At 46.4% G+C, this 72,089-nt stretch overlaps 1 protein-coding gene, 2 long non-coding RNA genes and 1 pseudogene across 4 annotated transcripts; all 4 read right to left on the bottom strand.

Moving 5' to 3' along the window:
• Positions 1-25,369: 25,369 nt before the first annotated feature.
• LOC124697603 lies at positions 25,370-28,227 on the bottom strand (annotated as a pseudogene).
• Positions 28,228-28,243: 16 nt separating this feature from the next.
• LOC124700739 lies at positions 28,244-31,122 on the bottom strand. Of its 2 annotated transcripts, none has more exons than XR_007001818.1 (4): positions 30,845-31,122; positions 30,019-30,183; positions 29,636-29,737; positions 28,244-29,090 (listed from the first exon to the last, which is right to left on the bottom strand). XR_007001818.1 is itself a non-coding variant. In XM_047232819.1 (4 exons), the coding sequence occupies exons 2-4, from the start codon at positions 30,088-30,090 to the stop codon at positions 28,245-28,247; spliced, it is 444 nt and encodes a 147-aa protein (XP_047088775.1). In that variant the 5' UTR covers positions 30,091-30,183; positions 30,845-31,122; the 3' UTR covers position 28,244. The 2 variants fall into 2 exon arrangements, 1 of the variants encoding a protein (XP_047088775.1); XM_047232819.1 differs by having other exon boundaries at positions 28,244-28,514.
• An 11,653-nt stretch (positions 31,123-42,775) lies between these two features.
• LOC124700738 lies at positions 42,776-55,597 on the bottom strand. The gene is made up of 3 exons (XR_007001817.1): positions 55,561-55,597; positions 43,951-44,105; positions 42,776-42,801 (listed from the first exon to the last, which is right to left on the bottom strand). It is a non-coding gene; the product is annotated as an uncharacterized LOC124700738 (long non-coding RNA).
• Positions 55,598-55,600: 3 nt separating this feature from the next.
• On the bottom strand, positions 55,601-58,627 carry LOC124700737. The gene is made up of 4 exons (XR_007001816.1): positions 58,430-58,627; positions 56,854-57,125; positions 56,676-56,783; positions 55,601-55,706 (listed from the first exon to the last, which is right to left on the bottom strand). It is a non-coding gene; the product is annotated as an uncharacterized LOC124700737 (long non-coding RNA).
• Positions 58,628-72,089: the final 13,462 nt, after the last annotated feature.

The following is a 72,089-nucleotide window of genomic DNA, read 5'->3' as shown; positions in this document are numbered from 1 at the left end:
ACGAGGAACAAAACTGTAGGGTTCATGGAACAACTCTGGCATCCACAGGGAACATAACCGTATGGTTCGTAGAATAACTCTGGCATCCACGAGAAACAAAACTGTAGGATCCATGAAACAACTCTAGCATTCATGGAGAACAAAACCGTAGTATAAAAGAATAAAATCGTGTAGGTGCAACACATAGAAGGAACAAAAAAAAAGCTTGTGAGAATACAGGAGGAACAATACAATAAGCTAAATGAAAAAAAAAACATTGAAAATTAGAAAACATAAGAAACTAAATTAAAAAAGAAAGAACATAAAACCATTAAAATTATGTATATGAGATGAAAATATAAATGCAAATTTTAGATTAAAAAGAAACAAAAGGTTTTTTTTAAAAAAAATCATGCAAAATGTAGAAACGTGACTTTAAACAGAAGAAACTAAACTTAGATAGCGCTAGCTAATGAATTATACGTACATTATTTTGGCGACAAAAATGGATGCTACATGTATACACGTACGTATTTGATAGTTGATACCCCGCTGCTGCTACACCGATCCGTATCGAACGAAAAGGAAAACGAACATAAAGAATCGGAACGAGAACCAGAAAGAAGGAATGGGCCAAGCCCATGAAGCAATCGCTTCAGCGAAACGGGGATTTGCTAGCGCACGCGCGCTAGCGAGCATTCTCCCGGTCGGCATATAGCTGTTCCCGTTTTCATGGCGGCACGAACGAGGGAGGTGGCAGCGTTTGAAAGCTATTGGGCCGAGTTCCAGGCCTGCTGGACCGTGGCAACACACGAGGGGTGAAACGGCCCAAGCATTTTCAAAGCGAAAAGTGGCCGGACGAGGGAGGGACTGAGGTGGCGATTGAGATTAATTACCAGCGGGACATCGTCGAAGATAAATCTAGTGATTGAGGCTAGGCAGGTATTAGGGAAGATCTGGTCCCAGGCAAGGTTAACAAAACCGCTGTCTACCTTTTCGAGAGTTGGACAGTTACGGAACGAGTCATTGTTTTTATCTCGAGAGTTGGACAGTTACTGGTTCAGGTGTACCTACAATCGAGCAGCTCGATCTCATTGAGGGAGAGGGGCATGGTTAGCCTCATTGAAAAGGTCGGCCTCATGGTGACGGAACTGCGTCATTGTTCAGCGAGGAACGTTTGTCTTTTAGTATGTGGTCAGTTGGAGCGTAGACATTCGTAGTAAGCAAGGGTTTCTTGGGTAGCGAGCCAAGTAACAGAAGAAGAGAGTGTGTAATGTGTATCAGTAGTTGACAGAAAAACATTGGAATCTTAATTTAAGCACGAGCAAATTAAGAAACAATTAGGACACTGGCAAAGGCATTCCATTGATTATTGAAGGTGATTACATGCCTATGCGACATACACGTAGACAGCAAACGAACTGATTGACATGGTGCACTGGACAGTAAAAGACAGGAGGACGTCGGCGTCAAGGTCCTCATCACGTCGCGGCCGCGTGCTGGACTCGCCCTCGCCGGCAGAGCCAGACGACGACGGCGACGAGCGCCATGACGGCCACCACAATCGCTGCGACGATCACCGACCACCAGCTGGTGGTCGGTGCCATGTCTTGCGATTTGTCGTCGGCGACGGCCGGCTCGTGCTCGAGATCGCCATCGTCGCGGCCGTCGGTCCTGGTGCCGCGAACCGCGCCGTCGTCGGTGCTGGTGGCCCGAACGTGGACGGTGCTGGTGCCGGGAAGGAGGCCGCCGTGGTCGTAGGTGCTGGTGCCGCGAACCGCGCCGTCGTCGGTGCTCGGTGGCCCGAACGTGGACGGTGCTGGTGCTGGTGCCGGGAAGGAGGCCGCCGTGGTCGTAGGTGCTGGTGCCGCGAACCGCGCCGTCGTCGGTGCTGGTGGCCCGAACGTGGACGGTGCTGGTGCCGGGAAGGAGGCCGCCGTGGTCGTAGGTGCTGGTGCCGCGAACCGCGCCGTCGTCGGTGCTCGGTGGCCCGAACGTGGACGGTGCTGGTGCCGGGAAGGAGGCCGCCGTGGTCGTAGGTGCTGGTGCCGCGAACCGCGCCGTCGTCGGTCGCTGGTGGCCCGAACGTGGACGGTGCTTGGTGGCCCGAACGTGGACGGTGCTTGGTGCCGGGAAGGAGGCCGCCGTGGTCGTAGGTGCTGGTGCCGCGAACCGCGCCGTCGTCGGTGCTGGTGGCCCGAACGTGGACGGTGCTGGTGCCGGGAAGGAGGCCGCCGTGGTCGTAGGTGCTGGTGCCGCGAACCGCGCCGTCGTCGGTGCTGGTGGCCCGAACGTGGACGGTGCTGGTGGCCCGAACGTGGACGGTGCTGGTGCCGGGAAGGAGGCCGCCGTGGTCGTAGGTGCTGGTGCCGCGAACCGCGCCGTCGTCGGTGCTCGGTGGCCCGAACGTGGACGGTGCTCGGTGCCGGGAAGGAGGCCGCCGTGGTCGTAGGTGCTGGTGCCGCGAACCGCGCCGTCGTCGGTGCTGGTGGCCCGAACGTGGACGGTGCTGGTGGCCCGAACGTGGACGGTGCTGGTGCCGGGAAGGAGGCCGCCGTGGTCGTAGGTGCTGGTGCCGCGAACCGCGCCGTCGTCGGTGCTGGTGGCCCGAACGTGGACGGTGCTGGTGCCGGGAAGGAGGCCGCCGTGGTCGTAGGTGCTGGTGCCGCGAACCGCGCCGTCGTCGGTGCTGGTGGCCCGAACGTGGACGGTGCTGGTGCTGGTGCCGGGAAGGAGGCCGCCGTGGTCGTAGGTGCTGGTGCCGCGAACCGCGCCGTCGTCGGTGCTGGTGGCCCGAACGTGGACGGTGCTGGTGCCGGGAAGGAGGCCGCCGTGGTCGTAGGTGCTGGTGCCGCGAACCGCGCCGTCGTCGGTGCTGGTGGCCCGAACGTGGTCGGTGCTTGGTGCCGGGAGCGAGGCCGCCGTGATGGCGTGATCGGCGGCGGCGCTGCTGAGGATGATGGCGAGGAGGAGCGCGAGGAGGAGGGCGAGGACGCCGCGGGATGCCATTTTGGCCGTGGGGGTTGATCGGGAGCTGGGGTCTTTTATAGGCCGGCAGCGGCGCGTCCGGTTGTCCGCGCGCGCGCGCGTTTTTTCTCTTTTTCATTGCTTTTTTTCTTCTCGTTTTCCAACGTTTTTCTTCCAGACTTTTTTTGTTATCATTTTGTGTCAACGGATGTATGGTTCTCTTGACGAGAAATTACACGCCACGGCCAAGGCCCTGAGGAGTTGGGGACAAAAGAAACAAAGACAACACGCATTGCTCTTTCAAGTTGCTAACGAGGTCATTCTTCGCCTAGATGAAGCCCAGGAACATCGGTCTTTGTCTGAAGACGAGAGGAGATAGCGTGCCTTCCTCAAAGGAAAATGCCTTGCTTTGGCCTCTTTGAAAAGCACCAGGCTGCGGCAACGAGCCTAGGTCCAAGATATTCAGGAGGGACATGCGAAAACAAAATATTTTCATATGAAGGCTAATGCTATGTGCCGTAAATACCTGATTCCTATCCTCAAGCACGATGACAGAGCCGCTACGTCTGTCAAGGATAAGTTGGAGCTTGCTGAAGATGGGGCAATTGCACATTAATTTGCCACACTTTTTGACACATTTTGCCCCTCAGCGGAATATTTGCACATTTGCCACATTTTTTAACAGTGTGCATATTTGCCCATCATGTGTCACTGACATGTGGTGGTCATAAGTCAAATATGCAACAAAAAAATTGAAGTGTGGCAAATATGCAAAATATTCTGCCGAAGACTACTTCACGAAAGTTCCGGACTGTCCCGTCTAGGTAGCGAACCCTAAACCTAGATGCCATTCCCATCCGATCTCTCATGGCATCTCGAGCTCGAGACCTAAAGGCCCCTTTATGGCGTGAGAAAGTCAAGGGGATTACTATGGACATGCCCTCTGACCGTGCCCCATGACCGGATGGTTTCTCTGGTCTTTTCTTCAAGCTCTGTTGGGATGTGATTGCTGGTGACAGCTCTAGCAGTTACACTTGGGCCGATTCCATAATTTGAGACGGCTCAATGGCTCTATTCTCACACTCCTGCCCAAAAAGGAAGACCTGCTAGACATCAAAGGATAAGCCTGATTTATGGGTTTTCGAAAATCTTTGCTAAACTCCTCGCATTGCGCCTGCCCCCTTTTGCTCCCATCGCTGATTTCCCAAGCTCGGAGTGCCTTCATTCAGTCACAAAGTATACATGAAAACTTTAACCTTGTATCAAATGCCGCCAAGTATGTTCACAGAAGAAAGAAACCAGATGACTTGATGAAAATAGACATCTCAAAGGCCTTTGATATTTTGCCTTGGGAGTTCCTAGTAGAGATTTTAAGGCGAAGAGGGTTTAATGAACGATGGTGTATTTGGATCTGTGGGATACTCGCTACAGCCCACACTAGGATTCTGATCAATGGTGAAAGAGGCCGAACCACAATCTGGCGCGTGGTGTTCGCCAAGGTGACCCGTTATCGACTGTTCATCCTGGCAATGGACTCGATTCATGCGATCTTGCAATTGGGCTTCTGAGCATACTCTTCTAGCAGATCTGAGCCTGCACCATAAAGTACATAAAATATAAATTTATGTTGATGATGCAGTTCTTTTTTCAGCCTTGAATTCAAAGATCTTGAGGTAGTAGATGTTGCCTTCAAACTTTTGCTGATGTTTTTGGTCTCCATATAAACCTGCATAAGAGCTCCATTACATGCATCCATTAAAATGAGGAGGTTGCTTTGGCAGTGGCAGATTTCTTTCATTGTATCTAAAATATTTTCCTATCACTTACCCTGGGTTACCATTGACTACTGGCCAACTTCGCAGAGTGGATATCTGGCCTCTCATCGACATGTACTATGGCAAACTAAAGGGATGGAAGCTGAGGTTTCTCTACACGGGTGTTAGGCTCACTCTCATGCGTTCGGTGCTCATGGCACTGGCTCTCCATCTACTCTTTGTCCTCCTGCTTCAACAATGGGCTCTAGACATTATTAACCGTCGTTGCTAAGGGTTTGTGTGGAATGGTGAGGACGATGTTAATGGAGACCACTATTTGATCCCCTGGGCCAGGTCTGCAGACCAACATAGGTGGGGGCCTAGGCATCCCAAATCTACGCCTCCTCGTAATAGCTGTTAGATGAAGGTGTCCATGGTTGCGGTGGGCGCCGGAGCAATGTCCATGGTCGTTGATCCCCTCTGTTGATGGTCAAGATGCTCTGGCCCTCTTTGAAGCTGCTGCTTTCATTAGACTGGGAGATGGAAGGAGAGCTAAATTCTGTACAGATAGTTGGTTACCTCGGGGATGTAAGGTGCATGAGTTAGTTCCAATCTTGTTTTCTTTCGCTCGAGACGCTGGTATCACATTGGCTTTTGCACTCTACAACAATTGATGGTTTTGCGATCTCCAAGGCGGTATCTCGTCCCAGGCGCTGGCTGAGTATCTGAAACTCTGGGATCTTACGGCCCAGGTCTTGCCCATAGTCGGACATTCTGATCAGGTTGTCCGGTGTTGCACTGCAGATGGAAACTTTTTTGTTAAGTCTGCTTACAAGTTGTTCTTCATGGCGAGCCACAGTTTCGCTTGTGCAAAGCCAATCTGGAAATCAAAAGCTCCGATGAAGTGTAATTTTTTTATGTGGCTTGTTGTTCATCGATGTTGCCTAACAACAGATAATCTGGAGAGAAGGGGCTGGCCATACAACACCTCCTGTCAACTATGATCATCAGCTAATGAGGGGGACTACACTCATCTCTTTGTACACTGCCGCTTCTCCCAGCAAGTGGGCTTCGTCTTCGCAACTAGGCGAATGCCGCTTTTCCGATACCAGCACAAACTTTTCACACTACTGAGGATTGGTGACGAATTTCTAGGAAACAAGTTCCCAAGGACCTGCGGTGTGACTTTGACACCATGGTAATCCTGGTCCATTGGAGGTTCTGGAAGGAACGGAAGCGCGTATCTTTCAGCAGGAGTTCAGTTTTGTCGATCGCGTGTTCCAGCTTATCGTCGAAGATGTTCACATCTGGACGGCAGCGGGAGCGCCTAGAGATCAGTCGCCTGAGACTTAATAAGTCTCAGTCGCTGACATCATTAGCTTATTAAGTCGTGTATTACTTTAGTTTTGACGTCCAGTTTTGCGTTTGCATTTTTCACTAGGAAAAATAATCTGTGCAACCATTTAAGACATAAGAAAAACCTTAGTAGCAATTTACGTGTAATTGGAAAAGACTCAGTTGCAACCCACATGTAAGTAGAAGTTCTTAGCTGCGACACATGCATAACTGGAAAAATCTCTGTTACAACCCATATGCATGTGCAAATTCTTAGTTGCAACATATGCGTAACTGGGAAAATCTCAGTTGCTTAATTGGAAAAAATATCAACTGCAACCCACATGTAACCGAAAAAAATCTCAGTTCCAACCCACATGCAACTGAAAATATGTCGTTTGCAACAAACGCGCAACTAGAATGCGAGGCGTAAGCGGTTTCATGGGAGACAGAAAGACACCTTGTGATAGAAACCGTCACCAGGAGCCCACTCCGCGAGGCCTGCAAAAGCAAGTCAGCCCGCTTACGCGTCGGGCCAACAACAACACAAACACACACATAAACAGCCCAAAAGTCAGAGCACCAATCTACAAGCACAAAATACGAATCTTCAAGCGTTCAACTTAAACTTATTAAGTATCAATTGCCTGATTTCCAGGAAATTCGTTAATATCTAGACCCTGGGCTTTGCTTTCTGTTTGTGCTAGTTTTAGCTTTTTTGGCTAAAACATGGTCACAAAACATGGTCTTCCTCTTTCTGCAGAGTTATAACCCAAATACAGGGGATCATTGGTAAATCCCCATGAATCAATATAAAACATGGTATTATCATCATATAGGTTGCAAATATGTGGGAATTCATGGTAATAAAGTAAAAAAGTTCATGTATGCATTTTTCATGCATCAACATCCCTAAGCTTAACCTATGCTCATCCTCGAGCATAAATGTGATAAAACTAGCATGAACTCTGAAGTTTATTATATTGCTTCTATGTAATCATGCAAAGTCTTAAAAGGTTCAGTCAATAAAGAATAACAATAAGCAATATTACGTATGGAGTGATATCTCTTACATTCTACAAACCATGCATAAAAATAAATAGCATTGTAAGAAACATGAATGACAAGTATTATGAACCATAAAGAATGCTTTGGAAAATTCCATAGAATTTATTGGAAGATTGTAACTCTTTCGAATCTTTTGCTTCTTGACTCTTGAACACAATAAAGTAAGTAGAGAATATATGTACCAGTTCTCCAATAAAACAAAAAGGTAAAGAGAGCATAAAGCAAGATTTTGAGATATGCAATTCATGTCAACAATACTCATAAGGATGGGGTACCATGCATCTCTTTGTTACAGAGATATCTATGATTTAAGTGTTTGACCTCTTATAAATAAATATTGCCTCACCCTCCTACTGCTCAAAGTTACACCTCCTGCTACTCAACTTTAGATTGTCATAAACCTTTCACATATTGTTTTAACCAAGCATCGCAATGGGGTACATCCATGCCGCCTGTACAAAGGACCCAAGAAGATAAAAAATCTCTACTTATGTAGGCCATTCATAACGGGATAACATGGACAACAGACGGTGAGCATCCTCTCTAAACTCTCTATCACTTCTTTCTTCAACTTTTTTTCCTCCACTCTCTTTCTTTTTTCCATCTTCCTATTAAGATGCTCTTTGTTGAACTTCCACCATGATTAGGCATGGCTTGATGTTAGCGGCCTATTGCTCTTCTCTAGCAAATATGCATACTCTAGTCCTTAGTTTGACAACCCCCTTTATTTTGCAAGAGATGAGCATCAGAAAAACCCAAAAGAAATGACAATAAACTCAGGGTGTAGTACCTCAATAGTGCAATGTTGAAAGACATCCCCATGATGGCATGGTTACAGTCTAGCTCATTACCCATAATTAGTCAAACCCACAACATGGATAGCGGTGTTTTCCTTCGATACCTTATTTTCTCATGAGCTTTAAATCACATAAAAAGGATATTTTGAAAAGGTTGGAGGCATAACACACATATTATACTTGGAATAGCAAGTTCTATGTAGGTAGGTATGATATATGTAGGTAGGTATGATATATGTAGGTAGGTATGATAGACGATATTTCGAGTTGAGTTGAATTTGGAAACAAGTCTATGCTTGTGTAAGAATTCATTTGTTTTGGCTAGCAAGAGATCTAGAAGCATGCAATAATATCCATAGTGCTATTCATTCATAATCAAAAAATTATACTTAACTTTAAACATCTATGTATACTAGTAATAAGCATAACTAAATAAGGCACATAGCAAATCATCACTCAATAAAGCATGTGGAACTAGAAATACCATGCACAAATAAATTTCAGCTTTTAGTTGGAATTCCTCCTTTTCTTTTCATAACATGCAACATATTTTTATTTAAACATTCAGAGATATGAATGTTTTTTACAGTACGTCATAATCGTGATAAGTGTTAAATATGATGGTCCTTTTTATTTTAGAACAAAACTAGACAAAAACAAAACAAAGATCGTTCCAAGTTTTTGCGAAAATTCAATGTTGCTCAAAAACAAAGTTTAGAAGTGTGCAAACCAAGAGTTTTAAAATGATTCCAGTGGGGTGCCTTGGGACTCCACAAGCTTGTGTTATTCAACATTCTTGGATTTCTCTTGGTGTGGTGTTTCTCCATTCCCTGTGAAAAATTTCAACAGAAAACTTTCTTCCCATTCTTTTCTATGGGGTGCCGTTAGTGGTACAAGAATAATATGATAGCTGCAATTTTATTCACATATAAAATAAATCCTTTATGTACCAGAGAGCACTTAAGTTCTATACATTACCATCAATTCAAAATATTCAAGAAAAATCATTTTGGAATCCAAAAGAATGGTGCAAACGAAAGAAGGCAGAATGTCTCAAGAAATTTTGCTGCAGCAAAACTGAATTTTTTTTATGCCACTTAGACATGTCAAGAATTTTATATAATTTGTGTGAATATATAGGATGAAAATTTGCAGATACTGTGAATTTATAAAGATTTAAGGATTTACCAAAAATATGATAAAAATCATGCACTAAAAAGTGCAGCGCAGAAATCAACAACTCTTATTTTGTTTTGCAACTTTATAACATGCACATGGGAAAAAACTTGGTACTTAACTTTAAAACCAGATAGTAAAAAAAGAAAACTTCTTGCAACAGCAAGAATGTAAAATAAAAACCAAATATAAAAACATCTCGGGTTGGCTCCTGTAAAGCACTTTCTTTATAGCCACATAGCTAGGCTTACTTACTTGGTTAGATCATGGGGTAGCTTGAATCTTTGTGCTACCTCCTTATTCCTTGGAAAGTGCTCCATACACTTCTTATATGGGAATTGGAATTTAACATTCCCCTCATTTGAATCAATAATAGCTCTTGTGGTTCTCAAAAATGGTGTTCCAAGAATTATAGGACTAGAGGTATTGCTACCCATGTACATAACAATAAAATCCACATGCACATATGTCATGTGTAATTCAACCATAATATTATTAAATATTTCTAATGTTTTTAGTTGAATCATCAGAAAGTAAAAGATCTATAGAGCATTTTGCCATCTTTTTAAGTTTAAGAAAATCATATTGCTCTTTAGATATAACTGAGACACTAGCTAGTTCCTAAATCTAGAATAGCATGGTGTTTCTCTTTGTTTATAGCAATTAAAATCTTGGGGATCCAAGCATCCTCAAGCTTAGGTGGTAGCTTCATTTTTTACCTTTCTATCTTCCCTTTAATAACATAATTAGCAATATAAGAGCCAAAACCAACTTGATGAATGATGCGTGCAGTTGACACACGTCCGTTGGGAACCCCAAGAGGAAGGTGTGATGCAGACAGTAGCAAGTTTTTCCTCAGAAAGAAACCAAGGTTTATCGAACCAGGAGGAGCCAAGAAGCACGTTGAAGGTTGATGGCGGCGAAATGTAATGCGGCGCAACACCAGGAATTCCGGCGCTGTTATCACCAGAATCTGACCGAGCCAGAGGTGGGCCGCGATCAAGATGGACTTGAAGATATACATATAGAAGAGATATGTGAATCGGCCTTATTTACCAAGTTTGGGCTAGCTAGCCCGTGTATCTTAGTTTAGAAATTAGAGTTTGTCTCGTGCACGGTTTAGTGCACGCCCAACATTAGAAAGTCCCCTGGACTATAAATATGTACCTAGGGTTTACGGAATAAACAACAACCAACGTTCAACACAAACCAATCTCGGCGCATCGCCAACTCCTTCGTCTCGAGGGTTCCTCCGGAAAGCACCATGCTGCCTAGATCGCATCTCGCGATCTAGGCAGCACAAGCCTCGCCTAGTTGTTCATGCGTTGCTCGTACTCGAAGCCTTTTTGATGGCGAGCAACGTAGTTATCGTAGACGCGTTAGGGTTAGCATCGTTCTTAGCATCATATGCTCGCGTAGTGCAACCCTTGCGCGTCTAGCCGTCCTTGTGCCTCATCATGGGTGCAGGGGCGGCACCCCGCTTGATCTTTATTTAGTAGATCTGATCCGTTATGGTCGCTCCTTGATTCATCAAGGATTAGTTTAATATCTGCAATAGTTAGGCCTTACAAAGGGTTGGAGGATCCAGCGGCATGCAGTGGTGTAGTCTCGCTGCCCCTAGACAGGACGTTCCGAGGATCAACCTAGTGTTGGTTTTTAGGCCTTGTCTAGGGCTGGCTTACGTTTACCGTGCGTGAGCGCGAGGCCCAATCGTGAGTAGGATGATCCGATTATGCGGTGAAAACCCTAGATCGTCGTAGATCTCATATGCTTTATCTTGATCAAGCGGGACCACCATATATTCGGCCACCTTGGACGAATCATGGGTGGATCGGCTCCATGAGCCGATTCACAGGACAACCTGAGAGCCGATCGAGGCTCGTATTTAACGTGTACGTGTGTGCCCTGCAGGAAACTAAGCGAGGCATCATCCACACCTTCCCGACCAGGTATAGGTCGGGTGGCACGCCCTTGCGACCCGCATCGGCGCGCGACCAGGAGGCTTTGCGGGCCGTCGCTCTGAGGGACTGGGGCCAGCCGCAGCCCTAGTCATTCCCGGCTCTACGGTGTTGGCCAGTCGCTGCCCGCCGGTGGGTTTCTGACGTCAACACATTCTGGCACGCCCGGTGGGACGATCTTCAACGACAACCATCTCGCCATCCACATCAGAGATGGCGAAAGACACCATACCATCTTCATCAGAAGTGGCAGAAGAAACTCCGGTCACGTACGGGGATCTCGCTGGCGAGCTCAAGAAGAAGTACGACGAGATCAAGTGTGCCCTCGAAGCCGACCTAATCGGCTCTTTCCACAGGACCCGCTCCCATGGCATCAGATGGAAGGGGTTCACACCTGAAGGCGCGCTTGATGGAGTGGACCTGTCCACCCCGTCCGAAGAACGCACCAGGTCGCTGCGTCAGGAGATCAACTTCATGGTGGCTCATTCGCTGCACCGCCATTCTGAGAGCCTGGTGAATACGTTGGAGCGCGTCGCGCTGCGCGTGATCCAGGAGATCATGAGCCATCAGTACTCTCCGTCAGGACCAACCCTAGGGACTCACCAAGGGGAAGCGCTGCTCCATTCCCGTCCCCGCTGCCATTCGCGTTGGCAGCGCCCGAAGCGCCGAACTCATCGGCTTTTGTCGTCTACAAGATTGGTGGTGACCCCAGTGACTACCAGTTCCTACAGGACGCGCCCAAGGAGATCCCGCACGGATACGCATGTGCATACGTGCCACGACCGCAGCACTCGGGCACCCTCGAACCAGGTTGCTATAGCAGGGACTTCTGGGGCAACAGGAGGAACGTCGGAGGCAGACCCTGAGAAGCAAACGTGGCTAGCTAAATACGCCACCCCGACGAAACTCCCGAGCCCAGCTCCTGCAGTTGGCTCAGAACCAGAGAAACAGGCATGGCTGGTTAAGTACGCCACTCCGACGAATCTTCAGGGTTCGGCACCTGCAGCCATCACCGCGGATCAAATTTGTACGATCCTGAAAGATCAGTTCGGCATGATGCCGAAGAGAAAGGCGATCGGCTATACCAAGCCGTACCCCAATGAGTACGAATTGATCCCGCTACCACCCAAATATCGGCTCCCGGACTTCACAAAGTTCAGCGGATCAGATGGCTCCAGCTCCATCGAGCATGTGAGCCGATATTTGGCACAGCTGGGCATGATCTCAGCGTCAGACGAGCTGCGCGTGAGGTACTTCTCACAGTCCCTCACAGGATCGGCTTTCGGATGGTACACGTCGCTGCCACCGAACTCAATCCAGACCTGGAAGCGACTGGAAGAACGGTTCCATGAGCAATATCACTCGGAGGCTTCCGAGGCCGGCATTGCCGATCTAGCCCAAGTACGACAGAAGCGCGGAGAAACGGTGTCAGAATACATTCAGCGCTTCAGGACCGTTAGGAACCGATGTTATTCGGTTCATGTAAGCGAAAAGGAAGCATTCGAATTGGCGGTGGTGGGTCTATCATCATCGATCAAGGAAGTGGCCTCCCAGGCGGACTATCCTTCATTAGCACACATGGTGCAGAAGTTGTCGACATATGAGCAACGCCACCCGGATATCTACCAAGATAAATTCAAGCGCGTGGTTACCATGGTTGACGCAGGCGAAGATGAAGGTCCTACGGGAGAGCGAGAGGTCGCAGATAGCTGAGTGGACTCGAGCCGCAGGCCCGATAACCCGCAAGTGGGTAAAGCCACCGGGGCCTCCAAGAGGGTTCGACTTCGACGTGACGAAAACCGAGCGGATTTTCGACCTCTTACTCGCGGAGAAGCACATAAAGGTACCCGAAGGCCACAAGTTTCCTACGGTGCAAGAGCTGAACGGAAAGCCATACCGCAAGTGGCATAACACGTTCACCCACACCACCAACGACTGCAGGGTGTGGCGTCGGCAGATCCAAGTGGCGATAGAGAATGGGCGATTAATTTTAACCGAGTACGCCATGAAGGTCGACACACACCCCTTCCCCGCCGTCAACATGGTGGAGTTTACCCACCTTGGAGGGTGCCAGCCTGATTTCTCAGCCAACATCAGCATGGTAGAGCTTGGACACCGCTCTGAGAAGGACGGGGATGAGGACAGTCGCTCTCGCAGCAAGGACGCCGAGGGGGCCGCTCCATGCGATCGGCTCCGTCAAGATGGCAAGCGCTACGTTGCGAGAGGGGAAGTGAAGAACATAAGATACCAACGACCCCTCTCTGATCACCTCCTCAACAAGTATGTTAGTCGATATGACCAACGCCGGCGATACGACAACAATGATGAAAGAGGTCGTCTGACCAGAAACGACGGAAGACATCGCCAGCATAATCATGATGAGGAGCGTCAGGAGCGCCACGGCAGGGAGCAGGACAGTACGGACAGGCATTGGCACTGCCCCTTCTTCAGACACTGCTGGGATTCAGGAATGAGCCGATTACCAACAATCGGCAACTGCCCAGAATGCAACCGGAAAAAGAAGGAGACAGCCAACGTGTCTGTATTCGAGCGCTTAGGGCCTCTCCCACCGCAAAACAGACGTGCTGAGACCCCTTTGTTGGAAGATCTCGAGGATTCAGAAGACGAAGGGGAATACGAAGAAGACAGGTGCCACCGTCCAAGGTGGTGCCCTGACGGTCTCAGCCATTCACAAAAGCGCAGGGTTCAGCGATTGCGCGGTCTAGAGGAAGCCGAAAGGATGTACTTGCATACGCTGAGGAAGGCGCGACCTGATCTGGCTGCGAAAGTCCAGAGGACCCTGGATGAGGAGGGACTGCCGCAAAGAAAAGAGTGGCGCCCCAAGCAAAAGAGAGCCGATGATGAAACATCGGCTGGCACAAACATGGTGTTCATTCGTCCGGCGGAGTGTAGTACTCCACGATTACACAATGCACCCGACATGGACAACAGCAAGCGCACCAACGTGCTAAGGTCGGAGATTGGGCTGGTTTTATCCACCGACATGGACGAGTAGCAAGACTACGTCGATAAGCAACATGGCGAGGCCGATCCTTGCGATCGGCCCTCCGAAACTGATGAAGGGATATTGCAAAACCTTCACCGAGCAAGCAACATGGAGGCCGATTCCAGCAATCGGCCAAAATTATCCTCACCATCCATTCTGCCTGGGATCAACGTTTGACCCAACAGGGACTACCTGAAGAGCCGATACCATCAATTCTCTTGACAGAATCGGCTCGGGGGGCACCTAGATGGATAAAACACGAGGATATGAGATAATACTGAGTATGGGGGCCGATACACAAATCGGCCTAAAATTTTTAAACATTTTACAGCCGATGCAAGGGCATCGACTTTAGAATTGAGAAATAGCCGATGCACGGCCATCGACTCAAGAGGATCAATGTTACGATCAGAGGACCAATGAAGCACGAAGGGGGTTTTTTCATGGAAGAACCCCTCAATGGAGTGATTTAAGGGCTTGGTTCCCCTCTTCAAGAGCAGTCCGGACGTGCAGATCAGGTCGAGGATGGATCGCCAAAGGAAGGGAGCCGATCTGACTTGCAAGGGCGAAGAGGCGCACTGAAGAAACTCGGGGGGCAGCCCACCTTGAAGGTTCTCTGCAAGCCGATTTACGTGCAAATCGGCTGGCTCTGCATGATCAAGCCCAGGCTAATTCGGCTAAGTTTCGCCTTGGCCAAGACTCGGGGGGCAGCAGGCCTGGTGGATGTTCTGCTTTGCTCTGTTTTCACGAGCCGATTGAGTTATCATTGGCTGATCCTTCATTGTAACTTTCTTCATAAGTGATGGGTATTGAAGAAGGGAAGGACGCGTTTCAAAGGACCGATGCGGTGCTATCGGCTCATTACGCACTGGCGAAAGGGACGAATCAGCAGGGTCAGCAGAAGGGGGAATCGGCTCAATGAGCTCTAAAGAAATCGGCAAAATCAAAGTGGGGAAAAGTTCTTCATTAATAAGCGAAATTTCTTACATAAGGAGCTGATTACTCTCAAAAGGAAGTACTGGGGGATACATTGCCCCATCTGCTACTACTGGCCCTATTCTAGGGGTCCTATCTACGGGCCGTCACTGCCCTCGTCGTCGCAGGCGTCGCTGCTGTCAGCGCTGCTCCCGGCCTGCTCGTCGTCGCTGCTCCGGCGACCGCCAACAGGACCCTCGTCGTCCTCATCTTCATCATCGGCGGCGCCATCGTCGCTATCGACGTCGCTGAAGTTCCCAGGCCAGAGGCAGTGCCGTTTGGCCGGCGGCTCGTCGGAAGAGCTCTCGTCGTCGGCTTCCTCCTCCTCTCCCTGCTCCCCTTCCTCCCCGGAAGAGGTGAAGTCACAGGAGAAGTTATCGTCGTCACTCTCCTCCTCCGGTTCCCCAACGGCGAGGAAGCGGAGGTCACTCTCTCCGTCGGTCAAGGATTTGTCATCCTCGGACCAGACGAAAGAGTCATGGTCCTCTTTGTCCCACTTCGTTGGGGCGAGGATATCGTATGCTGCCTGCGTGCCCCACGAGGGCGTCGACTCTCGGATAGGAGAGGACACGTAGGAAAGACCCGATGAGGAGGAAGAAGAGGAGGACGAAGACATGGTGGCAGAGGAGGGTTTTTTGGAGGCTAGTGCGAAGGGGATGAGGAAGATGACTGTTTGCTGCGGTTAAATAAAGGGAGCATAGTAAAATTCAATGCCACAGCAGTTCCCGAGGAGGTGGTGCCAGAACCGTCTAATCGCGCAGAGAAGTTGAGAAGGCAAGTTATCATGATGAAGGACTCTGCAACGTTTCTGCTCTGCCACGACATGACCCGACGAGAGGAGAGCATAATGATTTTGGAAATGTCATTTCCAAAACCAGGGGGGCATGTGTTATCACCAGAATCTGACCGAGCCAGAGGTGGGCCGCGATCAAGATGGACTTGAAGATATACATATAGAAGAGATATGTGAATCGGCCTTATTTACCAAGTTTGGGCTAGCTAGCCCGTGTATCTTAGTTTAGAAATTAGAGTTTGTCTCGTGCACGGTTTAGTGCACGCCCAACATTAGAAAGTCCCCTGGACTATAAATATGTACCTAGGGTTTACGGAATAAACAACAACCAACGTTCAACACAAACCAATCTCGGCGCATCGCCAACTCCTTCGTCTCGAGGGTTCCTCCGGAAAGCACCATGCTGCCTAGATCGCATCTCGCGATCTAGGCAGCACAAGCCTGCCTAGTTGTTCATGCGTTGCTCGTACTGAAGCCTTTTTGATGGCGAGCAACGTAGTTATCGTAGACGCGTTAGGGTTAGCATCGTTCTTAGCATCATATGCTCGCGTAGTGCAACCCTTGCGCGTCTAGCCGTCCTTGTGCCTCATCATGGGTGCAGGGCGGCACCCCGCTTGATCTTTATTTAGTAGATCTGATCCGTTATGGTCGCTCCTTGATTCATCAAGGATTAGTTTAATATCTCGCAATAGTTAGGCCTTACAAAGGGTTGGAGGATCCAGCGGCATGCAGGGTGTAGTCTCGCTGCCCCTAGACAGGGACGTTCCGAGGATCAACCTAGTGTTGGTTTTTAGGCCTTGTCTAGGGCTGGCTTACGTTTACCGTGCGTGAGCGCGAGGCCCAATCGTGAGTAGGATGATCCGATTATGCGGTGAAAACCCTAGATCGTCGTAGATCTCATATGCTTTATCTTGATCAAGCAGGACCACCATATATTCGGCCACCTTGGACGAATCATGGGTGGATCGGCTCCATGAGCCGATTCACAGGACAACCTGAGAGCCGATCGAGGCTCGTATTTAACGTGTACGTGTGTGCCCTGCAGGAAACTAAGCGAGGCATCATCCACACCTTCCCGACCGGGTATAGGTCGGGTGGCACGCCCTTGCGACCCGCATCGGCGCGCGACCAGGAGGCTTTGCGGGCCGTCGCTCTGAGGGACTGGGGCCAGCCGCAGCCCTAGTCATTCCCGGCTCTACGGTGTTGGCCAGTCGCTGCCCGCCGGTGGGTTTCTGACGTCAACAGGCGCCAACGTGGAACCTGCACAACACAACCAAAATACTTTGCCCCAACGTAACAGTGAGGTTGTCAATCTCACCGGCTTGCTGTGAACAAAGGATTAACCGTATTGTGTGGAAGATGATTGTTTGCAAAGAACAGTAAAAAACAAGTATTGCAGTAGATTGTATTTCAGATGTAAAGAATAGACTGGGGTCCACAGTTCACTAGAGGTGTCTCTCCCATAAGATAAATAGCATGTTGGGTGAACAAATTATAGTTGGGCAATTGACAAATAAAGAAGGCATAACAATGCACATACAAATATCATGATGAGTACTATGAGATTTAATTAGGGCATTACGACAAAGTACATAGACCGCCATCCAGCATGCATCTATGCCTAAAAAGTCCACTTTCAGGTTATCATTTGAATCCCTTTCGGTATTAAGTTGCAAGCAACAGACAATTGCATTAAGTATGGTGCGTAATGTAATCAATAACTACATCCTCGGACATAGCATCAATGTTTTATCCCTAGTGGCAACAGCACATCCACAACCTTAGAACTTTCACGTCATCGTCCCAGATTTAATGGAGGCATGAACCCACTATCGAGCATAAATACTCCCTCTTGGAGTCACAAGTATCAACTTGGCCAGAGCCTCTACTAGCAACGGAGAGCATGCAAGAACATAAACAACTCATATATGATAGATTGATAATCAACTTGACATAGTATTCAATATCCATCGGATCCCAACAAACACAACATGTAGGATTACAAAGAAACGATCTTGATCATGATAGGCAGCTCACAAGATCGAGCATGATAGCACAATTAGGAGAAGACGACCATCTAGCTACTGCTATTGACCCATGGTCCAGGGGTGAACTACTCACACATCAATCCGGAGGCGATCATGGCGATGAAGAGTCCTCCGGGAGATGATTCCCCTCTCCGGCAGGGTGCCGGAGGCGATCTCCTGAATCCCCCGAGATGGGATTGGCGGCGGCGGCGTCACAGTAATGTTTTCCGTATCGTGGCTCTCGGTACTGGGGGTTTCGCGACGGAGGCTTTAAGTAGGCGGAAGGGTAGGTCAGGAGGCGACACGAGGTGGCCACACAATAGGGCCGCGCGGCAGGACCTGGGCCGCGCTGCCCTGTTGTGTCGGCGCCTCGTGGCCCCACTTCGTTTCCTCTTCGGTCTTCTGGAAGCTTCGTGGAAAAATAGGCCTCTGGGCATTGATTTCGTCCAATTCCGAGAATATTTCCTTACTAGGATTTCTGAAACCAAAAACAGCAGAAAAATAGCAACTGGCTCTTCGGCATCTCGTCAATAGGTTAGTGCCGGAAAATGCATAATAACGACATATAATGTGTATAAAACATGTGAGTATCATCATAAAAGTAGCATAGAACATAAGAAATTATAGATACGTTTGGGACGTATCAATGAACATTGATAGTAGGATCTTTAGAGAATTTTTCAACAATACCAATTAATTCATGCAAGGTACATTTATCAAGATCTAATTATGGCTCTCTTACTTCACTAAGAATTTTCACTTCTTATATTTTTTATCATTTGCAAGCATACGTGTTTCTTCTTCTTCATCATCAATAAGTATAGTAGTGTTTTCTTTTTCTTCAATAGGTATAGTAATATTCTCTTCTTCTTCAGGTGTAGTAATATTTTCTACTTATAAATTTTAGATGGAAGTTCCAAATTTTAATAGGAGGCATATCGGAGGCCAATTCCTAGTGGTGCCCCATTACAGAAAGTAGGTTGTTACAACACTTTAAAGATGCATACTGGGTAATTACTTCTAGAGGCTTCTATATTGTTTCAAAATCAGAGCTATCCATATGTAAACAAACGATGGAAGGAAAAAGAGCAACCTATTGGAGATACATATATGTACAAATGTTGCAATAAGATAACCAGAAAGAGAAAATAATTTACCAAGGGCATCGATTTACCTCAGTTTATGACCTAGAATCCAACAAAGTAATCGTGATCTTGTTCTTTCCGATACTCAAATTCTGAGGTCACCATAAAATAAAGAGAAAAACCCTAAATTGGTCTATAAAGTTTCCCCAGATGTGCGTTCTGGTTACAAACTTGCAAATCGTGAATTTTGGGTTACGACATGAGTGTTTTCGTCAATCCGTCACTACGACTGTTAGTTTGCTGAGGTGGCCAATTTTTTGCAAATTGGCCCCTAAACTTTTTTTTCTAATTTTATAGTCCTTACTTTCACTTTTCGGGGGCAATTTGTAATTTTTTTGGCCGCGTCAGAAAACTAAGTGGCCGTGACAGAATGACCAAAACGCTTGCATGGGGCAACTTGACCCAGAATTAACATTTGCCACTTCGTGACCAAAACACAAATCTGGGGCAACTTCATAGACCAAATTTGAGATTTTCTCTAAAATAAAGATTGGAAACTTGCAATACGAAACACAACTCACTAAAACTTGTTACAGTGCTGCAGGTCCCGCTGGAACTGGCGTTGTCCATCTCCATTATTTGTTTGTCTGTGCCAACAACCTCAACGCAGAAGCAGGACAACCTAGCCGGTGGCCACCAACACAATGTCCACCCATCAAAGGCCTGGATCAAGTGACCTGTAAGCCTGTTCTCGGTGTCCGACAGTGCTAGCCCTGCGCGAGGCTGCTTTGTCGAAAAAGGAGGGAGATGGGAGGCGGACGACTTGACCATGCTATAGCAAATCGGCATGCCCACATCACATTCATCAAGAATTAGGAGCTACTGCCTTTCAGCCTCGCAGCCATGACCCACCAGCACCACCACACGGTTATCGTTGCCAATCCATTGCGGCGGCGCGGCGAATCACTGAGAGGCCGATGGAGGCGGGATTGCAGCTCCAGAAGAGCAAAGAAGAGAATGTGGCACAACCAAATCGTCGGAGAAGCAGTCGAGAAATCCTTACCTAGCCTGGATATGGCGGCATCACTGTTGCCCATGATGCAACCTTCACGACGTGAAGCAGAGGGCGATACTGTAGCCGACCAGGGCGCCGGCGTCCAAGCGAGGAACTTCAATGGTGACGACTATGGCATGGGAGGCGCGGCCAATAGTCAGTGGAGGAACTCGGCTAGAGAGAGATGTCGACAAGGGAGAGGTCAGTTAGGGTTCAAAGTGAGCGGTAGTTTGAGGGAGGAAGACGGACACGCTAAAGGATTGTGGAGATTTATCTAGAGGATAAGGACTAGATGAAAACAGAGGAATGTAATATTTGGAGGGATCGGGTTTCTAATCGATGGCTAATTAAGTGGTGGAAGGTTGACCAGAAGACCAGGAGCCTAACAGGTAGCCACCTGGGAAAAAAAGATCCACTGGCACACAACCAGTAACGCATCACTTTAACACTTGAAAGAAAAGAAAGAAAAAAAGAGGAAGGGTGGGATCTATAAATCGTAATTTGAGGATCTACGGTTGTAAAAGGAGTACGTGGCATAGCTATTCAAACGTAAATTCGTTGTGCTTTTATATAGGGTATTATTACTACAAATCTTTTGTATCATCACTAATGTCCAAGAAGTTGGGCATTTTTTTTATTGCCGAGATCATGGTATTTGTGATTTTATTGCCATCTATACTATACCCACGAAGAACCGATCGACCGGACCATAACAAGGGAGCATGCTGGCTAGCCGTGTCCAACCAAATCCTAGAAGCAATCTTCCGGTGTGAGAGTTTTCGCTGCAAACTATGTATATATGTACCCATAGCGAACAATCCAAAGGAGGAGTTCTTTAGCTTCTGGCTCTAAAACCGTCTCCGGGAATCAAATGTATGGTCAAGGGTGATTTGATTTCAACCAAATATACCAAGCCCCGCGACAAGAATATATAAGCGCATTTTCAATCGAAGGCATCTCACTAGTTTCCGCCACACACTTTGCAAGCATGTGAGCTCAAAAAGATACCGCTGCAAATCCGTCGGTTCACTTGGAGTAATGAAAGGCTTAATCCGAACCTAAGACGATGGCTCCCCTGGTGCTGGACGTAGATGGCCTCCCACATGCCCTTGGAACTCCCCCTTGCCAACGAGCATGCTATGGAGGCGTGCAGCGGAGCAGGACCTAGTCACTAGTGTGTTGCGTGGAGCCTGACAGCTTGTCCGTGACAGATACAGGGGTCAACACGATGGGCTCGTGTAGTCCAGTGCGATACAACCCCACATGTTATCAGTTGTTTTCAAGAGTTCTTTATTTTGGTCCATCGACTCAGACATGTCGTTTTCTTAGGATCTTTTTGTAATTGTGGTAGCCATATATGTTAACTCTGACGTGGATTTAAAGTTTTCTTTTTGTAAGTCCTTCCATGTTAAAAAAAATGTGGCGCACGCCCCCGTCACACGTATAACTCCGGTGAAAGGCCGGTGCGCTGCAGCTCGATCGGTAAGGGCATCTCCAACCGGGCGACCCAAACGGACGGTCCAGCGCGTCCGTTTTGGGCCGTTTGCGTGGCCGAACGGACACCCGGACAGCGCACCGCGTCCGCGTGTCCGTTTGGGTCGCACGCTGCGCCCAGCGCGGACGCACCGCAAATGTAATAAAAAAACATAAATGAAAATGAAAAATAAAAACAGCACCAAATAAATATAAACTACTCGGTTAGTTAAACTTAGCCCTATTTTGGGCAATTTTTACACAAAAGAAAGCCCTATATGGGCTTTAAACTAAAAAAGGAAACCCTAGACAGGGGTTTGCGAGCACGGTGGCCGCCGGCGATACTACCCCGGTAGTACTCGTCATCGTCGGCGTCGATGACGACGACGCCCCGGCGGCGACGCGGCTGTTCCGGCTCGACACGCCGGAGGGCACCGGGGACTCCGGCCGGGGCTCCCACTGCGCCCTTTCCCAGGGCGGAGTGCGGGTTCGGCGGGCTCGCCGGCCTGCGCGGCCCGTGCCCTGCGCGCGGACTCTGCCGGAGCTGCTCCTCCTCCGCCAGGCGCTCCTCCTCCGCCAGGCGCGCGGCCCGGTGCTCCTCCTCCGCCAGGCGCGCGGCCCGGCGCTCCTCCTCCCGGAGCGCCGCCTGACGCGTAGCCTCCTCCTGACGGCGCGCCAGCTCGAGGAAGGCCCACGCCTCCGCCCGGGCGTCCTCCCGGGCCTTCTCGGCCGCCTCCTCCAGCGCGGAGGTGCGCAGCGCCTCGGCGAGGTGCGGCCATTTGGCCAGCTCGTCGAGGTCCAGCTGCTCGCGGGACGCCGCGAGCGCCGCCTGCAGCTCCGGGTCGGCCTCCTCCTGGGGCTGCGGCTGCGGCTGTGGCTGGGGCGCGGGCTCGTTGATGTAGAGCCCGCCGGGGCGGCGGCCTGCCCGCCTGGCAGGTGTGCGCGGCTGCGCGCGAGGCCGCGCCGTCGCGGATGTGAAGCACGTGCGCCGGCGCGCATCCTCGAACCACAAGTCCCAGTTGGGACTTGCGTCGCCGTACGCGGGGTCCTGCTGGAGGTCCGCCGGCAGTTGAGCGCGGCGCCTCCGGATCTCGGCGTAGCGGGCGCGGCCGGAGCCCGGGATGGGCGGCACCGGAACCCGATCTGGGCTCAGGTGCCAGCCGTGGGGGAGGCGCACGCCCCCGTCACACGTATAACTCCGGTGAAAGGCCGGTGCGCTGCAGCTCGATCGGTAAGAGAAGTCTGGCAACGGACACAAGGGTACACCATTAATGCAGGCTGTGTTGAACAAAGGTCTCGATCACGGCTTGTTCTCTACCAAACCTCTGCCAGCTAGCTGCATAGACGCGCACGCATCGTCGTGCAACAAACAGATCGGCGTGTATCTATGCGGCGCCCTTCCAAATACAGGCCGTAACAGGTCATGAGTTTATTTGTAGATGTAAGTAGCAGGAAGGAAGGCATCTCACTGGAATACATAGCTAGCACGTTGCTCTCTGCCCATGCATTGAGGGAAGTTTCGTCAGCTACATGACGGAGAATGTGACACGTACGCGCAGCTTCAGGAAAAGAGCAGAACTCAGCACCGTGCAACCCCTACGCCTCTCTGACTCTGTCTTAAGTGGCATATACAGGAGTGGCAAACCTCGATCCTACCGGATTTAGATAGCGGTTCATATTGAGCAATAATGTTCAAGAAATTATGATCTTAATGACTCGACATATGATATTCATGGAGAGCACACACACCGCCACTTCTTCCATTTATTTCCATTAAAGTTTGACGTGTTAGTGTGGTGGAAAGCATTAAAAATGTTCACTTAGCATAAGTACTAACACGTCAAATGAGGGGGAAATCGTTTGTTGATTACGTGTTCGTGGTGGAAAGTATGCCCCCCTCGTTTGATATATATGCTTCTACCAAGAATTGCTGTCATTTACCCCATTGCGTCAGTCACACGTACTATTGTCAGAGAAGATAAAAAAAAATGACAGTAATTCTTGAATGGGGTAAAAACTTGGCACAATGTCATCGTTAGAGCATAAAAAAGTAAATTCACTAGCATAAGTACTACCGGACATATCATGGTCAACTGTGCAAACAATGGATCGTCGTCGCCCATTCGTTCCTTCATTCACGCAGAGCAAAACAAATTGCTTCGTACGGACATTCAGTTAACCACGGTGAGGTGTAGTGTGACATCTCCCGGATGCATGGGCCGTGTCGTCCTTTGCCGATACAGGCACACAACTCTGAGCAGGAAGATCCTATATACCGCGCTTTGCAGCGCCGGAGTGTTGCGCTTCTGACGCCAGCTACTGGCCGGCCCAATAACCTCTAACGCTTCGGCAATTTATTTTCTCAAAAAGAACGGATTCGGCTATTATTTCTAAGGGAAATTTTGCTATATGACATTGTTGTTTTTTAGCGTATGCTAAAACACACCGCTTAATTATAACTTTGCTAGGTACCATTAAAATTGTGTGGCACGTGTATAGCCCAAAACAGAAAGTCTTAGCAATTTAAACCCAATTGTACATGTGGTTTTGAAGCAGGTTTTGTACGTATCAAGGCACTGCGTGGTAAGCATGGTCGACGTACAGGTGTTTTTTACATGTCAATGTCCTTTATAACGTGTTTAATTTTCTTTGGTTTTGTTTTAACACACCCATAAACAAAATAGAGGGCCTCGGGCTATGGCAGGCTGCCCATGAAAACCTTGTAGCGGAAAAAAAAAGCCTTATAGAGGTAGACGTTGACATCGCCGAAACCATGTTGAAAACGGAGGTGGTCTGGTGGCAGTCACGCATAATTTTCAAGTGGAACATGTCATAGATAAGAGAACGTGGGACATTTCTTCCGAACATAGATGACAATGTAATCTACATATTGGCCTTCCTTCGCCTTAGGCGCTTCTATATTTTCCGCCATGAGTACTTGTAGAGATTCTCACTTTTCCTTTTTGATTGTAGCTTGTGGATTGGATCGGTATATTCATCTCAGTTATGTAGATGTTGGGTGTAATGTGCTTAAATCTTTGAAGTAAAAAATCGCCTTTTATCGAAGAAAAAAAGAACATATGATGTTTGGGTATCTTGGTGATGTCACACATAAAGAGGTGCAATCTACAAATATACCAATGGAAAGGTAAATACTTTAGTGAAATTATGAAATATATACATCAAGAATTAGGTAAAAGAAGAGTAATTATAAAATTATACGGGTAGATCTTACAAATTTGTTCCTTTGTGAACCTCATTGGTACCCAATATTATGTGGTCGGTAGGTGAGACGAAGTAAACAACAAATTTATTTCTTTAACATACTCTCCAATAGAAAAACTGTTGTGCACTCCATTTCTTCTCTACTGAAAGTAACCAGTTGATTATACGTAGGCCTAGGAAAAAATTCTTGACCCCAATATTCATCCATGTACTGATGTCATGTGGGCTTTCCTCTTCGGATTGACCTTGTGGTGGGAAAAGTATAATTAAGTTCCCATATACCATCATCTGACATTCACCTGTAGTTCATTGATAGTCTAGATCGATGCTCGAAAAGAAAAAGTGTAACTAGCAACCTCTGTGTTATAGTATTAACTGGATATTACCTACCAGAGATATACAACACATAAGCATCATCTTCCCTTCCTGTCAGAAAACTAAACACCTTAACTGATTGCAACCTCAACAATCAAACATGATCATCAAAATTATGATGTTCATATCCAACTATAAGAGTAAAAGATGTGCGTAATGAACAAATACTAAATAAGTAGGTCCAGGCCAGGGAGGCACCACAAACACACAGGCAAGACCCAGACATGATAGATAAACCACAAAATCACGCAACATAAACATCCAGCTGAACACATCAAATATACAGACTAACAAAGTCACAATACATAGACCATTGTCACTATGACACCATATGGGATATTTAGCATAAGGCAATAGGCCTGCCCTCATGCATACACACACACATGATGTCTTAACCAGGGCGTCAGGTTAGCCTCCATACAATACACATTACATTCAAAAATAAAAAATAAAAAAGTGCAAAGCGTCCCATGCAATGGAACACGCAGCTCTGTGATGTAGACTATCCCCAAGGAAACATCGAGCTCGCCATTGCCTAGCGCGCAGCCTCAAAGCAATAACGCCCGGTTAGTACATCCGCAACCCAAACAAGGGCCCATGAAATGCACAAAACATTAGTAGAAAATTAACGTGCCTTGTGCAGTCTCGTCCAATTTATCCTCATACAACCTCTTCTTTGCCAAGGACTCCATGTGACATTAGAACATGTAAGAAATAAGGATGAATCGACTGGCTGCAAGGAAATATCATGGCAGGTAAGAATAAATGTTATGGAGCCATTGCAGGCTTGCAACGTAAGTTCTGGATCTCATATTGCCTTCTCTAATTCCTCCAATAGCACTACAAAATGAGCAATTATTTTTCAGCTTACCAAATAACAGTATGAACGATGTATTTACCTGTGAAGAAATATATTAAACCAAAATTCAGTAGCAGGTATTAGTAAGCGATGATAAAAGGCACTATGACACTAATAAACCTAAACCGAAAATGTTCACTTTATAAGAAGTAAATTCCCACAATTCAATATTCACATGTCTATGTTGTGAGGAAAGTGGCATTGAGCTACCTAAGATATTTTTTGTTAGACAGTGAGCTAACTAAAGATACAACCTAATAGGCTCTTCCACCATAAAAAGGAAAAAATAAAATGCAAATTACTGAAACAAAGTGAATGTTTCTATAAATTAGGACAAAAGGCAAGTTTCTGAAGCTAGCTTTTGGTACTGAGAAGCTGAAAACATATGCTTGTCCCTAGACCCCGCAATAATAAACATCATATTCAGATATTAGCTGAAATAAGCCTTGAGACATTCTCTGCTTGAGCCAAGTCCAATCTCCGATTTAGAAATGTACAAAGTATGAATTCGTCTGACTAACAAATATGGACAGTGAGCCAGTAGTTTGTTCAAGATACACACCTATATCACAAGATAGCTTCACAATTTTTGAACAAAAATATTCTTGTCAGACCATAGATAGACACCTAATAAAGCAAAACTATTTTCTTATGCATGAGCAGGGGAAAATAAATTCTAACCGAAGGCTAAACACAAAAATATACAGGAATGTTGGAGACATAGCTTGCACCTCTATTCCAGTACACAAATGAACCTTCCAATACTCTTTAGACACATAAATAAAGGAACACTGGAAGATTACTCTACCTGCACTTCTATTCCAGTAGAGAAATGTAAGCTCTTAAGCACTAATCATTCTCAAAGACGACAAAAATCATAATCTTTTTGCTTTCCTGCTATCCATAACATTTCCCTTTTTAAAATGTAAACAAAATGGATATGATTAATTAGAGAAACTTATATGAAGAGAAGGAACAAACAAAACCTAAAGCCATTAGTAAGGTAAATTCTACCGCCATTTGTAATTGAGGCCATCTGGGAAATAATCTAATACAAAATACTCGACCGTGAAAGATGTACAAATGATATTATCCCATGATCCTTGAAAAATATGATATCTATAATATTCTTTGTCAATAAAATCCATTAGATAGCAAAAGTTATAACCAATTTCTATTAGAGTATCACCATTAATTGTCAAGAGGATAAACAACTATAAAATACAAAATTGTTATGATAGCATCAATAAAACCCACATAAATTATGATGCAATTGCGACAAATGACTAACCACCTTTTTAAGGTATCTATCACTTACTATCATAAGTATTTCTCAAAAAAATCGTACAATGAAATAGCTTACTGTACCCATGTGAAATATTTGGTGTATAAGGTATGTGATAATCAACACAACCGATTTAGAATGACCATAGATATGTCGATTCGGAATTCCCCTAGTTGTCTTAGTTCCATAGTGTGGAGGAAGGCACTATCTAAGTGATTGTTCGGCCATCAAAGCATGGAAAGTAAGCATAGGCTGCCATTCCATGCATACTCAATCCCCACAATTTATAACTTCATTCCAAACTAAGGCAGAATAAAAAGTGTACATGTTCTCTTAACAGTTTAGCATGTTCCTCTCGAGTTGTGTGACCTGTGCCTCCACCTCTGTAATGTAAGCCTACATACCAAACCAAATGAAAGCTTCAATTTTTACACTCAATTGTGCAGCTGAAATCGTGCAAAATACATCAGATTCTCCAAATCTAGACATTTCATCTAACCTGCTTTCTCTCCATGGAGACCTAGCCGTAGACTCACAATCATCCGCTTCTGCCGCTGCACGGCCCATGGGATCCATCAACACCCTCTTCCTTCCCCTCCCACTGCCAGCATTGTCCCCTCGCTCCCACCACGCCCTCTGCCGCACCGCATCAGTAAACCCCACCGTCATATTCCCCTCGACAACCGTGACCCTAGCCTCCTCCCTGTCTAGGAAATCCTCCAGGGTCTTCACAGCCACGCCGCCCGCGTATCTGGTGCTCCCAGCGCCGACGGGGAAGGGACGAGGACTTGAGCGGAAAGGCCCCGGTGGTGGAGAACTCCTTCAGCTCCTCCTCCGGCGTCCGCCGAGCAGCGACGGCCTCCAGCGAGGGGCGATCTCGCCTCCGATGCCTGCTGGGGGCGCCTTGCCATATATGCTACGGTAGGAGAACCGGAGGCCACTCGTTCGGTCTCGGGGGGGGGGGCTCAGAACGCTTGGTTTTCAACAGGTTTAAAGCTAAAAATAATACTACTCCATATAGAAGAGAAGCCTCATCACTCCCACTCCCTTGCTCACCAGGCTGCCAACCGACCGAACCGGCGTACAACTCCCTTGCCCATAGACAACAATGTTGCATCGAACCCAACAAAGAAAGAGCTTCCCTCAGGATAAAACTGAAGGACATAAAAACAAATATTCTCCCTCTCGAAATAATTCCTGCCAACTAAACCCGATATTTCCGTAGGCACATCAAGGTAAATTTTGGCAACCAGAACATCGGCAGTTTTACGGACCAGGTCCCATGCCATATCAGATCCATCTCCAGCTGGTACTATCAGAATCTGGAAGTAAAAGGATGGCCATATAAGATACTTAGAACTTAGTAAAAGAGGTAAAAAAAAATACAGCCAAACCAATAATTATACCGACCTCGAAATTGCGCAACATGAGGACCCAAACATCTAACCTAGCTGAAATAATAACAAAACAGCCATGCCTAGGTCCTGCAGGAGTTTTCCTAACCATCTGGAGGATTCTAAGTGCCAAAACCAATGCAAGAGAAAATCACCCACCATGGTGATGCCCAAAATACTTGTTTCCAGTTAACATATCCACTTGTGTAATTTTATTCGATAGAATGTGTCCAACAATTTAACGTGTTAGAGCAGATTGCAAATCTGCATGCAGGCTGGCGATGTTGTTCCATACTCATTCTCCTTATATAACCTTGCCACAAATTTAGTTGATCATGTAATATCTATGAAATGTTAATAAAAAAGAGTTCAGTAAACAATGAAAAGACAATATATAAATGATTTAAATGAAGACAAAAATCTGAGAATTTACTTCTAAACAGGAGGCAGTAAGCTCTTATTGTACACGAACACCATTATTATTGAGAATTTGTCCTAGGCCACCTGTATCATAAGTAATGCATACATAGCACTTCAGTTATCAAATCTTATACATAAGAGAGAATGAAGGCTGAAGAACAATCACTCACATTAAGTCAATTATTTGTATATAGTGCAGGCAAGTAAAGAGCATTGAGTTTTCGCTCATAATGGCATGCCGCCGATATATCAAATAAAAAGGACGGAAGGAAGGTAACAAAATATCATGCATTATGCTACAGCCTAGAGCAAACAACTCATAGGGAGTAACAACTCATAGAATTGTTGAGATTAGAATAATATTCCTTCTGCTAGTTTCAGCTGCTCTCAGTTTAATGAGTGTACAACATGGAAGGCAGATTCCAGATCCACTATTTGGATTGATTCACAATGAAATCCTATGCATGTTCAGAACTTGACATTTAATGAAGGAACGCAACAGTATCTAAATCTTTAGATGTGGATTCGTAGATCGTAGCTAGGCTAGAAAAATTAGAATAATGTTCTTTATAAATTGCATCAGGTTTCTATAATTACTCTCAGAATTTAAGGAACATATAAAAGGGCACCTTAAGTTTAGCAAACAGCTCCTTGCTAGTTGATAGGTTGGGATGGAATTCACAAACGAAGAATCTATTTCCCAGCCATGCAACTCTTCCTTCTCCAGTATTCTGTACGAAAAAATGGGAGGCATATGAACACGTATTCAAGAAAGTATACATCCTCCAAATCAAGAAAAGTTAGACATTCTAAACAAAGAGATTGGCTAATCCATTGGCTATTGGTCTGTTGTCATCGTAGATATTTCACATGAGAAATTATGAATGGATGGATCAGCATTCACTTTAGTTATGCAACCCAGTATTGTGCAAGGTACAATAGTTTCAAATTCTCACCATATTGATAAATCTTTACAAATCAAAATAAGAAAAAAAATACCACGGTACTTAACCTGACAGGGAAACAGATCAACAATGCAGTCCAGTGGAGGGGCAACTGCAGTCTGGAGATTGGGGAGGGCCATGCCTGCAGTCCAGTCGACGGGCAACCGCAATCTGGAGATCAGAATCCTCGTCGTCGTCCGCAGGGAGAACGACGGTGTGTCTCCTGAGAGCAGCTGTAACCAGGTTTACACCTTTAGTTTAATTTTCCACCCATATCTATGCACAAGTTGCTTGCTTATCATAATGCAAAACCGTCTATTAGAATAAATATCATGGTGCAAAGTAAATCATGGATCACAATAATATAATAAAATATGTAATCATGGAATACTTGTAAAGCTGCTATGGTAGAACAGAAGAACAGTAAAAAGACATCACCCAAAGTAAGCATGGCCGGAGCGAGACCGGATATTGGTCTGACATTGTTCAACACGTAAAAGTTGCAGTCAAAACTGGAACTCTCCTCTTAAAGAATAAATATATACAATAAAATCATCAAAATTGGCGCCAGGTTTGCTCATGTCATTATTATCAAGCCAATAGAAGCTTACAAAACATATCTCATTTCATCAAGCAGCTTGTGTACATCAACTCATAAAAAGGGAAAAAACGCACATATGAGGTAACAATCTGAACAGACAAGTGCAGTGACAAGAACATGCAAAGCTTACTTTGCTATGCGTTTCTACTCTTCCCCATTCACAGAACTTGTAGCACAATTTCAGCATATATTCATGCCAAGAAGGAAATCTAGCATGATAAATAATAATCGGAATATTGAGCAGCAAACTTTGAGATAACAATCCAAAAAAGATGAAGTTAAGTGACACTCACCAAGAGAACGCACAAGATCCGAACTCCATCTTATTTTGCATCCGGCGTCGGAACTAAGCATGGACCACCAGTGATGAAAAGGCCACCACTGAAGGACTATAAATTTCAGCAAAGAAATCAACTACTACACCAAGAGAAGAGCTTTACATGACCTGCATGCGAAATTCAGTAGTTGACCTCACAGATCCGCATCCTATTGATGGATTCACGAACCCGCAATATAATAATATGAGAAAGAATAGAACAAATCAATCCCTAGAGTCCACGTGCAGTACTTGTATTTCATCACCATGGCTACCAAAAGCGACATGGGAGGACAACCACCAGGACATCAAAATTGCTGACCACCGCCACCTCCTGTCCTTAGTCACGAGGGATTGAATCGGGAGGAATACTCGCGACCTACTCGGTAAGGAACTACAACATCGTGGCGCTCATGCGCTCGCCCCAAGACACAGCGGCATACTGGAGGGCTGGGAGTTGGGGAGGGAGGCGGCCGGCGCGCAGGGTTCACTGCAGACGGCGCACGAGAGGTGTAGTAGGACGGGAGCTCAGGGGTTCGTAGAGGAGGCGCAGGCGATGGGGGAAGCAGCCAAGGCGCGGCGGCGCCGGAACCACGCCGGCGACCGAGACCGAAGTTGGAGCTAGGGTTTCACGCTGTTGCGCGTGCGGACGCGGACATGCGTCGTGGTGCAGGGGAAACGGAGGAGGAGACCGGGGCGGAGCCTCGCCGGCAAGCAGCAGCGGCGTATGTGGTCGGCGACGGCCGGAATCGAGGCGGCAGCGAGAGCATCGCCAAGAGGGAAGCGAGCGTGGTCTCGGTGCGTGTTGAGAGAGGGGCGTGCGCGTGCGTGTGTGCTGGTCCCACTAAAAGCGACACAGTAAGTGCGGGGCCCATCAGCAGACAGTCACACGTCCGCGCCGAGGATTAATTGTTGTAGTAACCCTTTAGGGCATCTCCAACATGCCGACCCATCCCGCGCCCGCGCGTTCGAATGGGTCCAGCCGGACAAAAACGCGGCCCAGCGCGCGGACCCATACCTAAAACGGATGGTCACGACGTCCAGGGCTACCCAAACCCGGTCCAAATCTGGGATGAGTTTGCGTGGCCGCGGACGCCGAAGGCTGGTCGCTCGCGTCCTCCCCTTGTTCGCCCCTGGCTCGCCTGTCTGTCTTCCAAAACACAAACACTCCACCCCACTCTCAAAACCTAGAGATGGCCGACGAAGCGACTGCCGCCGCCACCGCCACCATCGGAGACGAGGCACAGCTCGCGGCCGTTGCCGCTCCTCCCGTGGAGGCGGCTCCTCAACTGGACGCTCCAATGGTCGTGGAGCCCGGGCCGCCGACGAAGAAGGCGAAGCCCGAGCTCACCGCGGAGCAGAGGGCGATGGAGACCAAGAAGCGGGGGGACCGGCGCAGGGCGCTCGAGCAACGGAAGAGGGACGCCGCCGCGGAGGAGCGGCAGCGGGCGGCGGAGCAGCTCCTCGAACTCCAAACGCAGGCGAAGGCGAGTGTCATTCAAGAGCAGGCGCAGGCCATGCTCTTTTACGGCCACACAGCGCTCGGCCAGCACATGATCATCCCGGGCACCGGCACGGCCTCGGGGGGGGGAGCTCTGCCTCGTCCGTGACCCGGCCCTTCCTCCAAGGTCAACTGCCCCACCGACTGCCCCGTTTGCGTACACGCCCGGCGCGCACGAAATGGGGGCGCATTCATGGCGGTACGCGTACCCGTCACGGGATGGGTCACCGGAGGTGGGCGAGTCCATGCTAGGGCCGTCACCTTCGTCCATTGACCTCAACCGTGCGCCGGCGAACTCCAAAGGCCCCAAGCACCTGGGAGCAGCAGCGATGGCCGGTGCACGCAACCTGCTCGACGATTTGTCGGCCGAGCGCGCGCAGCCACCGTTGCAGGCACCGTCCACCGTGCAGGCCCCTCCGTCTTTCCCGCAGACAATGCCGACGACCGTGCCATATCCTTCGACACAGCAGGCTCCCCAGCCACCTCCCATTGACACACAGGAGGACACTGTTGACGTCAGAAACCCACCGGCGGGCAACGACTGGCCAACACCGTAGAGCCGGGAATGACTAGGGCTGCGGCTGGCCCCAGTCCCTCAGAGCGACGGCCCGCAAAGCCTCCTGGTCGCGCGCCGATGCGGGTTGCAAGGGCGTGCCACCTGACCTATACCTGGTCAGGAAGGTGTGGATGATGCCTCGCTTAGTTTCCTGCAGGGCACACACGTACACGTTAAATACGAGCCTCGATCGGCTCTCAGGTTGTCCTCGTGAATCGGCTCATGGAGCCGATCCACCCATGATTCGTCCAAGGTGGCCGAACATATGGTGGTCCTGCTTGATCAAGATAAAGCATATGAGATCCACGACGATCTAGGGTTTTCACCGCATAATCGGATCATCCTACTCACGATTGGGCCTCGCGCTCACGCACGGTAAACGTAAGCCAGCCCTAGACAAGGCCTAAAAACCAACACTAGGTTGATCCTCGGAACGTCTCGTCTAGGGGCAGCAAACTACACCACCGCATGCCGCCGGATCCTCCAACCCTTTGTAAGGCCTAACTATTGCAGATATTAAACTAATCCTTGATGAATCAAGGAGCGACCATAACGGATCAGATCTACTAAATAAAGATCAAGCGGGGTGCCGCCCCTGCACCCATGATGAGGCACAAGGACGGCTAGACGCGCAAGGGTTGCACTACGCGAGCATATTATGCTAAGAACGATGCTAACCCTAACGCGTCTATGATAACTACGTTGCTCGCCATCAAAAGGCTTCGATACGAGCAACGCATGAACAACTAGGCAGGCTCGTGCTGCCTAGATCGCGAGATGCGATCTAGGCAGCATGGTGCTTACCGGAAGAACCCTCGAGACGAAGGAGTTGGCGATGCGCCGAGATTGGTTTGTGTTGAACGTTGGTTGTTGTTTATTCCATAAACCCTAGGTACATATTTATAGTCCAGGGGACTTTCTAATGTGGGCGTGCACCAAACCGTGCACGGGTAAAATTCTAACTTCTAAACTAAGATGCGATCTAATATGTTACAGATACATGGGCAGTTTAGCCCAACTTGGTATAAAAGGCCGATCCACGTATTTCTTCCATGTACAATCTTCACGTCCATCTTGATCGCGGCCCACTTCTGGCTTGGTCAAATTCTGGTGATAACACATGCCCCCCTGGTTTTGGAAATGACATTTCCAAAATCATTACGCTCTCCTTTCGTCGGGTCATGTCGTAGCAGAGCAGAAACGTCGCAGAGTCCTTCATCATGACAACTTGTCTTCTCAACTTCTCTGCACGTTTAGACGGTTCTGGCACCACCTCCTCGGGAACTACTGTGGCATTGAATTTTTACTATGCTCTCTTTTATTTAACCGCAGCAAACAGTCACCTTCCTCATCCCCTTTCGCGCTAGCCTCCAAAAAACCCTCCTCTGCCACCATGTCTTCGTCCTCCTCTTCTTCCTCCTCATCAGGTCTTTCCTACGTGTCCTCTCCTATCCGAGAGGAGACGCCTTCGTGGGGCACGCGGCGGCGTACGACATCCTCGCCCCAACGAAGTGGGACAAAGAGGACCATGACTCCTTCGTCTGGTCCGAGGATGACAAATCCTTGACCGACGGGGAGAGTGACCTCCGCTTCCTCGCCGTTGGGGAACCGGAGGAGGAGAGCGACGACGACAACTTCTCCTGTGACTTCACCTCTTCCGGGGAGGAAGGGAAGCAGGGAGAGGAGGAGGAAGACGGCGATGAGAGCTCCTTCGACGAGCCGCCGGCCAAGCGATTCTGCCCTTGGCCGGGCAACTTTAGTGACTTCGACAGCGACGAGGACAACGCTGACGGAGAAGATGAAGACGACGAGGGCCCAGTCGGCGGCCATTGGAGCGACGACGAGCCTGCCGGGAGCAGCGCCGACGGCAGCGACGAAGGCGACGATGAGGGCAGCGACGGCCCGTAGATTAGGACCTCTAGAATAGGATCGACGAGTAGCAGACGGGGCAATGTACCCCTCATATTTCCTTTTGAGAGCAATTAGCTCTTTATGTAAAAAATCTTGCCTATCAATGAAGAACTTTTTCTTTTCCCCAATTTGATTTTGCCGATTTCTTCTGAGCTTAATTAAGCCGATTCCCTCTTCTACTGTCCTTGCCGATAGCACCGCATCGGTCCTTCGAAATTCGCTCTTCCCTTCTTCAACTGATGATTTTCTAAATCTGGCAGAAAATGCAGGATCTTCAGGAAAACCTTTGAACTTTCCCAACCAAACCCAATAATCCTTTTCAGCACTCATCATCTGTGACGAAGGTTTGCAATGAAGGAACAGCCGATCGTATCCACCAAGCCTGCTGCCCCCCGAGTCTTGGCCCAGGCAAAAACTTAGCCGAATTAGCCTGGGCTTGATCATGCAGAGCCGGCCAATTTACACATAAATCGGCTTCCCAAAGCAGAGAGCCTTCAAGGCGAGCTGCCCCGCGAGTTTCTCCAGTCTTCTCTTAGCGCCCTGCTGGTCGAATCAGCCCCTTTCTGCACGTCCAAACTGCTCTTGAAGAGAGGAATTACTCCATTGAGGGATCCCCCCTCGTGCTTCATTGGTCCTCTGATCGTAACATTGATCTCCTTGAGTCGATGGCCGCGCATCGGCTATTTCTCAATTCTAAAGTCGATGCCCTTGCATCGGCTGTAAAAATGTTTAAAAATTTTAGGCCGATTTGTGTATCGGCCCCCATACTCAGTATTATCTCATATCCTCGTGTTTTATCCATCTAGGTGCCCCCCGAGCCGATTCTGTCAAGAGGATTGATGGTATCGGCTCTTCAGGTAGTCCCTGTTGGGTTAAACGTTGATCCTAGGCAGAATGGATGGTGAGGATAATTTTGGGCCGATTGCTGGAATCGGCCTCCATGTTGCTTGCTCGGTGAAGGTTTGTAATATCCCTTCATCAGTTTCGGAGGGCCGATCGCAAGGATCGGCCTCGCCATGTTGCTTATTGACGTAGTCTTGCTACTCGTCCATGTCGGCGGATAAAACCAGCCCAATCTCTGACCTTAGCACGTTGGTGCGCTTGCTGTTATCCATGTCGAGTGCACTGTGTAATCGTGGAGCACTACACTCCGCCGGACGAATGAACACCATGTTTGTGCCAGCCGATGTATCATCATCGGCTCTCTTTTGCTTGGGGCGCCACTCTTTTCTTTGCGGCAGTCCCTCCTCATCCAGGGTCCTCTGGACTTTTGCAGCCAAATCAGGTCGTGCCTTCCTCAGCGTATGCAAGTACATCCTTTCGGCTTCCTCCAGACCGCGCAATCGATGAACCCTGCGTTTTTGTGTATGGCTGAGACCGTCAGGGCACCACCTTGGACGGTGGCACCTGTCTTCTTCGTATTCTCCTTCGTCTTCTGAATCCTCGAGATCTTCCAACGGAGGGGTCTCAGCACGTCTGTTTTGCGGTGGGAGAGGCCCTAGGCGCTCGAACACGGACACGTTGGCTGTCTCCTTCTTTTCCGGTTGCATTCTGGGCAGTTGCCGATTGTTGGTAATCGGCTCATTCCTGAATCCCAGCAGTGTCTGAAGAAGGGGCAGTGCCAATGCCTGTCCGTATCGTCCTGCTCCCTGCCGTGGCGCTCCTGCCGCTCCTCATCATGATTATGCCGGCGATGTCTTCCGTCGTTTATGGTCATCCGACCTCTTTCATCATTGTTATCGTATCGCCGGCGTTGGTCATATCGACTAACATACTTGTTGAGGAGGTGATCAGAGAGGGGTCGTTGGTATCTTATGTTCTTCACTTCCCCCTCTGTGACGTAGCGCTTGCCATCTTGACGGAGCCGATCGCATGGAGCGGCCCCCTCTGTGTCCTTGCTCCGAGAGCAGCTGTCCTCATCCCCGTCCTTCTCGGAGCGGTGTCCAAGCTCTACCATACGATGTTGGCTGAGAAATCAGGCTGGCACCCTCCAAGGTGGGTAAACTCCACCATGTTGACGGCGGGGAAGGGGTGTGTGTCGACCTTCATGGCGTACTTGGTTAAAAATTAATCGCCCATTTTCTATCGCCACTTGGATCTGCTGACGCCACACCCTGCAGTCGTCGGTGGTGTGGGTGAACGTGTTATGCCACTTGCAGTATGGCTTTCCGTTCAGCTCTTGCACCGTAGGAAACTTGTGGCCTTCGGGTACCTTTATGTGCTTCTCCGCGAGTAAGAGGTCGAAAATCTGCTCGGTTTTCGTCACGTCGAAGTCGAACCCTCTTGGAGGCCCCGGTGGCTTTACCCATTTGCAGGTTATCGGGCCCGCAACTCGAGTCCACTCAGCTATCTGCGACCTCTCGCTCTCCCGTAGGACCTTCATCTTCGCTTGCGTCAACCATGGTAACCACGCGCTTGAATTTATCTTGGTAGATATCCGGGTGGCGTTGCTCATATGCTGACAACTTCTGCACCATGTGTGCTAATGAAGGATAGTCCGCCTGGGAGGCCACTTCCTTGATCGATGATGATAGACCCACCACCGCCAATTCGACTGCTTCTTTTTCGCTTACATGAACCGAATAGCATCGGTTCCTAACGGTCCTGAAGCGCTGAATGTATTCTGATACCGTTTCTCCGCGCTTCTGTCGTACTTGGGCTAGATCGGCAATGCCAGCCTCGGAAGCCTCTGAGTGATATTGCTCATGGAACCGTTCTTCCAGCTGCTTCCAGGTCTGGATTGAGTTCGGTGGCAGCGACGTGTACCATCCGAAAGCCGATCCTGTGAGGGACTGTGGAGAAGTACCTCACGCGCAGCTCGTCCGACGCCGAGATCATGCCCAGCTGTGCCAAATATCGGCTCACATGCTCGATGGAGCTGGAGCCATCTGATCCGCTGAACTTTGTGAAGTCCGGGAGCCGATATTTGGGTGGTAGCGGGATCAATTCGTACTCATTGGGGTACGGCTTTGTATAGCCGATCGCCTTTCTCTTCGGCATCATGCCGAACCGATCTTTCGAGGATCGTACAAATTTGATCCGCGGTGATGGCTGCAGGTGCCGAACCCTGAAGATTCGTCGGAGTGGCGTACTTAACCAGCCATGCCTGTTTCTCTGGTTCTGAGCCAACTGCAGGAGCTGGGCTCGGGAGTTTCGTCGGGGTGGCGTATTTAGCTAGCCACGTTTGCTTCTCAGGGTCTGCCTCCGACGTTCCTCCTGTTGCCCCAGAAGTCCCTGCTATAGCCACCTGGTTCGAGGGTGCCCAGGTGCTGCAGTCTGGCACGTATGCACATGCGTATCCGTGCGGGATCTCCTTGGGCGCGTCCTGTAGGAACTGGTAGTCACTGGGGTCACCACCAATCTTGTAGACGACAAAAGCCGATGAGTTCGGCGCTTCGGGCGCTGCCAACGCGAATGGCAGCGGGGGACGGGAATGGAGCGGCGCTTCCCCTTGGTGAGTCCCTAGGGCTGGTCCCGACGGAGAGTATCGATGGCTCATGATCTCTCGGATCACGCGCAGCGCGACGCGCTCCAACGTATTCACCGAGGCTCTCGGAATGGCGGTGCAGCGAATGAGCCACCATGAAGTTGATCTCCGACGCGGCGACCTGGTGCGTTCTTCGGACGGGGTGGACGGGTCCACTCCATCAAGCGCGCCTTCAGGTGTGAACCCCTTCCATCCGATGCCATGGGAGCGGGTCCCGTGGAAAGAGCCGATTAGGTCGGCTTCGAGGGCAGACTTGATCTCGTCGTACTTCTTCTTGAGCTCGCCAGTGAGATCCCCGTACGTGACCGGAGTTTCTTCTGCCACTTCTGATGAAGACGGTATGGTGTCTTTCGCCATCTCTGATGTAGATGGCGAGATGGTTGTCGTTGAAGATGTGTCCCACCGGGCGTGCCAGAATGTGTTGACGTCAGAAACCCACCGGCGGGCAACGACTGGCCAACACCGTAGAGCCGGGAATGACTAGGGCTGCGGCTGGCCCCAGTCCCTCAGAGCGACGGCCCGCAAAGCCTCCTGGTCGCGCGCCGATGCGGGTTGCAAGGGCGTGCCACCTGACCTATACCTGGTCGGGAAGGTGTGGATGATGCCTCGCTTAGTTTCTGCGTGGGCACACACGTACACGTTAAATACGAGCCTCGATCGGCTCTCAGGTTGTCCTGTGAATCGGCTCATGGAGCCGATCCACCCATGATTCGTCCAAGGTGGCCGAACATATGGTGGTCCTGCTTGATCAAGATAAAGCATATGAGATCCACGACGATCTAGGGTTTTCACCGCATAATCGGATCATCCTACTCACGATTGGGCCTCGCGCTCACGCACGGTAAACGTAAGCCAGCCCTAGACAAGGCCTAAAAACCAACACTAGGTTGATCCTCGGAACGTCCCTGTCTAGGGGCAGCAAACTACACCACGCATGCCGCTGGATCCTCCAACCCTTTGTAAGGCCTAACTATTGCAGATATTAAACTAATCCTTGATGAATCAAGGAGCGACCATAACGGATCAGATCTACTAAATAAAGATCAAGCGGGGTGCCGCCCTGCACCCATGATGAGGCACAAGGACGGCTAGACGCGCAAGGGTTGCACTACGCGAGCATATTATGCTAAGAACGATGCTAACCCTAACGCGTCTATGATAACTACGTTGCTCGCCATCAAAAAGGCTTCGGTACGAGCAACGCATGAACAACTAGGCAGGCTCGTGTCGCCTAGATCGCGAGATGCGATCTAGGCAGCATGGTGCTTACCGGAAGAACCCTCGAGACGAAGGAGTTGGCGATGCGCCGAGATTGGTTTGTGTTGAACGTTGGTTGTTGTTTATTCCATAAACCCTAGGTACATATTTATAGTCCAGGGGACTTTCTAATGTGGGCGTGCACCAAACCGTGCACGGGTAAAATTCTAACTTCTAAACTAAGATGCGATCTAATATGTTACAGATACATGGGCAGTTTAGCCCAACTTGGTATAAAAGGCCGATCCACGTATTTCTTCCATGTACAATCTTCACGTCCATCTTGATCGCGGCCCACTTCTGGCTTGGTCAAATTCTGGTGATAACAGACACCACTGCCTGTCCCGGCAGCATTAACATCGAGGAGGAGCCGTTGTTCGCTGAGGAGCTCACACAAGCCGCAGCTGCACAAGCTCGAGGTCGCCGGGTAAGCAAAAGAACCTCCAACTACACGGAGAAGGAGGACAAGGTGCTCGTCGAAGGATGGTTGACCATCGGGCAAGATGCATTGACGGGTGCCGAGCAGAAGGGGACCGCATTCTGGCGCCGGATCTATGATGACTTCCATGAACATCGCAAGTACGGACAGGAGCCATTTGAGAGCGGACGCAGCGAGATATCGCTCCAAAAGAGGTGGGGAGCAATTCAAACGGAATGCAACAAGTTCCAGGCGGCGTATGATCACGCGAAGCGGATCCCCGTTAGTGGCTTGGGTGTGAAGGACTTGGTATGATTCTTAACCTCAACTTATTCATCCGATGTTTGCACATATGTTTATCGTTGTTGTCTCGCTTTGCTCTAGGTGTGGCAAGCTTTGGAATTCTACAAATCCAACAATGGAGAAAAGACCTTTGCCTTCCCTCATTGTTGGAAGGAACTCCAAGGCACCCCCAAGTTCCAGGAGGGGTACGAGGGGTACATGGCGACCTTGACTGGCAACAAGACCGCCAAAGATGCTACGGTCATTGACCTTGATGGTGGGTGATGGTGCGTGAATCACACGTCCGTTGGGAACCCCAAGAGGAAGGTGTGATGCGTACAGCAGCAAGTTTCCCTCAGTAAGAAACCAAGGTTATCGAACCAGTAGGAGATGAAGGCCACGTGAAGGTTGTCGGTGAAGGAGTGTAGTGCGGCGCAACACCAGGGATTCCGACGCCAACGTGGAACCTGCACAACACAATCAAAATACTTTGCCACAACTTAACAGTGAGGTTGTCAATCTCACCGGCTTGCTGCAAACAAACGATTAAACGTATGGTGTGGAGAATGATGTTTGTTTGCAAAGAACAACAGAGAAAAAAGATTGCAGTAGATTGTATTTCAGATGTAAAAGAATGGACCGGGGTCCACAGTTCACTAGTGGTGTCTCTCCAATAAGATAAATAGCATGTTGGGTGAACAAATTACAGTTGGGCAATTGACAAATAGAGATGCACATACATATATCATGATGACTACTATGAGATTTAATTAGGGCATTATGACAAATTACATAGACCGCTATCCAGCATGCATCTATGCCTAAAAAGTCCACCTTCGGGTTAGCATCCGCACCCCTTCCAGTATTAAGTTGCAAACAACAAACAATTGCATTAAGTACTGCGCGTAATGTAATCAACACAAATATCCTTAGACAAAGCATCGATATTTTATCCCTAGTGGAAACAGCACATCCACAACGTTAGAACTTTCTATCACTGTCCCAGATTTAATGGAGGCATGAACCCACTATCGAGCATAAATACTCCCTCTTAGAGTTACAAGTATCAACTTGGCCAGAGCCTCTACTAGCAACGGAGAGCATGCAAGAACATAAACAACACATATATGATAGATTGATAATCAAATTGACATAGTATTCAATATTCATCGGATCCCAACAAACGCAACATGTAACATTACAAATAGACGATCTTGATCATGATAGGCAGCTCACAAGATCTAAACATGATAGCACAAGAGGAGAAGACAACCATCTAGCAACTGCTATGGACCCATAGTTCAAGGATAAACTACTCACGCATCAGTACGGTGGCGGGCATGGTGATGTAGAGCCCTCCGGTGATGATTCCCCTCTCCGGCAGGGTGCCGGAGGCGATCTCCTGAATCCCCCGAGACGGGATTGGCGGCGGCGGCGTCTCTGGAACTTTTCTCGTATCGTGGCTCTCGGTGATAGGGTTTTCGCGACGGAGGGAATTTATAGGCGAAGGGGCAGAGTCGGGAGGCGCCCGAGGGGCCCACCCCATAGGGCTGCGCGCCCAAGGGTGGGGTCGCGCCCCCCTAGGGTGTGGCCGCCTCATCGCCCCTCTTCGTCTCCTCTTCGGATTTCTGGAAGGCTTCGTGCAAAATAAGACCGTGTGCTTTTGTTTCGTCCAATTCCGAGAATATTTCCTGTGTAGGATTTCTGAAACCAAAAACAGCAGAAAACAGGAACTGGCGCTTCGGCATCTTGTTAATAGGTTAGTGCCGAAAATGCATAAAAATGATGTAAAGTGTATATAAAACATGTGAGTATTGTCATATAACTAGCATGGAACATAAAAAATTATAGATATGTTTGAGACGTATCAAGCATCCCCAAGATTAGTTCCTACTCGCCCTCGAGTAGGTAAACGATAACAAGGATAATTTCTGAAGTGACATGCTACTATCATAATCTTGATCAATACTATTGTAAAGCATATGAAGTGAATGAAATGATTCGAAGCAATAGTAAAGATAACTAGCAAACTACTGGCACGGCGGCACGCTGCGCCCAACATGTGCCTGTGAGTTAAAGAATAATAAGTGGTATTTTTAGAGTGGACGCATACTTTTGATTGAATGCTTGTTCATCGCAGCATTATTTCTGTCCAAGTTGTCAGATAAATCATCTATCAAGCAACAATGTAGATGAATTCGCAAAAAGAAAAAGCAACAATGTTGATGCATGTGGTACATGTATGGGATCGCAACTTTTATTACACCATCAAAGATAAAAACTGACTATGCAATCCCTGGAAGCCATCGTATGCACATTACACTTGGTAACTGGGACGTAAAAACATAGAACACAATTTTTGGAAAACCTCATTATTTCTACTTGGAGGGCAATCAGTATTTACCAAAGTCACCTCTTCTTTGTCAGAGAAAAGGAGGCTAATTTCCATGCCTTTGCCAACCGTGTTGGGGATAACCTACTCCTTGGTGGCACGCCTATGTGCTTCTTCTTTGATCTTCAGCCTGAACTCGTCCATTATAAGCAAGGAAGCAACCCAGACTTAGTAAGAACATGTTTTTTAAAACTACTTCAGAGGTCATAAAGCTGAATATATTTGTAGATGAAAAAATAGAGAACTTCCAAACATTGAATTGCAAGAAATCAATAATAGATCCCTAGATCTAAGTAACAAAAAAGACAACTTCCTATGCCAAAGCTCATATATCTGGCACGTTTTAGAAGCGGGCAACTTACATTGTAGCCTCAAGAAAAGTTTATTTAGTAGACTATTATAAGGACACATGCGTAAAAAAAGAAAGTAATACATCAGAGGTAACAGCCGGCTTGGAAATGATAGCATGTTACCTAGGAAAAAAAATATGTTCAATGTATTGACTAAGACACATCTAGATGGCGACATGAGATACTTAGTATGCATGGTTCTGTTAAACTGAACTGTGTTCTATGTTGATAACGTGAAATAAGTAGTTGACTTCAGAAACTCGTCTAAACAGCTCGGAAGCATCTTTCTAACATTATATGTCTTAAAAAAAGAAAAAAAAGAACAACCAGGGGTAAAAGAACATTCAAATAACTTATCAACTCTGATTAATATAAAAGGACGAAAAACATGGTTGAGGAGGTTTCCATGCTAGCTAGTATAAAGTGTATGCAAAATATAATTCAGAAGATCGTGTAAATTCACGAATTGGTTTGCATGAAAATTATTACTTTGTGAGGTTGCAAGGTAAGATAATTTATATATTGCAAGAAATATAAGTTTAAGGGTGGTGGCAAAACAAATATTTTTTATGCGAAAGGAAAGTTCAGATATAGGAGCATCCATTGATCTTTAATACAAAATGCAAGAAAAGTGTAATTCGAAAGATTAGGCATACTTATGAATTAGTACAGACGAAAATTATTCACTGATGTGGGATCACAAGGTTAAATAAATCATACAAAACAGGAAACATGAGTATAAGTGTAATGCTATGAAAACAATTATGATATGCAAGAAGATAACCAGATATAGAAGAATCGGTTTATCTTCGTCCACGAACGCAACGTTCTAAAATAACCGGGGACAAAAAAAGAGGGAAAACAACATGGGAGATGGCATGCACAATGCAAGGTAGTTCAATACAATGTTTCAGATCATAAAAGAGTACCTCATCGACAATAAACTCTAGCTCATATAAGTTCTGCTTTGTTTTTCTGATGCCTACACTTCCATATTCGAGCAGCACACACAAGAACCTTCCAGTTGAATCTTGGGATGATAAATCTTTTAGCGTCAAGACTTGCATATTTAGCACTTTTTGGTCTGTATTAAAGCGAAAATTCTGAGTACAGAATTGTAGGCGGCATACCAAAGAGTGAATACTAGTAGGAAAAGACTCATCAGTGGCGCACTAAAAATGGATTCTGTGGCGCATGGGGGTGCACCACAGAAACGTCGCCACAAAAATAAGGTTTTTGTGGCGCACCGACCCATGCGCCACAGAATTAAGGTTTTTGTGGCGCACGGGTGCTTGGGTGCGCCACAGAATTGATTTTCAGTGCGCCACAGAACTTGCTTGTATTATACACGATTTTGTGCTGCCTGCTATACACATGCAGTTTATAGACATCAATATACAGGTTATATACAACAACATATAGAAATATGCAGATATAATATAAATAGCATGTACATTGCACATATATAATGTAGACATCATCATCACAGTACTTAGAGCCCGATCGAGATACATATATAGTGGCAAGTGTCAAATGTTTTGCATACAACTCTTAATTCATACAAAATTCACAATTTCGAGATACAAAGTAGTCTTCATCCGGTTCCTCCTTTGCTCCCTCCTCTCTACCCACCAGGCTCGCTTGTATCGGGGTCTTCATCCGGTTCCTACTATGATTAAAATGGAAGAAAGTGAGACCAACAAGTCCGATGCACAAGAGAAATGGAATAAATGCCTCATACATTGTTGGTCAACACAAGTCTTAACATTTAGGGATGGCGTAAGTGAGACCAAGTCCGATGCACAAGAGATTGATATTTGTGCTATCTTACCAGGCTCACTTACGCCACCCCAGAGTGTACGGGGACCAAACATTTTAATCATCGGCATTTTGGAAATACCAAAGCAAATGGAATGACAAAATGGAATAAGTGCCTCATACATTGTTGGTCAACACAAATACTATGGTCAGAAACCATAGTTGCAGTATACGCCGCGAGTATACTTTGCAGAAGGGCCCCTTCACCCGGCCGCCGTTCCGTGAACGGGTCCTTGACGAGACAACAACGCCGATCTACCTCTCCGGCGCAGAACCACGGCAGTCCCAGCCGCCTCCCTTGTGGCCGTGTGTCCCGCGTCTCGCCTTTGTTCGCCTTCTTGCCCGGTGAACCAATAGATCGATCATTGGAATAAGGAAACCGATGACGGCCGGTCGCAAGATTAGATTGCGATCGGCCGTCATCGGCTTCCTTATTCCAATGATCAGTCTATTGTTCACCGGGCAAGAAGGCGAAGAGTGCATGGCGCAGGAGACGCGGCCACAAGAGAGGCGGCTGGGACTGGCGTGGTTCTGCGCCGGGAGGCATGTCGGCGTTGTTGTCTCGTCAAAGACTCGTTCACGGAACGGCGGCCGGGGAAAGGGGGGCCCGTCTACAAAATATATTGCGGCGTATAGGTGACCAAACATTCTAATCATCGGCACTAAAATGGAAGAAAGAGCCAAGTGGTATCTCAACTAGATATCATATGCCTCATACTTTGTTGGTCGAAAGTAATATTAACATTCAGGGATGGGGTCAGCGAGGCCAGGTAGGATGCACAAGAGATTGATATTTGTGCCATCGCACCAGGCTCAGTGGCCCCACCCCAGAGTGTACAAGTGACCAAACAATTTAATCATCGGCACTAGAATGGAAGAAAGGCTGATACGTCTCCAACGACCTATAATTTCTGATGTTCCATGCTTGTTTTATGACAATACTTACATGTTTTGCTTGCACTTTATAATGTTTTTATGCATTTTACGGAACTAACCTATTAACGAGATGCCGAAGGGCCAGTTGCTGTTTTCTGTTGTTTTTGGTTCCAGAAAGGCTGTTCGGGCAATATTCTCGGAATTCGACGAAACGAAGACCCATGACCTTATTTTTCCCGGAACCTTCCAGAAAGTCAGAGGGGGACCAGAGGGGTGCCAGGGGGCCCCCACACGACAGGGCCGCGCGGGCTCCACTCTGGCCGCGCCAGCCTATGAGGGGGAGGCCCCAGGCACCCTCCGACTCCGACTCTTCGCCTATTTAAGCCCTGGAGACCTAAAACATCGATACCGACTGACGAAACTCCAGAAAGACTCCAGGGGCGCCGCCGCCATCGCGAAACTCCAATTCGGGGGACAGAATCTCTGTTCCGGCACGCCGCCGGGACGGGGAAGTTCCCCCGGAAGACATCTCCATCGACGCCACCGCCTCCATCATGCTCCGTGAGTAGTTCCCCCATGGACTACGGGTTCTAGCTGTAGCTAGTTGGTATTCTCTCCCCCATGTACTTCAATACAATGATCTCATGAGCTGCCTTACATGATTGAGATTCATCTGATGTAATCGGTGTTGTGTTTGTTGGGATCCGATGGATTGTTACATTATGATTAGTCTATCTATAAAGTTTGTGAAGTTATTGTTGCTGCAATCTTGTTGTGTTTAATGCTTGTCACTAGGGCCCGAGTGGCATGATCTTAGATTTAAGCTCTATACTTATTGCTTAGATTGTATCTACAAGTTGTATGCACATGTCTATGTCCGGAACCAAAGGCCCCAAAGTGACAGAAATTGGGACAAGCTGGAGGGGAAGGCTTAGATATGAGGATCACATGTTTTCACGGAGTGTTAATGCTTTGCTCCGGTGCTCTATTAAAAGGAGTACCTTAATTTCCAGTAGATTCCCTAGAGGCCCGGCTGCCACCGGCTTGTAGGACAAAAGATGTTGTACAAGTTTCTCATTGCGAGCACGTATGACTATATATGGGAAACATGCCTACATGATTAATAGACTTGATGTTCTGTCTTAATGCTATTTCAATCCTATCAATTGTCCAACTGTAATTTGTTCACCCAACACTTGTTATTGGAGAGTTACCACTAGTGTAGATAGCTGGGAACCCCGGTCCATCTTTCATCATCATATACTTGTTCTACAAGACATTGGAAGTAGTATCAACTATTTTCTGGTGCCATTGCTCTCATATTACTGCTACTGCTGCTGTGTTACAGTTACTACTGCTCTCATATTACTGCTGCTTTCACATCACCCTCGTTACTAGTGCTTTTCCAGGTGCAGCTGAATTGACAACTTAGTTGTTAAGGCTTATAAGTATTCTTTACCTCCCCTTGTGTCGAATCAATAAATTTGGGTTTTACTTCCCTCGAAGACTCGTTGCGATCCCCTATACTTGTGGGTCATCAAGACTATTTTCTGGCGCCGTTGCCGGGGAGGCATAGCTCTACTCATAAGTTCACCTGGGGAGTACACTCTACCTCTCTCTCTGTTTTATTTTATTTTGTTTTGCTTAGTTTAATTTTCTCTAGTTTACTTGTGCTTAGTTTATTTCTGTCTAGTATTATTTTGCTTAGTTTACTTTTGTCTAGTTTGTTTTTGTTTTGTTTTACTCTTCTCATATACCCAAAAATCCATAAAATTTTGAAAAACCTAAAAATTAAAAACTGTTGTTATGGAAGAACGCATAACTATGTTGGAGCTTATTGAATTATATAATAATTATAGAGAATCAAGAAGGGTAAAGTTATGAGTGCTGTGATAGAAAAATTGAATACAATTGCTAAAATCTTGCTTAAACGCCATGATATAAACTGTTGCTCTAAAGAGGATACTAAACATCTGAAATTTCAATGTGGCTTTAGTGAGGAAGTTTTAATTAAGAACTATAATTGGAATAACTATATTCATCTTGGGTTCGAAGAGGTAGAACAATTTGTCATATTTATGGGAGCCTATGAGATAGAATCCTTCATTGTTAAAAATTATGAAACTTGTGTTGTTTGTAAGGACCTTAAAGATTATGTCTCTTCTATCCTTAATTTTTGCATAGAAATCTACAGTGATAATCCTTATATCATTGATTATAAAGAGAGACTCATTAATGCACAAGAATGCACTCACAATTTGCAGGAACCGATGGAAGAAGAAATTGATGAACCTGAAAGCTCATTGGATGAAAAAGAGGAGGAAATTGATGAAAATGAAAGCTCATTGGATGAAAAAGAAGAGGAGAGTGATGAACAAAAGGAGGAAGAATGGATTAGCTACCCATGCCAACCTTCTAATGAGAGTAACTCTTCATCTCTTACACTATTTGATTGTCCTCCATGCTTACCAAAAGAGGATGAATGTTATATGCCTGTGGATTCTCTTGAAATATTCCCTATGAGTAAAACTTGTGAGAATAATTATGCTACTGTTATCTATGATAATCCATGCTACTTTGAAAAATGTTATGATAATGCTTTGTTTGTGCCTGATATCGAAATGCATGGTACTAAAGAGTTTTGCTTGGCAAATGTTTATGATAAATCTCTAGATGATGGTCCTATGTTACTTGATAATAATAATTGTACTACTAATGAAAATGGGATTGGAGAGGTCTTGACTTTATCTAGGAGTCCCATATCTCTTGAGATTGATCAATCATCTTGTTATAGTATTGATAAAAGTGGTTTTGAAAGTTTTAATCCCGTTATTTTTGAGCTTGATAAAAATTATATGTTTATGGATCATGAGAAACATGCTTTATGTGATAGTTATATTGTTGAGTTTATCCATGAAGCTACTAAAATTATTATGAGAGAGGAAAATGTGGTTGTAGAAATTTGCATGGTACTAAAACACCTCTCTATATGCTGAAAATTTTGAAGTTACTCTTGTTTTATCTTCTTATGCTTGTCACTTTGTTCTTCATGAATGTATTTGTGTACAAGATTCCTATGCATAGGAAGTGGGTTAGACTTAAATGTGTTTTGAACTTGCTTTTTGATTCTCTCTTTTGCTTCAACTCTACCCTTATGTGAGCATCATTAAAATTGCTGAGCCCATCTTAATGGCTATAAAGAAAGCACTTCTTGGGAGATAACCCATGTGTTTATTTTGCTACTGTTTTGTTGTGTCTTGGAAGTTGTTACTACTGTGGCAACATCTCCTTATCTTTATTTTATTGCATTGTTGTGCCAAGTGAAGTCTCTAATAGAAGGTTGATACTAGATTTGGATTTCTGCGCAGAAACAGATTTCTATCTGTCACGAATCTGGGCATATTTCTCTGTAGGAAACTCAGAAAAATCTGCAAATTTACGTGCGTGATCCTCAGATATGGACGCAACTTTCATTAGTTTTAAGTTTTCTGATTTGAGCAACGGAAGTACCTCGTAAAAATTCGTGTTTACTTGGCTGTTCTGTTTTGACAGATTACGTATGCTGTTTTTGCATTGTCTCTTGTGGACTTTAAGTGAGGCTTTCTAGACGTGGAGAGCTGTAGCTAATGTTTTATTGAGTTCTTGCAATGTGTCACTACAGGACTAAAGTGGATTAAAGTTTTTTTGAGTACTAACCCCTCTAATGAAGTTTATGAGAAGTTTGGTGTGAAGGAAGTTTTCAAGGGTCCAGAGAGGAGGATGATATATGATCAAGAAGAGTGAAAAGTCTAAGCTTGGGGATGCCCCCGTGGTTCATCCCTGCATATTTCAAGAAGAATCAAGCATCTAAGCTTGGGGATGCCCAAGGCATCCCCTTCTTCATCAACTTATCAGGTTTCTTCTATTGAAACTATATTTTTATTCGGTCACATCATATGTGCTTTACTTGGAGCGTCTGTTTGTTTTCATTTTTGTTTATGTTTGAATAAATTCGGATCCTAGCAATCCTTGTGTGGGAGAGAGACACGCTCCGCTTTTTCATATGAACACTGTTGTTCTTAGCTTTATTTTAATGTTCATGGCGGAGTTGAAAACTGTTGCACTTATTGACATTTGGTTGGAAACAGAAAATGCCTCATATTGTCTTGAATAATTTGATACTTGGCAATTGTTTTGAGCTCTCAAATAGATCATGTTTACTCATGCACCTTGTAGTTTAAACCTATTAGTGGAGAACTACCGTAGAGCTTGTTGAAATTGGTTTGCATGATTGGTCTCTCTAAGGTCTAGATATTTTCTGGTAAAAGTGTTTGAGCAACAAGGAAGACAGTGTAGAGTTTTATAATGCTTGCAATATGTTCTTATGTAAGTTTTGCTGTACCGGTTCATACTTGTGTTTGCTTCAAACAACCTTGCTAGCCAAAGCCTTGTACTGAGAGGAAATGCTTCTCATGCATCCAAAACCTTGAGCCAAAAACCTATGCCATTCGTGTCCACCATATCTACCTACTATGTGGTATTTCCTGCCATTCCAAGTAAATACTTCATGTGCTACCTTTAAACAATTCAAAAGCTATCATCTCTTATTTTGTGTCAATGTTTTATAGCTCATGAGGAAGTATGTGGTGTTTTATCTTGCAATCTTGTCATTTACTTCGGACGGACTTTCACAATGGACTAGTGGCTCATCCGCTTATCCAATAATTTTGCAAAAAGAGCTGGCAATGGGGTTCCCAGCCCCGATTAATTAACTTCATTAATAATTTTCTTCACATGTTTTGCTCTGATTCATCAGTAAGCAACTTAATTTTGCAAATAGACACTCCTCCATGGTATGTGAAATGTTGGAAGGCACCCGAGGATTCGGTTAGCCATGGCTTGAGAAAGCAAAGGTTGGGAGGAGTGTCATATCTAAATAAAACTAAAATAAATAGACACTCCTTCATGGTATGTGATTGTTGGAAGGCACCCGAGGATTCGGTTAGCCATGGCTTGTGAAAGCAAAGGTTGGAAGGAGTGTCACCCAAAAATAAAATAAAAAAACTAAAGTACATGTGTAAACAAAAGAGAAGAGGGATGATCTACCTTGGTGGTAGAGATAACGTCCTTCATGGGAGCCGCTCTTGAAAGTCTGGTTGATAAGGTAGTTAGAGTACCCGCTACCATTCGTTGACAACAACAAACACCTCTCAAAACTTTATTTTTATGCTCTCTATATGATTTCAAAACTTGAAAAGCTCTAGCACATGATTTAATCCTGCTTCCTCTGCGAAGGGCCTTTCTTTTACTTTATGTTGAGTCAGTTTACCTATTTTCTTCCATCTTAGAAGCAAACACTTGTGTCAACTGTGCATTGATTCTTACATACTTGCTTATTTGCATTCATCATATTACTTTGTGTTGACAATTATCCATGAGATATGCATGTTGAAAGTTGAAAGCAACTGCTGAAACTTATATCTTCCTTTGTGTTGCTTCGATGCCTTTACTTTGAATTATTGCTTTATGAGTTAACTCTTATGCAAGACTTTTGATGCTTGTCTTGAAAGTACTATTCATGAAAAGTTTTGCTATATGTTATCTATTTGTTAGCAACTATAGATCATTGCCTTGAGTCACTTCATTCATCTCATATGCTTTATAATAGTATGATCAAGATTATGTAAGTAGCATGTCACTACGTAAATTACTCTTTTTATCGTTTACCTACTCGAGGGCGAGCAGGAACTAAGCTTGGGGATGCTTGATACGTCTCCAACATACCTATAATTTCTGATGTTCCATGCTTGTTTTATGACAATACTTACATGTTTTGCTTGCACTTTATAATGTTTTATGCATTTTCCGGAACTAACCTATTAACGAGATGCCGAAGGGCCAGTTGCTGTTTTCTGTTGTTTTTGGTTCCAGAAAGGCTGTTCGGGCAATATTCTCGGAATTCGACGAAACGAAGACCTAGGACCTTATTTTTCCCGGAACCTTCCAGAAAGTCAGAGGGGGACCAGAGGGGTGCCAGGGGGCCCCCACACGACAGGGCCGCACGGGCTCCACTCTGGCCGCGCCAGCCTATGAGGGGGAGGCCCCAGGCACCCTTCGACTCCGACTCTTCGCCTATTTAAGCCCTGGAGACCTAAAACATCGATACCGATTGACGAAACTCCAGAAAGACTCCAGGGGCGCCGCCGCCATCGCGAAACTCCAATTCGGGGGACAGAATCTCTGTTTCGGCACGCCGCCGGGACGGGGAAGTGCCCCCGGAAGCCATCTCCATCGACGCCACCGCCTCCATCATGCTCCATGAGTAGTTCCCCCATGGACTACGGGTTCTAGCTGTAGCTAGTTGGTATTCTCTCCCCCATGTACTTCAATACAATGATCTCATGAGCTGCCTTACATGATTGAGATTCATCCGATGTAATCGGTGTTGTGTTTGTTGGGATCCGATGGATTGTTACATTATGATTAGTCTATCTATAAAGTTTGTGAAGTTATTGTTGCTACAATCTTGTTGTGTTTAATGCTTGTCACTAGGGCCCGAGTGGCATGATCTTAGATTTAAGCTCTATACTTATTGCTTAGATTGTATCTACAAGTTGTATGCACATGTCTATGTCCGGAACCAAAGGCCCCAAAGTGACAGAAATTGGGACAAGCTGGAGTGGAAGGCTTAGATATGAGGATCACATGTTTTCACGGAGTGTTAATGCTTTGCTCCGGTGCTCTACTAAAAGGAGTACCTTAATTTCCAGTAGATTCCCTAGAGGCCCTGCTGCCACCGGCTGGTAGGACAAAAGATGTTGTACAAGTTTCTCATTGCGAGCACGTATGACTATATATGGGAAACATGCCTACATGATTAATAGACTTGATGTTCTGTCTTAATGCTATTTCAATCCTATCAATTGCCCAACTGTAATTTGTTCACCCAACACTTATTATTGGAGAGTTACCACTAGTGTAGATAGCTGGGAACCCCGGTCCATCTTTCATCATCATATACTTGTTCTACATGACATTGGAAGTAGTATCAACTATTTTCTGGTGCCATTGCTCTCATATTACTGCTACTGCTGCTGTGTTACAGTTACTACTGCTCTCATATTACTGCTGCTTTCACATCACCCCTGTTACTAGTGCTTTTCCACGTGCAGCTGAATTGACAACTCAGTTGTTAAGGCTTATAAGTTACCTCCCTTGTGTCGAATCAATAAATTTGGGTTTTACTTCCCTCGAAGACTGTTGCGATCCCCTATACTTGTGGGTCATCAAAGGCCAATGCAATTAAGAAGTAGCTAGTATGAACTAAATGGAATGCCTCATACTTTGTTGGTCGAAACAAATATGAACATCCCGGGATGGCGTTAGTGAGGCCAGGTAGGATGCACAAGAGATTGATATTTGTGCCATCACACCAGGCTCACTAGCGACACCCCGGAGTGTACAGATTGACCGAACATTCTAATCATCGGCACTAAAATGGAAGAAAGAGCCAAGTGGTATCAACTAAATAGCATATGCCTCATACTTTGTTGGTCGAAACAAATATTAACATCCAGGGATGGAGTAAGTGAGGCCAGGTAGGATGCACAAAATATTGATATTTGTGCCATCACACCAGGCTCACTTGCTCCACCCCCGAGTGTACGAGTGATATCGACCAACCATCTAATCATCGGCAAGTACAAAAACACCACCAAACCAGCAACCATGGTGACATAAGTCAAAATGCTCAAACACACATAGCATGCATGGAGCAGATGCTCCAAAGGGATTATTCATCACTTGGTATATAGACCAAGTGATGCTGGCAAAAGAGAGGCCAATCAAGAACCGAGTAAATCCAAGTAAGTGATAGATATGCCTAAACAAGCAACAACACATAGCATATCCCAGCTAACCGAGATGAGACAAGTCTTGGTAGCCAACTTAATCACCTAGCACCACCTAGCCTTTTAAAACCATCAGAAACAGTCCATTTTCTTCAAAGGATACCACAGTGGCATTCATTTACATGATTCCCTAATGTGAATATCTCTATTTTAGTATACCATCATAAGCATTCCATTTAAATCACACATTTTAGTATCTGTTCTTATCCAAGTTTTTGCCTCAGCATTTGCATCATTGGCTGAGCCAAGACATCAAGCATTTGGCCAGGGAGCATTCTTTCTTTTTAGGGAACTATATGAACTATATGCACATGATCCAGTAAGCATCCCCACTAATCAGAGCATTATAAGCATAGTAGCATACCATAAGCTCACAACAATCCATCAAGTAAATCTTCACAAGGATACCACAGTAGCATAGTAGCATACCATAAGCTCACAAGAATCCATCATTTTCTTCACAAGGATACCACGAGTAGCATACCATAGTAGCATTTCATGCATTTAAATGAACCGAGTAGCATCAAAACCAACCAAATGTCCAACTAGCAAGCAATACCAAGTGAGCAAGTCTTCATTACCTTGTACAGGTTCAGACATGGATTTATTTCCAACAAAGGATGGAAATCAAATTAACATCATTGAATTAAATTGAATCATTACCATCACATGGTTCATCAATAACAATTAGGGGCAATGCATCCAGAGCAACAACAGCAATGCATCTAGAGCAACAACATCAATGCATCCAGAACCACTACTGAGGTACATCAACCATGAGCAATGAGCCAGTAAGTAAATCACTAGCACATGATGATCATTTGACCATTTAGAGCATGGACACACAAGCAATAGAAACAGTATAGTTCACCAGGAATGGTGAGAAGCTGCAAGAGCATGCATCTAGCTGCAGCAACAATGACAACAAGCTAGGATAGATAGATCAACATCAACAGCAGCCAGTACATCAACAGCAGCACAACCAAAGCATGCATCTAGCTGCAGCAACAATGACATCAAGCTAGGATAGATAGATAGATTGCATCCAGTAGCACATCAACAACAACAGCAGCTAGCACAGCAACAGCAACAACAGCACAACCAGAGCAGCACACGAGCATTTCGTCGAGCACTTTGTGCTCGCGGGAGAGGAAGAGGGAGGGGAGGGGAGGGGAGGGAGGGAGAGAGTTCACCGACGACGGGGGTGGAGGAGGAGGTTGACGACGACGGCAGCGGTGGAGGAGGAGGAGGACGCGGCGGCTCCTCCACCTTCACGCGACGGCGGCCCCTCCTCGCGGCGGCCCCTCCTCGCCGTAGCGGCAGCTTGTGCTGCAGGTGGCGGGGATGGGAGGACCGTGGCGGCATGCGGCCCTCGCGGAGGAAGGCGGCGGCGACGGCGATGGCGACGACCATGGCGGCGCGCGGCGGATCGGAGGAGAGGGGGGAGGGGAGAGGGGGGGGGAGAGGGGAGAGGTGAACAGGCGTGGGGGAGGGCACGGGCGATGATATAAGTTACCTTAGTTCTGTGGCGCACCCGAACAAGTGCGCCACAGAATCAACTACTTATGTGGCGCACCGAATCACGTGCGCCACAGAAAGAGTTATTTCTGTGGCGCAGCACGCCATGTGCGCCACAGAAATACCTACACTAATAATTGGTGGTGGCAGGATGTGGGCCCCCTATAATTTCTGTGGCGCAATGTTCAGTAGTGCGCCACAAAATTAAGCTATTTCTGTGGCGCACCTAGCATGGTGCGCCACAAAATAACATTCTGTGGCGCATTTTTAGTGGTGCGCCACAGAACTAAGCTCCGCCTATAAGGGTTTTCCTACTAGTGGAAGATCTAATTACAAAATAATGGAAATAATTTCTTAGGGTGATTTTGTTCAACTTCGTTATGGGAGATTTTGCTCAGCACATCAGCAAGGAAATTAAGAAGATGAAAGAGCTTGTACCAGTTTTTGCTCATTGTAATGAGAACACCAAAACGCTCCTACATCTCAGAACCAAACAACAGTGTGTAGGTGTCTTGCAAGTGAAACGGCAAATGGGGTTGATTCAGTTGTAATCTCTGTTTCATATTGTTCTAATACAAAATCATCTGTGATGTATAAAAAGAAAAGAAAAATACATAAGTTAGTTATAATGCTTTTAATTAAAAGCAACAGAATATGCAGGCTACAAACTGAAGTTGACTACCTAGCATGAAACTTGCCTCACCCCTTCAATTGAATAGTAATGCATATTTTTTTCACTTTTAAGAAAACCCCTTGCCTGTTTAATTCGTAGGTTTGGCGAACTTAACATTGCATTAATGCTTGTGACTCCCATCCAAAAATCTCATTGGTGTTCTAGTTTTTTTTCACCTGAAAGTTCTGTAGATTCCTACATTGGGATCAATCATATTACTTAAACTTCTGAATTTGTGTGGCAAAAAGTGTATACCTAACCGGTAATTAATCTAAGCAGTAGGTTTATTTGGGAATCATACATATGTCCGTATTTTGGATTGATTATATGGAAAATCAAAATTCGCACCATTCACTTTCTTAAAAAAGTGTATACCTAACCGGTAATTAATCTAAGCAGTAGGTTCGTTCAGGAATCTTACATATGTCCATATTTTGGATTGATTATATGGAAAATCAAAATTCTCACCATTCACTTTCTTAAAATACATCTACTATCAAAGTATACTCTATAAATGCATCAATACGCAAGGCTTTTGAGCTTTCTGAAAAATTTAGCTGTCCACAAAATATAGAGGCCTCCCAAGCCTTCAGAAAGTCTAAGTTTGTATTTACTGTAATGCCTTGAGGTAGCTCCAAGTGTGCAAGCAGAAGTCAATATTAATACTTATGGGTGTGTAATGATTATGAGAAAGATACCCATATTAGCATATTATATATGTATAAGCACATGAGAAAAATCTGCACATTTAAGACAACTGAAATGAAGTTACAAGTGCTTCTTTTTATGTGGTTGCTAATTTCAAGGTTCTACTACTAATTACTGGAATGCAAAAAGTGTATGTTGCGCATAAGGGAGACGATATCACATTTTATCTAACCTATGAGAAGAACCCGGTCAGGAAATTTAGGCCTATCAGTAAGCATTCAAATAGCCGAATGATTTCAAGCCTTGATGTGAAATCAAAGTAACACAATTGGCTAAATGTCTGCATATACAGAATAATTTGTTGTTAGTTTACCTCAAACAATAGTACCGAGAAGATCGCAGTAAGTTACCTGTAAGATATGAAGTGCTCCGAAAAGTGTTTGAGCCTACGGAAATTTGCAAGGCGACGGAGGTGGCTGATTCGATTGAAAATTGTTTTAAAGTGCTCAACACCACCTTGGCGGCGCACCGTCCCGCAAGCTCGAGCCCCTCCACACTGACACCTTTGACCGTCAACATCCTTGGTCGCAGCGGCACTACACCGCCGCAACAACCTGTCGACCCCTTCTGTGCCTGCACCAGCCGCCTCGGCTAGGATACGGAGCGGGCGTGTCCACGCTAACTGGTCTGGCAGGAAATAAGAAACATTACAGAGTAAAGATAAGTGATGATTTGGTCGATAAAATCTGAATCTATCACCACACAAAAAGCAAGACGAAAACTCTGTGATTCAGATATGTTTTTTCCAAATTGATTCATGTATGCTAGAAAATGGCATCTCAAGATCTGGAAATTAAATCCAAATCTTGCGCAGCCTCTGTGGAGGCACCATACTGCTTCATGAATTGTTAAGGATAAATTATATTTGAAATCTGCAGGTCTGTAACGAATTCTTTCTGATTGAAGCGAGGGTTTTAGCATGGCACCATGTAAACTTTTCTTTGCTGCTAATAAGAGAACTTCAACAAATTTATAACTGACTGGTATCGAGTATTCAGTATAATCTTTAATAGATTATAGATCTCAAAAAATAGTGGGAGGCAGAAAGATAAAAAAACGTCACAAATTATAACTCAAGTGGTATGAGTGGATGAATCTTTCTTGTGTGGAGATCATAAAATTTAACCCATCAGCATTAACTGTAATATCCGAAGTTAGCACTATATTCAGCCTGAATTAACAATGCACACTATTATTTAAATAATAAGGGATGGTAAGATGATTTGCTGCAAAGGTACATGATACACGTAGATTGAATGGTAAAATAAAGGTCGATTTTCGTCCCAGTGCATCATTGATTGAGTACAGAGAACCTCGAGTCGGATATTCACTTCAGCAAATGGAACAACATTTCACAGCCAAAGAAGGAAGGTAAGGGTGCCTGTGCTACAAAGAAGCGAACACCCGCAAGCATTACTAATTCAAAGTGGGCAGCTACATGTATTTCCCGTCGTGGGCATACAGTGTGTGCTTTTAGAAAATGAAGTGTGGTTCAAATATCCACTGCTGCAAAGGATATGTGCAGCTCGAGCTTGTGTTTCAACTACTTACTGAACTTTTTAATTCCAGCACTTGGCAGACACTTTGTAACAGCTTATGGATGTAACTCTGTGCTACACACTACTGGCGGTTTGCATCTTTGGCCGGGATGAATACTTGTACTACCTTAAAAAACAAACCCGCTGCTCAATTCCATTGATCAAGTAAATATGTTGAACATTTCAGTGAATGAAGACAGTAATGCATCAGTAGCATTGTTGTTAGCTCTCAACGTAAATGGAAAGGCCAATAAAGAATATTTCGTAACTGAAGCTAGCTGCTGACTGCAAGCTATCGCCGAATCTTGGAAAGGGTAAAGAGGACGGAAGTTCAATACGGACTGAAACAGGGAAGGGAAATAAAGAGACAAAGCGGATAAATTGGTACCTGAGGATGGGGGTCGTCGTACTGGATGGAGGTTTGCCTGAGAATTTCGACAAAGTGGGGCCGCCTCTGCTCCATTTCCTCCATGGATTTGGCGTCTGATCGACGCACTTGGGGTTCCGCTTCGATTTCCAGGCAGGTAGCGGAAGTATACGTCGGTGCTGCCAGCCTGCCACGGGGCGACCCACCACGGAGGGGGACTGGGCGGCCGCAGCGACCCCCATCCGGTCCGCGTCAAGCACGGTCCAGGCGCGCGGCATCTGCTCCTCTGGAATCACCAGGAGGTGGTCGTCTCATCGAACAACTCTAAGGAAGCAGGATCCTCCATACTCCACAGCCACCAGAAGACGACGACAGGCGACCTCCGCGGCGAGGTGGAGGGCAAGGAAAACCGCCGGGAGGCGTGCAAAGGCACACGCACGTCCAGAATCCGCAGCAGGTTCTCCCCGCCGCTGTGCCGCCCACAATATTCTTCTCGCTGGAGGCAAACGCGGGGACCAAGTTCAGCCACTCGACCTCGTCCCCTCCGAGGCCTCCACCCCTCCGCATGTTGCCCCCAATCGCACCCCATCGCCGGCAATGACACATTCCGCGTAGGAGGCGGTACGGGCACAGGATCTAGATATGAATCGGCTAGAAAGGAGCTCGGTCAGCGAGAGGACGAAGGAGATGGAGAACAGTGGAATTGATCTGAATAAATCTAGAGGATTCTTGATTTCCCTCGATCTGGTCAAAACGGATGGAAAGAGGAAGAGAAAATCTAAAGAATCTATGGGCAGGCCGAGCACAGCGGTGCCGGGAAAACGAAAGAGAGCAGGCAGTGGCGCCGGACGTGGAGGATGGCGGGTGGAGGGACACCGGAGAAACTAGAGGAAGAGATGGGGCCGTGACTAAGAAAGGGCAAATAAAGAGAGACCTCGGGGGGAAGTCGAGGGACGCAGACGATCTCTCCAGAAAAAGTCAAAGCGGCGGTTCAATAAAAATGCTACATCCACCCGTAACAAAAGGGAGCACAACACTAAATTTACAAAAGGAGAAAGTGCAAAAGGACACACAAATTGCACACAAGAAATTCACAAAGGTAACAAACACAAAATCACATACGTGTCAACCTATTGGTAATCCAAAAAAAAGTTCAAAATTGTGAGAAAAAAGATGTTGGTTACCCTATAATATATAGTATAATGACTAAACAACTGAATCATATAGCAAAGACTTTTCATGAATAGTACTTTCAAGACAAGCATCAATAAGTTTTGCATAAGAGTTAACTCATCAAGCAATAGATTCTTAATAGAAGGTTTTGAAGCAACACAAAGGATGATTAAGTTTCAGCAATTGCTTTCAACTTGTAACATGTATATCTCATGGATAATTGTCAACATAAAACAATATAACAAGTGCAATAGGTAAACATGTAAGAATCAATGCACACAGTTGACACAAGTCTTTGCTTCTAAGATAGAAAGAAGTAGGTAAACTGACTCAACATAAAGTAAAAGAAAGACCCTTCGCAGAGGGAAGCATGGATTACTCATGTGCTAGAGCTTTTTATTTTGAAAACATGGAAACAATTTTGTCAACGGTAGTAATAATTCATATGTGTTATGCATAAAACCTCTCATAAGTTGCAAGCCTCATGCATCGAATACCAATAGTGCCCGCACCTTGTCCTAATTAGCTCGGATTTCCATGGATTATCATTGCATTACATATGTTTCAACCAAGTGTCACAAAGGGGTACCTCTATGCCGCCTGTACAAAGATCCAAGGAGATATATCGCATTTGATTTCTCGGTTTTGATAGATCTCAACTTGATGACATCCATACCGGGACAACATAGAAAACAGATAATGGACTCCTCTTTTTAATGCTTAAGCATTCAACAACAGATAATATTCTCATAAGAGATTGAGGATTAATGTCCAAACTGAAACTTCCACCATGATACATGGCTTTGGTTGGCGGCCCAATGTTCTTCTCTAACAATATGCATACTCAAACCATTTAATCATGATAAATCGCCCTTACTTCAGACAAGACGAACATGCATAGCAACTCACATGATATTCAAAAAAGGTGTAAAAAGTTGATGGCGTCCCCAGAAACATGGTTACCGCTCAACAAGCAACTTATAAGAAATAAGATACATAAGCAACATATTCAATACCACAATAGTTTTTAAGCTATTTTCCCATAAGCTATGTATTCCAAAGAGAAGGAATGAAATTTTAAAGGTAGCACACAAGCAATTTACTTTGGAATGGCAGAGAAATACCACATAGTAGGTAGTTATGGTGGACACAAATGGCATGGGTTTTGGCTCAAGGTTTTTGGATGCACGAGAAGCATTTCCTCTCAGTACAAGGCTTTGGCTAGCAAGGTTGTTTGAAGCAACACAAGTATGAACCGGTACAGTAAAACTTACATAAGAATATATTGCAAGCATTATAAGACTCTACACTGTCTCCTTGTTGCTCAAACACTTTTACCAGAAAATATCTAGACCATAGAGAGATCAATCATGCAATCCAAATTTCAACAAGCTCTACAGTAGTTCTCCACTAATAGGTTTAAACTACATGATGCAAAATCTTAAACATGATCTATGAGAGCTCAAAACAATTGCCAAGTATCAAATTATTCAAGACATATACCATTTACCACATGAAGCATTTTCTGTTTCCAACCAAATAGCAATCAATGAAGCGGTTTTCAACTCCGCCATGAACATTAAAAGTAAAGCTAAGAACACCAGTGTTCATATGAAAAAGCAGAGCGTGTCTTTCTCCAACACAAGGAATGTGATGCGTGCAGTTAACACACGTCCGTTGGGAACCCCAAGAGGAAGGTGTGATGCGTACAGTAGCAAGTTTTCCCTCAGAAAGAAACCAAGGTTTATCGAACCAGTAGGAGCCAAGAAGCGCATTGAAGGTTGATGGCGGCGAAGTGTAGTGCGGCGCAACACCAGGGATTCCGGCGCCAACGTGGAACCTGCACAACACAATCAAAGTACTTTGCCCCAACGTAACAGTGAGGTTGTCAATCTCACCGGCTTGCTATAACAAATGATTAACCGTATAGTGTGGAAGATGATGATTGTTTGCGAAGAACAGTAAAGAACAATTGCAGTAGATTGTATTTCAGATGTAAAGAATGGACCGGGGTCCACAGTTCACTAGTGGTGTCTCTCCCATAAGATAAATAGCATGTTGGGTGAACAAATTACGGCTTGGGCAATTGACAAATAAAGAAGGCATAACAATGCACATACATATATCATGATGAGTACTATGAGATTTAATCAGGGCATTACGACAAAGTACATAGACCGCTATCCAGCATGCATCTATGCCTAAAAAGTCCTCTTTTAGGTTATCATCCGAACCCCTTCCGGTATTAAGTTGCAAGCAACAGACAATTGCATTAAGTATGGTGCGTAATGTAATCAACACAAATATCCTTAGACAAAGCATCGATGTTTTATCCCTAGTGGCAACAGCACATCCACAACCTTAGAACTTTCTCGTCACTCGTCCCAGCATTCAATGGAGGCATGAACCCACTATCGAGCATAAGTACTCCCTCTTGGAGTTACAAGTATCAACTTGGCCGCAGCCTCTACTAGCAACGGAGAGCATGCAAGAACATAAACAACATATATGATAGATTGATAATCAACTTGACATAGTATTCAATATTCATTGTATCCCAACAAACACAACATGTAGCATTACAAATAGATGATCTTGATCATGATAGGCAGCTCACAAGATCTAACATGATAGCACAATGAGGAGAAGACGACTATCTAGCTACTGCTATGGACCCATAGTCCAGGGGTGAACTACTCACACATCGATCCGGAGGCGATCATGGCGATGAAGAGTCCTCCGGGAGATGATTCCCCTCTCCGGCAGGGTGCCGGAGGCGATCTCCTGAATCCCCCGAGATAGGATTGGCGGTGGCTGCGTCTCTGGAAGGTTTTCTGTATCGTGGCTCTCGGTACAGAGGGTTTCGCGACGAAGGCTTTAAGTAGGCGGAAGGGCGGAGTCGGAGGAGTCACGGGGGCCCCACATGCTAGGGCCGCGCGAGCCCCCTCTAGGCCGCGCCGCCCTAGTGTGGCGGCGCCCCGTGGCCCCACTTCGTATCTCCGTCGGTCTTCTGGAAGCTCCGTGGAAAAAATAAGCCCCTGGGCGTTGATTTCGTCCAATTCCGAGAATATTTCCTTTGTAGGATTTCTGAAACCAAAAACAGTAGAAAACATCAACTGGCTCTTCGGCATCTTGTCAATAGGTTAGTGCCAGAAAATGCATAATAATGACATAAAGTGTGTATAAAATATGTGAGTATCATCATAAAAGTAGCATGGAACATAAGAAATTATAGATACGTTTGAGACGTATCAGAATGCTAGGATCCGATTTTATTCAAACAAAAACAAAAACAAAAACAAACAGACGCTCCAAGTAAAGCACATAAGATGTGACAGAATAAAAATATAGTTTCACTAGAGGTGACCTGATAAGTTGTCGATGAAGAAGGGAATGCCTTGGGCATCCCCAAGCTTAGATGCTTGAGTCTTCTTGAAATATGCAGGAATGAACCACGGGGGCATCCCCAAGCTTAGACTTTTCACTCTTCTTGATCATAGTATATCATCCTCCTCTCTTGACCCTTGAATACTTCCTTCACACCAAACTCAAAACAAACTCATTAGAGGGTCAGTGCATAATCAAAAATTCACATGTTCAGAGGGGACACAATCATTCTTAACACTTATGGACATTACCCAAAGCTACTGAAAGTTAATGGAACAAAGAAATCCACTCAACACAGTAAAAGAGGCAATGCGAAATAAAAGGCAGAATTTGTCAAAACAGAACAGTCCGTAAAGACGAATTTTTTAGAGGCACTTAACAGGCTCAGATGAAAAAGCTCAAAACTAATGAAAGTTGCGTACATATCTGAGGATCACGCATGAATTCTCGCAGATTTTTTTGATTCTTCTACATAGAGATCTACTCAAATTCGTGACAGGTACAAATCTGTTTCTGCGCAGAAATCCAAATCTAGTATCAACTTTACTATCAGATACTTTACTTGGCACAACAATATGATAAGGAGAGGTTGCTACAGTAGTAACAACTTCCAAGACACAACAAAACAGTAATAAAAACATACATGGGTTATCTCCCAAAAAGTGCTTTTTTAACGCCTTTCAGCTAGGCGCAGAAAGTGCAAATCAAGTATTATCAAGAGAAGAAGCATCAACAGAGGTGTTTGGAGTCTTATCAACTATGCATTGTATCTTATCTATGTAAGAAACTCCTTTTTCATTACCTTTAGGCTTACTATCCTCCTCAAATAAATTTTCAGGAACAATCCAATCAAAATTCTTTTCTAATGCCTCATGCATTCCTATGAGTTCATAAGGTATTGGTATTTTAATCTCCCCCTCACAATTGGCTTTATTAGTGTATCTTAGCCTATCTTTTTCCCTCTTTTCAAGGATATTTGCAAAATTGGTACAAAAGCCTAGCATCTTATGTCGAATAAAGACTTTCCTAGCTTCTCTAGCTACATCACCAAATTCTCTAAGAAGGGTTTCTAAAACAAAATCTTTCTTCTCTCCTTCTTCCATATCACCGAGTGTAAGAAACATATGTTGCATTATTGGATTAAGATTAACAAATCTAGCTTCCAACATGTGTACTAAAGAGGCAGTAGCAATTTCATAATTAGGAGCAAGTTCTACCAAGGATCTATCTTCAAAATCTTTAACTCTACTAACATGAGTGAAAAATTCTTCTATATTATCTCTTCCAATGATAGACCCACTTCCTACCGATATATCTTTCAAAGTGAGCTCAGGGTGAAGCATGATGAAATAAACAAAAGTAACTAATAAAGTAAATGCAAGTAACTATTTTTTGTGTGTTTTTGATATAAGAAAACGAACAAGACAGAAAATAAAATAAAGTAAAGCAAGTAACTAATTTTTTTGTGTTTTTGATATAAAGAAAGCAAACAAAACAGAAAATAAAATAAAGTAAAGCAAGACAATAAACAAAGTAAAGAGATTGGATGTGAGAGACTCCCCTTGCAGCGTGTCTTGATCTCCCCGGCAACGGCGCCAGAAAAATGCTTGATGGCGCGTGAAGCACACGTCCATTGGGAACCCCAAGATGAAGGTGTGATGCGTACAACAGCAAGTTTCCCTCAGTAAGAAACCAAGGTTATCGAACCAGTAGGAGATGAAGGCCACGTGAAGGTTTTTGGTGAAGGAGTGTAGTGCGGCGCAACACCAGCGATTCCGGCGCCAACGTGGAACCTGCACAACACAATCAAAATACTTTGCCCCAACTTAACAGTGAGGTTGTCAATCTCACCGGCTTGCTGTAAACAAAGGATTAAACGTATGGTGTGGAAAATGATGTTTGTTTGCAAAGAACAACAGAGAACAAAGATTGCAGTAGTGTTATCACCAGATTTTGGCCAAATCAGGAGATGGGCCGTAATTGAGATGGGCTTGAAGGATATACGCGTGGAGCATCTCTGAAGCGGCCTTGCACGAAGAGTTTGGGTTAGATTGCCCTTGTATCTGTAATTATAGTAGATTGCATCTTAGTTTAGAATTAAAAGATAGAGTTTAACCCGTGCACGGTTAGGTGCACGCCCGAATTAGAAAGTCCCTTGGACTATAAATATGTATCTAGGGTTATCGAGAAAGGAGGACAATCACGTTCACAACAAACACAAACCAGGCGCATCGCCACCCCTTCTTTCGAGGGTTTCTTCCGGGTAAGCATCATGCTGCCTAGATCGCATCTTGCGATCTAGGCGATATACGTTTATTCGTTATCTTGTGTTGCTCGTGCTGAAGCGTTGTTGATGGCGAGTAGCACTATTTATCTTAGGTGTTTTGGGGCTTGCATGGATGTTTTTCTCGTGCATATTTGCTTAGCCATGCCGTCCCTCAATATCTAGCTGCCCTTATGTCTACCTAGGTGTAAGGGCAGCACCTTGCTTGTTCGTTATTTAGTAGATCCAATCTGTTATGGTTGCTCCTTGATTTTTCAAGGATTGGTTTAATATCTGTATGGTTAGGCCTTGCAAACGGGTTGAACGATCCGGTAGTACGTAAGGTATGGTTTGTTAATCCTAAGAGGGATGTTCCGGGAATTAACTTAATGTTGGTTTTTAGGCCTCTTTTAGGGTTAGTTTTCCATTATCTTTCGTGTCTATTAGGCTCAACTACGCGTAGGATGTTCCGATCATGCGGTGAAAACCCTAAACTGTCGTAGATTGGTTTAACTTTATATTGATCAAGCAGGAGCCCCAGGTCATCGTTATCCTGACGTGAACCATGGGGCGATGGGCTCTTTGAGCCGATTCACAGGGCAACCTGAGAGCCGACCGGGCCCGTATTTAATGTTTACGTGTCTACCATGCAGGAAACTAATCGAAGCAATCCAACACCTTCCTGACCAGGTATAGGTCAGGTGGCACGCCCTTGCAACCGCTAGGACGTGTGCCGGAATATTTGCGGGACGACGTCGAGGGACCAGGGCCCCCAGCAGTCTTGGAAGCCTCCCGGCTCTTCGTGTTGCTTAACCACTGCTCGCCGGTGGGTTTTGGCAGGCAACACATTCTGGCACGCCCGGTGGGACAATCTTCTACAACAACCACGTCAACACCTGCATCCGAGATGGCGGACGAACCGATCAAGTATGAAGATCTGCCTGCTGAGCACAAGAAGAAATATGATGATCTCAAGGCCATCTTCGAAGCCGATCTCATCGGCTCTTTTGAGAGGACCCGTTCGCACGGCATTAAGTTCAAAGGGTTCCAACCCGAAGGCGCGTTAGAGGGACTAGATTTATCTCTCCCTTCGGAGGAACGTACCAGAGCCCTGCGCCAGGAAATAAACTATGCTGTGGCTCACTCTCTACACCGGCATTCTGAGAGCCTGGTGAACGCTCTTGAGCGTGTTGCGCTTCATGTGGTGCAAGAAATCATGAAGCATCAGTATTCTCCGTCAGGACCTGCTCTAGGAACTCACCAGGGAGAAATACCGCTCTACACTAGGCCACCACTGCCATACACGTTTGCAGCTCCACAGCAACAAGGTTCCCCGGCGTACGTCGTCTACAAGGTTGGGGGCGATCCTGGCGATTACCAATTCCTGTATGAGCCGCCCAAGGAGATTCCACATGGATACGTGTGCACGTACGTGCCGGACTGCAACAACTGGGCGAACCAGATTACAGCAGGAGGGGTTGCTGGGACAAGAGTAGTTGCTGGAGCAGGAAACAGTTCTGGAGCATATGCTGAGAAACAGGCGTGGCTAGCTAAATATGCCACCGGGACAAGTCATGAAGGCTCAACCTCTGCAGCTCCTACGGTGGATCAGATTACTGCAATCTTGAGAGACCAGTTCGGTATCCTGCCGAAGAAGAGAATGATCGGCTACTCCAAGCCGTATCCCAACGAGTATGACCTAATCCCACTACCGCCTAAGTATCGGCTCCCTGACTTCACAAAATTCAGTAGATCAGAAGGATCTAGCTCAATTGAGCACGTGAGCTGATATTTAACACAGTTGGGCATGGTCTCAGCTTCAGACGAGCTACGTGTGAGGTTCTTTTCACAATCTCTCACGGGTCCGGCCTTTGGGTGGTACACCTCGTTGCCACCAGATTCGGTTCGAACGTGGAAGCAACTGGAGGAACAATTTCACATACAATATCATTCAGAAGCTACTGAAGCTAGCATTGCCGATCTGACCCAGGTTCGGCAAAGGCGAGGAGAGACAGTGTCTGAATACATTCAGCGTTTCAGGACTGTCAAGAATCGATGTTATTCGGTTCGTTTATCTGAGAAGGAAGCAGTCGAGCTGGCGATAGCAGGCCTGTCAGCGCCGCTCAAGGATGTGACCTTCCAAGCATACTACAATTCACTGGCGCATATGGTTCAGAAATTGACATCGTATGAACAGCGCCACCCAGAATTGTACCAAGACAAGTTCAAGCGCGTCGCCCTGATCGAGATGGAAGAAGATGAAGATTCTGCAGAAGATCAGGAAGTCGCTGTAGCTGAATGGACTCGGGGGGCAAAACCCGTGTCCTGCAAGTGGGTGAAACAACCAGGGCCTGCAAAAGGGTTTGACTTTGATTTAAGCAAAACGGAGCAAATTTTTGATTTGCTGCTGAAGGAAAAACAGCTGAAGTTACCCGAAGGCCACAAAATCCCCACGTTACAAGAGATGAACGGCAGGCCATACTGCAAATGGCATCACACGTTCACTCATGCCACCAATGACTGCAAAGTCTTGCGCGGACAGATTCAAATGGCGATAGAACAAGGCCGATTACTCTTCGGTCAGTTTGCCATGAGAGTTGACACGCATCCGTTTCCTGACGTCAGCATGGTGGATCTCAGTCACTGCATAAGACGCGAGCCAGGTTTCTCTTTTGATATCAACATGGCAGGGCTTGCAGATCGCCATGGCAAAGATAAGCCAGAGAGCAGTCACTCCCGTGGCAAAGATAAAGAGGAGGCCGATCCACGCGACCGGCCCCAGCATGATGACAGACGGTACTTGACTGAGGAAGAAGTGAGAAGCGTGCGGTATCAACGACCACTCTCCGCACATCTCCTTAACAAATATGAGCAGCAGTACGACCGACGTCGGCGCTACGACATAGATGATGAGAGATATCGTCGGTTCGATGCAGATGACAGGAAGTATCGTCGATCTGATAGAAACAATGAAGGGTATGAGCGTCACGCTAGAGGGAGGTCAAGGGAGCAAGAGGACATGGATAGGCATTGGAACTGTCCTTTCTTCAAACACTGCTGGGACTCAGGAATGAGCCGATTGCCTACAATCGAGAACTGCCCAGAATGTAGACAGAAGAGGAAGGGAACTAATGAAGTTTCAGTGTTCAAGCGTCTAGGGCCTCTCCCACCTCAGAATAGACGAGCTGAGTCGTCTCAAGATGAAGACTTCGAGGAGTCAGATGAAGAAGATAGATATCACCGGCCAAGGTGGTGTCCTGATGGACTCAGCCACTCCCAAAAGCGAAGAGTGCAGCGGCTACGAAGCTTAGAGGAAGCCGAAGCTCAGTACCTATACACGTTGAGGAAAGCACGGCCCGATCTGGTCGTGAAAATTCAGCGAACATTGGAGACAGAGGCACGGACACAGAAGAAAGTGTGGCGACCCAAGCAGACAAAAGCTGATGCAGAGGCATCGGCTAATACAAACATGGTGTTCATCCTTCCGTCAGAGTTTTGTGCTCCAAGAGACGAGGAAGTGTCAGTGGCACAGTTTGATTGCGGCCCGCGGCCAGTCATCTTTAAGAAGCCACGAGAGAGGAGCTACAGGCATCTGAAAGCCCTATACTTGAAAGGTTATATCAATGGGCAGCCCATCAGCAAGATGCTGGTTGACACGGGAGCGGCAGTCAATATAATGCCATACTCCATGTTACGACGTTTGAGACGATCCAATGACAATCTGATCAAGACCAACGTCACATTAAGCGATTTCAACGGCCAAGCGCCAGAAGCCAAGGGTGTTCTGAACGTAGATCTAACCGTGGGCCGAAAAACCATCCCTACGTCATTCTTCATCGTCGACAGCAAAAGCACTTACGCTGTCCTGCTAGGAAGGGATTGGATCCACGCTAACTGTTGCATTCCATCCACAATGCATCAGTTCATCATACAATGGGATGGAGATGAAGTGGAGGTTGTTCATGCAGATGACTCGATCAAGATCTCATTAGCTGGCATGAACATTTGGGATGCAAACGACCAAGAGCCGCTTTCTGGAATCAATTTGGACGGCTGTGAGCGCATCGAAGCTTCAAAAAACGGGGTCAGGCTGGTCTTATCCACTGGCCTGACAGAGTAGCAAGATCCAAGTCTATGGACCTGCGTGGCAAGGCCGATCCCGGTGATCGGCCCCAAAAAATAAAAAGCAAGGATCTCACATCAAATATGTCACGTAGTAGTGGAATGCAGGAAGAGATAGAGACCTTTACTTGGCGATACAACTGCAAGGGAGGCCGATTCCAGCAATCGGCCAAAAATATTCTCACCACACGTGTTAACCGCTATGCTATCTAGCATGGTGAGTTGCGTGACAGGCTTATAGTTGGCTGAAAAGCCGATATCTTCAATCACTTGAAGGATTCGGCTCGGGGGGCATACACACAGAGAAGGTACGAGGCCACGAAGTATGTACCCAGGGAGCCGATTCATGAAATCGATCGGCTAATATATAAAAAATTGAAAATAGCAAAAAAATTAAGTACAACCGATGCTCGGACATCGACTTAAGAATAAAAAAGCCGATGCACAGTCATCGACTCTAGAATTACAGAGTTTGAACCGCCACTTGAGCAGGCCTCACTGAAGGAAAGTTTCTAAGGCACAGAGTGCGCCAGTACGGACGTGATCCACCTCTGCGATCTCGGCCTCGTCATCATCATCCTTGCCGGCCACCAGTCGTTTGTTCAAGCGGGAGCTGGGCGTGGCGTAGGTCGATTCTCTGACGAGCCAACTGCACCCTTGACCTGAAGGCAGACAACGTCACGACTGGCCAGAGCTTCCCACTGCAGCGTCATTGGGACGTGGAGCTGGATTTCTTCAAGGATGCTCTTCACCTCCTCAGAGTTTTCGACCAATGTCTCAATGGGTGAAGAAAGCAGAGCTTTGAGGCGTTGGAGTTGGGTAGCGATGACGCTGGGACTTGGTTCATCACATGCTGTGGAGGGGCCATCTCGATAAATTCAGGGTCGAACGACAACAAGCCTGAGAGATCACAACCCTGACAAACAACAAGAGCAGCATAAGCATGCAGATCAGGGTAAGGGCAAGCCCAACAAAGGGAGCATACCTCTCCTAGGACTATGGGAACAGCCGATGACGATGCAATCGGCTGTGGCGTTTCTGCCTGGGGTTTGGCCAAGGTGGTGACTTGGTCGATGTCACCTTTAGAGGTTGTTACGTCCAGAGTTGTGGAGGGCATCAGAACTTCATAAACATCCCTACTGGAAGTTTCATCAGTCTGCAAAAAGATGGTGAGCTGATCTGAGCAGCAAAGCACAAGAATTGAGCTAGGAGGAGTTGGAGAGCCATTACATTTGAAGCTTCTTGGTTCGAGGAAGGGGTTTGCTGGTCCTTCCGAGCCCTCTTGGTGCATCGACTCTTTGTGCGTAAGCTTCCCTGCCCTGTTTTGATGGGAGCTGGAGGGGCAGCAGGTTCAGGGGCTGACCTTTTCTTGGAAGCCGATGGTGGCACATCTGGCTGGTTTTGCGTGGTGGTGTCCTCATAGGTGCCCGAGCTTGAGCCTCGTCGGCTGGACTGCGTCTCCTCGCTGGTATTATCTTCAGTAGGGGTCTACAAGAGCAGGATCTCAATGAACTAACATGCTACTAAAGCCTAGAAGGATGTTGCCCTTCAAAGGTTTCCTGGTAGCCACCTTTCTCACTGCTGTTCTCGCCTTGACTGAGGCTCAGGGGGCAGCTGGCCCTGAAGATTCTTTGCTCTTGAGAGCCGATTTTGTTGGGATCGGTTGGCTCTGCATCACAACCTTTTTGAAAGGTGGTGAGTTCTTGCAGAAGAGAACCACCGGAGCTGGTGGGAGGAATTTGAAGAGGGAGCTGATACGTCTCCAACGTATCGATAATTTCTTATGTTCCATGCTACTTTATTGATGATATCTACATGTTTTATGCACATTATATGTCATATTTATGCGTTTTCCGGAACTAACCTATTGACGAGATGCCGAAGTGCCAGTTCCTGTTTTCTGCTGTTTTTGGTTTCAGAAATCCTAGTAAGGAAATATTCTCGGAATTGGACGAAATCAACGCCCAGGTTCCTATTTTGCCCGGAAGCATCCAGAACACCCGAGAGCCGCCAGAGGGGGGCCCTGTGGGCCCTAGATGATAGGGTGGCGCGGCCTGGGCCCTGGCCGCCTATGGTGTGGGCACCCCTTCGACCCTCCTGCGTTGCCTCTTCGCCTATATAAAGCCCCTGCATCGAAAACCCTTACGGAGGAAGCCACGGTACGCGAAACCTTCCAGAGCCGCCGCCATCGCGAAGCCAAGATCTGGGGGACAGGAGTCTCTGTTCCGGCACCCTGCCGGACGGGGAAGTGCCCCGGAAGGCTTCTCCATCGACACCGCTGCCATCTCCACCGCCATCTTCATCACCGCTGCTGCTCCCATGAGGAGGGAGTAGTTCTCCATCGAGGCTCGGGGCTGTACCGGTAGCTATGTGGTTCATCTCTCTCCTATGTACTTCAATACAATAATCTCATGAGCTGCCTTACATGATTGAGATTCATATGATGATGCTTGTAATCTAGATGTCATTATGCTAGTCAAGTGAGTTTTACTTATGTGATCTCCGGAGACTCCTTGTCCCACGTGTGTAAAGGTGACAGTGTGTGCACCATGTGGGTCTCTTAGGCTATATTTCACAGAATACTTATTCACTGTTATGAATGGCGTAGTGAAGTGCTTATTTATATCTCTTTATGATTGCAATGTGTTTTGTATCACAATTTATCCATGTGCTACTCTAGCAATGTTATTAAAGTAGTTTTATTCCTCCTGCACGATGTAATGGTGACAGTGTGTG

This window comes from Lolium rigidum, chromosome 3, assembly GCF_022539505.1.
Source record: "Lolium rigidum isolate FL_2022 chromosome 3, APGP_CSIRO_Lrig_0.1, whole genome shotgun sequence".
Taxonomy (NCBI): domain Eukaryota; kingdom Viridiplantae; phylum Streptophyta; class Magnoliopsida; order Poales; family Poaceae; genus Lolium; species Lolium rigidum.
Note: the sequence above shows the minus strand (reverse complement) of the source record. Positions and strands in the feature narration are given on the sequence as shown.

What these genes read in the sequence shown, in the direction of transcription:
- LOC124700739 (XM_047232819.1), bottom strand. Translation starts at nt 30,090, where the DNA reads ATGGCCCTCCCCAATCTCCAGACTGCAGTTGCCCCTCCACTGGACTGC. An exon ending in TTGATCTGTTTCCCTGTCAG is followed by an intron (nt 29,738 to 30,018) that starts GTTAAGTACCGT and finishes TTTTTCGTACAG; the next exon opens with AATACTGGAGAAGGAAGAGT. An exon ending in AGCTGTTTGCTAAACTTAAG is followed by an intron (nt 28,515 to 29,635) that starts GTGCCCTTTTAT and finishes TTTTACTTCCAG; the next exon opens with ATTCTGATAGTACCAGCTGG.